Genomic DNA, 72,089 nt, shown 5'->3' on the forward strand with positions numbered 1-72,089 from the left:
CTCCCCTCCCAAGATCGCTAATTTGCATTCCTCCCCAAAAAGATCAAAATTAGTGTTTCCTCCCGTCGTTAGTTTTTCCATCCATTACTCAGTTAGCTGAGTCAGCACCTATGCACGCGTGGCGTAGATTGTACACGTGTTACGTGATCTACCCAAAATACCCATTGAAAACAAACTTTAAGCAAGTGTTTAAGAGTACCACATGTTCTCCTTCTTCTCCGGCACCAGTACGCCATCACCGATTGGAATGGACTCAAACTGATTGAACCTAATCATTGGAATCCAGGTAAACCCGAACTCTAATCTTCATTATTTTGCTCAAAATCTTCTTCGCATCGATCAAACCCAAGATTTCACATTAACAATTTGGGGATTGTTTCGATTAGATCTGCTAGTCACAGGAAAATTCGAGCCACTTCAGTTTCTAGTTGACTTCTAAAATATCATCTAACACCTTTGTAAACAACCTCCATAGAGTTGTAACTGCAACACACAGGCAGGAGTAAACCTTGTTTCTCTTCCATTCATTACATCTCAATAACCAGCCACTTCTCGACCAAAACCCACATATGGATTATAATCGGAAATACTTCCTAACACATCGTAAATATACACAGGGACCATGGATATCTAATGACAAGTCTTGGCAGTAAGAATTAGGTGCTCAGGCTTTTTCTCGTACACCTGTTGTGTGTGAATCTAATAATAGAGAAACAATCTCTGTTTATTTGTATGTCATTATCTAGTTATCTCCTTCCCTGCAGAATTCAAATTCAAATCAAACCCATATCTCAGAGACCATACAACATTCATAAATGATAACATTCATTCAATCCAACAACAAAACCATTATCATCTTCAGTTGGATCGGCAAAGTTTGTTCTTCCATGACTTCTCGATCATATCTTCACTAATTCTCCTCATGAATCGCTGGGAAATCTTCTTCTCGTCGATCAAGACCATCTAAAATTTTTGATGAGAGTCATTCACAGATGGTTACCCCTTATTTTGACATCCTTCACCATTAATTCCAACTATCAAGTTAATCTCTTCCTTCACCATAAAACTGGAGATATTACCTTCCTTTAACTGCAACTGATTTATACTTTTATTCTTTCACGAAGAATCGACGTTTTTTTTTTTTTTTTTTTGCTTTTCTTGATTGGGACGGAGAACCAGAACCTGTTGACGATAAGCAGAAGTAGAATCAATTTTGATTGTGAACGGGATGGTTGCCCGGGTTTAATTTGCCTAACCAGATGAGGGTATTTTGGTAACTTTGTCCTACACGTGTATAATTTTGCCACACATATATTCTCGCTGACTCAACTAACTGGAAATGAGATAGAAAAACTAACTAAGGGAGGAAACACTAATTTTGATCTTTTTGGGGAGGAAACGCTAACTAGCGATCTTGGGAGGGGAGGAAACGCAAAATAGCCCAATAATATTATTTCTGGTTCAGATCCAAATAATTTTGATGATTATTCACCTATTCAAAGGACGAGGATTTGACAAGAGATATTACTGTTTTGGACGATGTAGTACTTCCTTATTGCTAGGATGATGGTTTAAAGGAGCGAGTTTATCCGGAAAATATTGTTGTAGAGTCCAAGGATTTAGAAACAATAATCTTATATAAAGAAGATGAACTCGTAGAGATTTTAAATATGAGTGAGGATATATCACCTAATTATAACCTAGAAGAAGCAATTGACCATTTTCAGGATTCTGACGATCTAGAAAGCAGGGAAATTGTAGCTAGTCTATCTAGAGACACCCAAAACTCTAAGTTTGGGGGTGATTATCATTCTTTAACTTTAACTCTTAGAAAGTTCCCTCACTTGGGACTTGACATATGTGCCTCAATCATTTTAAAAGATTATCTTCATACACGTTTTCCTGAACCTAATGATGTCCAGAGAGAAGTTCAGTTATTAGAAACTCATCCTCTGGTTGATGTGGTACCCAGGATATTATACCTAGATTGACTTTGTTTTACCACCAAAAACTTTTCTTCCAATTGTATGTATAAGTTTCAAATGTGTCAGTTATTAAGTTTTGAGACTAAGCCTAAGTACTTTAGGAGAGTAGAATTGACACATTTGCTTAAGAATGACCACCACTTTCATTGTGTTGAACTGTATGAGTCAAATCTGATTGACTTTGAGGATCCTCAATTATTTAGGTTATTATTATGTGTTTTTAAGTTCTTAGTTGAGTTTTTCCAGACTCTACAACCTGATCATTTGGATCTTACCTTTGAGGAATTCCAGCCCAAAAAATTTTATTTAGAACTTTTTATAGAACCTGAACCTAAACCACAACTAGATATAGTTGTCTTAAACAGGAAACTAGACAAGGGTGTGCTATGTTTGTTCAATTTCTTGGCTTGTTTTCTTTTATTTGTGATAACACTTTTTGATGCAGATGACCGACAGTTATTCCGGCTATTGCTATATGATTCGAGGTGACTAAGTTTTTTATTATTATTGGCTGAAGATTTTAAACTTAGCACTTCTTGGGAGGTAACGGTAATACTCTTCCTTATTTCCTTTGTTTCAAATGGTAATAATTTCTCATTTTTCATGCTTTTAATTTCATCTTTCGAACATTGAGGACAATGTTAGCTTTAAGTTTGGAGGTATGAGAGAAACCTTTTAGCTGCATTGAATAAACTCCAGATCCTCGAAATTTATGCCAATTAAGGATAACACTAACCAATCTAAGTGGATGTAAACATCTTGCTTGTAGGAGTTTAGGAATCCAAAAATAGAGTTTATTCATAAAAGGACAGAGTTCAGGTGTTAGAAATAACATGGTAGTTTCGCTAAATCTTGGACTCGTCTTATTACTTTCAGTTTTTTGTTTTGCAAATTTTTTTATGTTTCTCTAAGTGATTTGTTGGGGCACCAACATCGAATTGTTATCACCGCCGGATGAAGTAGAGTAATTGGGTTACTTAAAATAAAATAAAATAAAATAAAGATACCAGATCAATTAGACCAACCGGAATAATAAAAAGACTATTTAAAAAAAATGCAAAAAATAAACAAAGTAGAAAAAAAAGTTTATTATTGTTCAATTAATAAATCGACCGTTGGGTCTCTTGTATATACCAGTTGAGTTGATCTAGAATTAGGATTATCGACCAATGGTTCCCTTGTACATAACAGTTGTGTTGATATTAGAGTTCAGACTAATATCTCAATCCATTAGGATTCATAGGTTCATCTTGGCAGTGACCTTCAGACAGATATGAGAAACACCGTTCACCTTAGTCAACATAGCAAACCATCTGTTTTTATTTCCATCTTCTGAATCTATTCATGTGATTTGTTTGATTTCGGATATTGATTTCCATAGTGCGACTATATGAGTAGAGCTCTGTCACTTATATAAAAATTGGATTCGCATCAGGGTACTTACTCATGTAGTCAATGAGAGTATGCCAACTAAGGAGATTGTTTAGTTTCGTTCTTGGATTCTGCACATGTAGTTAGGGTTTGGAGTAAAGGATTTGTGGGTACACATCTTGTAAACCCTCCCGAGACTATAACTCGGCCGCTAGGACCACTTAGGGTCTTTAAAGGCTTGTTCCACACGTTAAGTGCAATCGCAATGCCTGCGACAGTGGGTTAGGATTTTATTTGATTAGGTTTTCCCAAAGACTAGCAAATAATAAGTTTAAGGGTATTTGATAGACACATTTTTTGTGTTTGATTTGATCTCAATTGTCTATGCTGTTACTGCGCGATTTTGTAACTATTTTTCTTTTTATATCTTTGTAGGTGTTTTTGGAGAAATAAACTTTTATGGAGAAATTGGCTCGAAAAGTGGTATATACACCCCAAAATAGTACTAGGCACCCAGAAGATGTGTTAAAGGTACCCCAGAAATATGTTTGAGGCAACCTATAAACGTGTTATTGGCACTCAAGAAAAGTTATAAAGATGCCCATGGAAATTGATAAAACCACCCCCGAATAAAGGCACCCCAAAGTTTTAATAGCACCCAGTAGATTACTACGTGCATCCCTTCTTCACCATTTCAAATTTGATTTCGACGAGAAAATTCAGTTGCAGCTGCGAACTTCTGGGATTTGATTCGGGGGATATTTACTCGTTTTATTCGTGGACTTAGATATGTGCGAGGTTGTTATGATAAAATAGGGGACTGGTAAATACTTCGTTTACGTTAAAAATGGAATTTCCCATAATTATCTTGGCGTACGGGGAAGGTGTATACTCGGAGATTTTATGTCAAGATTGGAACTACATGGGAGATAAACATGGCTAAGATTCGTATCTACAAAATATAGAGATTTTAGAGAATTGGATGAAGTAGAAGACGCATAGGAGAAGAAAAGAAAAGGAAATAATCCCGAGACTTTGGGAGAAAGAAATAAGAGATTAATTCGTGATTTTTAGGGTCTGGTGGTATATACATAGTTTGGGTTGGTGTCACAAGAAGGTATCGAAAGTGTTCCAGAATCACAATCCAAATAGACTTTTGTCTTTAGATAATATCAATAAGCTTGTTTATTTTAATGTTAACAATACCGTGATTGTTAATGATTCAATACAGCCACATAATTGGAAACCTCCAGAATATGGTCATTTGAAAATTAATTTTGATGCTTCATTCTTTAAAGAAAACTTACAAGGGGGAATTGGACTGATTATAAGGGATTTTGCAGGTACCAGTCTTGGTGTGCAAGGGCAATATATTGATGGAGAAGTAAAGCAAGGAATAGAAGTGGAGGAGCTAGAATGTAGAGCTATGATGAAAGCTGTCTCTCTGGCAATCTCAAAGAACTTCAGTAATGTTACTTTTGAGTCTGATAGTGAAGTGCTAGTCAAGTCCATTAATGGACTTGATTGTTGTGTGCACTGGATGAACCAAAATTTAATTCTAGATATTAGATTTATGTTGAATAAGATCAGTAACTGGAAGTGTGTTTCAGTTAAAAGAGATTCAAATAGTGTAGTAGACAAGATTTCCAAAAAGGCAAGGATTACAAGGTCTGATTTTGTTTACTGGGATTCATATCCTTCTGACATTCAAGATTGGATTATCCATGAAGCTAATGTACTATCTATTTGATAATCAATGAAATTTATTTTGAATCAAAAAAAAAACAAGAAAGTATCGATAGTTTGGGGAGAAGTTTAGAGTAATATGCGTGTCAGACTCCTTTTCTTAATCTGTCTACAATTGTATTCTTTTTTCTTGATCACGATTTTTTTCCTTCCGAGTTTTCATGACAAGGTTTTGATGAGACGATCAACTTAAAAAAAGTTATAAAGAGAATTGCTTCAAGAGATATTCAAAGACATTATTTGAAACCAACATATTTGTTGTTTTCAAAAAGGATGGTCGATATATGGGTTCTTCTTGAAGGCCAACATTATGTAGCTAGTCTTTCCGTACATCTATGGGTGCACATCATCTGGGGGAGAATATCAATGGACATTCGACATTGCACTTTTGTGTGCGTTGTACTCTTTCTCTCATTTTGTCTCAATGGGTTTTCTTAGCAAGGTTTTAATGAGACAATATTCATGCATCCAACACCTAATATGATTTGTGCCATTTTTTTTCCTCGTCTAGGTTTCGTCTCTTTTGGGTTTCCTTGACAAGGTTTTAAAGAGATAATATTATAGTAGAGTGGTGTCATCCAAGGGGGAGTGTTGTAAATTAATTACTTGGTGATTTTCCACCACTCTTACCATCTTCCCTTCTACCTCTTCACATCCTCCACTTCTTGGTAACCCCCACAATTAGTGTAATAACTTTGATTTAATACCTAATTATGAGAATGTAATAACATTATTTCTTAATGTTAATGTTACCTTTATTATCCTCTTTTATATTAGCCTAACTGAGGCGCATTCCTCTATAATGGATACCAATATCTAGTAATGAGAAATTTCTCTTCTTTTCTTTGTATTTCTTGCGTGCAACAGTTCATCTTTTGATTTAGTTTATAACATTTACAACATCTTTATTTGTTTAATTTTGCCAATCAAACATAAAATCAATCCCATTTGACTTTAGGGAAAGAGTGCTGGGTCTGAATTAGTAAAAAACTCTGTTTCTGTGGCTTTCCCTTTCAACGGGACGTTTCCTCATTTCCATCTACCAAGAAGAGAGAGAGATTGTTGTAATGATCAGGAGAGCGAGAGAAATCAAAAATAGACGAAAGTGATGGAAGGTTCAGAAAGTTCAGCTAAAGATGACGGAGGAGGATTGAAAGGAAAATCATGCAAAGGTTGTCTATATTACTCTTCCATTCGCAAATCCAAATCTCGAAACCCTTTATGTCTTGGCATCACTGGAGCTCTTCAACAAGGTATATCTCTCATTTTGAACACTAACAATCTATATTTTTCATCAAGATCTAATATTTACGTATTAATTATTGCAAATTGTTTTTCATTTAAAAGTCGTTATTTTGTTTTGATCTATAATTTCATATACAAAATTTAATTTTTTGTGATTCATTATATAGATTTGGCCTTTCTGAGGGTTTCAGAAGAGTGTGATCCTAGTAGGTTGATGATAATATTTCCATACCCTTAGCACGAAAGCAGCATACTATCCCAAGCGAGTTAACATGCGTTTCATAGTTGCTGAGTTGTATGTATTCTGATGTATCAGTAGACCGTTTTAGTTCAACTCAATAAGAGTTTTAGTATGATTAGTTTTTTAACGAAGTTAGGAATCTTGTACGAGTAGGAGTTTCTTACTTTGATTTCTAGTATGATTACTAAGATTAGAAAGTTACAGGCAAAAAAAAAAAAAGAAATTCTGCTAGATTAGGAATTTGTTCATTTTCTCTGTATATAATAAGCTTAACAGTTAACAGAATATAATCGACATGGATCCAGAATTGCTGAAGACAATGCCGGAACCACCGAAGAATAATGAGGTTGAAGTTGAATGCTGTGGTGTTAGGGTTGCTTATTTTGGAGAGTGCAATGGGCATCTGCATCTTATTTAATTTGATGGTTATTATTCCTGCTAGTCTCTATGTCTTAGAAATGGAGAAAGATTACGGAGGATGGAAAGTAAAATACCACGTCAATTTAGAACCTTTTTGAGGGAATGTTCAAATTATTGATTTATCAAGTGTTGTTTGCCGGTGATAATAGTGATGATGAAGACAAGTTCGCAACATCAAGAGATTGGTGATACAGATAGGAGAAAACAGCATCTTTTATGATCTCAAGGAAATGTCATCTATGGAAGTTGAAGATTTACGATTGAAAGCAGCTGGTTTTGATTGTTGTTTAGCATATCTATTCATCGAGTCACTTGCTTGTGTATAATTTCGTAGTTCAATTAATAGTATCTCGTTGTCTTTTTCTTTTCTTAATCTTTTGATTATGTTAAATTAGTAGTGTTTGGAGAGCATGATGTTGTGGGCTTGTGGCTTTTTCCTATCTGATAGCAATTTTTGCTGCAAATCGATTTGGGTACCTTTAAGTTTGCTTATCTAGTGATGATGTGTTTTTAATTTAAACTATTACAAACTATCTGACCTTTAAAATGTATCACCAGTACCTGAGTCAACAGTTGGAGGTTCTGATACAGACGCTTCTAAAGATGCTCGAAATCTTACAGAATTCAAGTATGCTTGTGTTGGTTATTCAGTGCATTCACACAGCAAGGATCACTCAGCTGACTCGAAAGATAAACGAGCAGAATTGCCTTTCTGTGTTGGTGTTGAGGTTATTTTCTGAAAACTAACATATGCTTAAAGTTTTCATGGTTCACCATTTAGGCTGTCTGAGCAAGGGGGTTGTATAACTATATGTGTTGCATTTAAGCTTGCTCTTCAATGAGAATCCCATGTATTTCATTGTTTCACTATCCCACTTCAAGTGTTTACATTCTTATCTTCCTCTTTAGATTTCTATTAGGTTCTCCTCTTATTAGAACAATACTTGTTGCAGCTTTTGCTGGATAAAAAACCTGCAGCTGCTGAGCAAGTTTCTGGCCATGTTCACAACAAAGAAGGTAGTGAAAACTATCTGGACTTTTTCTATGTAAGATGTTTCTTGCATTGAATTACTTGAATTTCTTCTTTCTTCTACTTTAGTTGCTGTGCTATATGGTTGAATAGTTATCTTTTTGTCACCTCTTCCTTTTTTTAAAAAGGTCCACCATGGTTTCTAACATCAGAGAAGTAATTCCTCCTAGATAATATTCTTAGCCTGTATTTTTGGACACTGGCCATTGGAAACTTTGTTTTCTCAAAGCTTTAGAGCTAATATAAGTTTGAGCCTTTAATTAAAACTAGAAAGATAACATAATTGTAGTTTTCTGCAAAAAAACTTTTGTGAGCAAGGCTAGAGCAGCCATAGAACGCAAGTGTCAAAGTGGAATAACTTTAACTGAAATCGACAGGCTTGAATACCTAATCCGCTAACTTCAAAACCGCCTTCCTTTCTAGCTTAATGTGGCAAAATACACTTAGCTTGGATTTCTTTGATATGCGCGGAGAAGTATATCTGGATGTTTTGATGTGATTAAAATTTTTAAGTCATTATTTATTTGTTGTTCTATGGTATAAATGATCCAAAAAAATTTTGTTTGCGGAATATTTTCTAAACGCAACCTCATAACTTGGAACCACTCTTCTTCTGATCTTACTTTTTCTTGAAGATGATCATGGTCTTCCTCAGCCACGGCCATACAAGCCAGAGAAACCACCACATTCAACAGCTGAAGAATTATTAGGCAGGCAAGATCTCAACTTAAATGTTTTATTGCTTACTATGCACAATAATGTCCGATTCTTAGCCGGCAGTATGTGCCTACATCATTCATTTTCATGACTCTGAATTGCAACATGTGGCTCACATGAGATTAAAACTGACTGCGGTGAGGATGTTCTCCTCGCCATGTGAAACCTATTTTTACAAGTTACCAGGCGTACATGGAGCCGTACGCCTGTTCTTACTTTCTTTATCTCTTGGTCCTGTACTGGATCATACTAAGAAAACATGTAATTTGCAGGTTTGCTCGAAATGCAGGTCTGGTTGCTTCAGGAGTGGCAAAGAACTTGCATGAAGCGACGGACTACGTCAAGGACAGTTTCGATGACATGCTATATCCGTACCGAAGGCCTCCCAAGTAAAAACATGGAAGCCATCAGTAATGTATACAAGTAGATCACATAATAATGAAGTTCGTTGTGGGCGTGTTTGAATCTAAGCCTCACAGTTTCCATATGTATGGCTTCTGTCCTTTTTGACCTTGAAACTTTATAGTGGTTTTTATTTTCTTCCTGGAATAAGGAAATAATAACCCCTGTTTCAAAAGGGAAACATGTGTTCTCAAATGGTTAAAAAAAAATTGTGTTCTTAAATCACTATTTCTTAGTCATTTCCCTATGACTGATAATTCTAGATTTCTCGAAAATACCATACGGATGTCAGTAAAAAGATCTTTATCTTTTCTTGAATTGGGTACGTTATTCACGAGTAATGTTGAGTTGTAGTCGTCCGACCAAGGAATCACACCCTGATATTGACAATGAGACCCATCCTGATATTCACAGTGAGACCCATCTGGCCATGGCAGCTTTTTCTCTACGTATGTGTTCCATCAGCATTTCGTGTTAAGATATCAGAAAATCTTCACCGTTTGAAGGAAACAAACGTTTTAATTTCACATGTCTCTCTTTAGAAAAGTGAAGCATTGACATCAGTAGTTACAGACACTAAAGTTTATTCCAAATCAAACTCTGTTTCCTTCCCTTATTGTTTCATTCTTAAAAATGACTACTTATAAACAAGAATACAATCTGACTTTGCATATTTATTTAAAGTAACGGACAGTTAAGACGCTGGCTTGGGGTTACCACAAGATGGACTGCTCTAGGTGCAGTGAGTCCAGACACATCCATCTCACTAGGTTTCATTCCATTAGGTAACTCGCATGAAAAACAATGAACCAAATGAGCTACAGCAGATTCCAGTGCATAAAGTCCGAGTTGCATACCGGGGCATGATTGTTGACCGGATCCAAATGAAAGAAACTCAAAATTATTACCCTTAAAATCAGCTTCCCCTTCTTTACAAAATCTTGATGGATTATATGTTTCTGCATCTTCCCATGAATTCTGGTCTCTCCCGACTGCTCACACATTTATCATAACTCGAGAACCCATCATGATCTTGTACCCATCAATCTCTGGATATTCGGATGTTTCATGGAAGAGTAACGGTATTGGTGGGTGTAGTCGAAGTGTATCTCTAACAGCAAAATTTACATATGTCACAACCAACGATTCTAGTTCCTGTTGGACTTTTGATAGATCTTGTGGGCATTTCATTAGCTCAGCCATGGTCCACTCAATTGCAGATGCAACTATTTCTATACCACCAAACATGACATCCTGCAGAGAATGATAACATCTAATTTGTTGGGCAATTGGTATCTAACCTAAAGCTCTGATCCCAATTGTTGGGACAATTGGATCGCTCTGATACCAATTGTTGGGGTTCAGAGCCATCTACGTGCTAATCTTGCGGAAACATATTAGCTAACAAGAAACACTTGATCTCTAGGATTGCTCCATGAACCTCACTACGATGTAGGATAAGAAGAAGAGAAAGAGAACCACACAGATACAAGCCATAAACAAAAACAACAAGAAGTAAAGTACTCACAGATTTAACGTGGTTCAAAAATATACACAATGTGTGTAATATTTTCTACATCCACCAAACGGCTACGACCTCTTTATTCATTATAGAATCACCATTGAGAATTACACAACTGACTGACTATATCAATCCATCGACTCACTACAACGTGACCGAACACAAGAACTCTCCCAAGCACCCTATAAGATCCAAAGTAGTGTCTTCACCCATACGAGATAATGTTTACCACATTATCTACCAACCACAAGATGATCTTCTCTGCACACCCTGATATAGATTACCATGGACGCCTTTAGCTCAACACCAATAATCTAATCCAACACCACCAAGATGATCTTCTCCTCAACAAGATGTCTTACCAACATCTCCATATGAATACTCCATAACGACATATCTTCCAACATCGATAAGTATCCCATAAGCACCATAATGGTGTACTCCTTCCACCATTAGGTCTCTCACATAACCACCTCAATAGGTGGGATGAATCCCTCACATCTCTACGAGATTTACATTGAGGATTCCATGACTAAAACACTTAGCCTAGACCTCCTTATATAGGAGTCACAAACTTGGTTCCCAAGTCTTGGCCTCCTTGGATTAGGAAACCGACTCATACTAGGAAACCATGGTCAATTTAAGTATCCCATCTTAATATGGTAATTAACTCAAACTAAGAATTTAACCTAAACTAGGAAACCACCGTTTCCCTACAATTCTCCACCTCGGATCATGCATTTATGCATGAGACGATCAACTTGTTATCCCTCCATTTTCAGTACATCGATTGCACCATCACTGGTTGCCCACAAATCCTCAATAGGAATCAAACCGAAAATGTAGTTCACCCAAATTATTCCGTTGAACCTCCACCAAAAGAGAGCAAACCAAACTTGAACGTCACCAACTTAGACTTAACAATCCAACCTACTGGTGATTGTACAAATCTCCACCACGGTGAAAAATCTGACCATCTCTACAAATCAACATCATATGATCATCCGTTATGCAACATCTTGAGAAACACCTTACTCCTTTATGTTCATAACTCCACATTGATTGGCATCATTCTAGGTGTATTGCATGCCAACTCAATCAGACAATATACCATTGTTATCCATATGCTTCCATCGAACTTAGTTACAGTCATTATGCGGCCTTGAGCCTTCACCACCTCCGAACTTGCTCCATACTACGAACAAAGCTCCGTCTTGGATTTCCTTGCTCCACCTGATTCAATGTTCCGCTCTTCTAAGCCACTAACTCCAAGTTACGCACCACATCCGTTAGGGTTGACATCCATAACTACTCGATAAGCAAATGAAACTACCACATTAGCCTCCATGCGTCTTCCTAAGTATTACCTTAGCAGAACCATAGTCTTCATCTTCGTCTCTAAACTCCAGCCGAGTCAATTGCTTACTTAAACAACTGATCACATACTTGCTCTTTTCCATGAGCATGTCCTCCAAAGCGAGTTAACGAGAAACCTTGTGTTAGTTTGTCATAAAACAACCTTCATGTTAGCTCCCAAGAAACTAACCATCTTGTATGTACCAAAGCATATTGAGCATGACTCTAACTGCGCACCAAATACAGCCAATCCACGGATCATTGCCATTGCGTGCCAATCTCGATCTCGTCTATTATGAATCTTGCTTTACGAGCCTATCTCCGATTGGATCATGATTCTACGATCATATTTCCTCAATTGAGTTTTACTCCTTCAAAAAGCTCATCATATCTTCAACCATTGCATACATACCAAACACACGTGTCCAGCTTCACAGAGACTTTGACAGCTGACATACCAATCATCTTCACCACTTCAGCAACCTCAACGGGCTTTGACAACAATGTCCTTTTTACGGGCTTTAACATAATTGCCAAGATAGTCTTTTATCAATTTCTTAGCAAGCATGTAGTTTCAACTTCGCGACAGTCAAACCACAACATAATAAGAATTGGATAACACTGTGACTAATGTCGAAGAATTTATTGTTACCGTTGTAACAATACATAAAGTCACACATTCTACCTTGTGCATATCCCTTTACCGATCTTGCTCTAAACGTACACCAACGTTTCAAAATCTGATCCGTCCTTCACACACAGCCATAATCTGAAACCTTTGGAAACTTCCTCAAGCTCCAAGCAATTCAAGACGCTGTTCTGTTTATCTTCTCAAACAATGTAGAGAAAATAACTTGACGGAAACTATATCGTTGCTGAACCAAATTTCTCAATATAAATTTCTACCTTTATCTCTACAGGCTCTGTCACTATTGAAATCAATTTCAATAACTGTAACAGACGAGCAAACCACCAAATATTACCATTGCTATAATGTAGCTCTCTCCTACAGAAAGTCTCACACTGATCATCAGAAAATAAAATAGCCAATGCATAATGAAAGGTTGATGGAAAAACACGCCGAAATTGTAGCCCTCTCAAATTCATGCACCGTGTTTTCTCCTAAGTAATATGCGCTAGCTCGTAGCCATACCACCATACACATTGTAGTATTGTATCTTTTTTTTAAACTCTTGAAGTGTCCAAGTGATACCTTTTTAATTCCTCACAACGGGTCTTCACCAAAGTAGGAATGTATCCGCAACACAAATAGACTAACTTGTTTCTCACAACGGTCTTGCACTTCAACTAGCTCCGATTGACTTCAAATGGTGTAAACCAAACACAAATCTTCGACTGAACGTCATCGACAAGAATCAAAAGATCACAAACTATCTAGCTTCTCCATCGGAAACAGTACGAGAGAAACTCCAGAAAACATTGTTCTACCCGACACAATGTCATACTCAACACAGACAAAAAAACCCTACAAACTGTGTTGACAAACTGCTTCTTATACAATAATAAGAAACCATAGCTCCACCACAACCAATATCACATCTCATCCAACGATCACTGTCCTTCAACTTATTTATAGCCACATGCTTCAAATACTAAGACTGAGAATCAAACTCTTCACTTCTGGAACATACACTAGTACAAATATGGGCTTTGGTGACAATTCAATATCCAAAACTATAATAGTTCATAAATGAACTGTTACAGAAGAGAAAGCTCAGAGACATAGGTGACAGTTTCTTACTAAAACTGACACTATTAGTGTTGAATAGTCATGACAGTTTTTGAACTGTTACTGAATTATTGTACAACGACAGCTTTTGAAGAAAACTGCTGCTATACAACGATGTATGATAACAGTTTTAAATTATTACCATTCTTGAGCTATTATAACTGTTCGGTATAAAAACTGTTGTCGAAGTGTAAATACATAGATAACAGTTCTTTTAATTACCGCCACAGTGAGAGTTCAGATCCTAAACTGCGTTCTCAAACACACGATATGTTAGTTTGCGGCCCTCTTAGTAGTAATAGTGGTTCTGTTTAGTTAGTGGGTCTCTCTCGACCCCTTCGCCTCTCACTTATTCTGAAAACCCCATAGGAAGAGCTTAATCTCAATTTCTAATTACCGTCACCCATCTCTCCCAACAATCCTTATCTCTCTCTAGGTAAATCTCATCTCTTTCTTACACGATGTCTTTTTAACAAAATTGGGGATCTCATCTTCTAAAATCTAGGGATTCATCACTTTCTTCAATCCTTATATCATGACCAATTACTATCTATCTCTCTTGCTCTGAAATTTTTTCTTTGAAATCAAGCGATCTTTCTATCTTGGTCGTAAAGAATCTAGCATGTGATGTTTTCTTCAAGGTATCTGTTCAAATTTTTTTCGCGAAATCTTACAGGGGGTTAGTCGTGGGAGAGTTAGAGAGATTTTAATGTATTTGGGTTTTCTCCTGTTAGTCCTGAGGGAGTTTGAGGGAGTCTCTCCAAATCCCCGTTAGTCGTGGGGGAGTTTAGAGGAGTCTCCTAAACTCCCTAGAAAACACCTGTTAGTCGCTGGGGAGTTTAGAAAAAGCTCTTGAACTCCCTGTTAGTCATAAAACTCTACAATATTAGGGAGTTGGTTTCTTTGGGGAGTTTGAATGAGTTTTTAGTGTATTTTGGTCTCACAACAAATCTCTCAAAAGAGTAGAGATTTTAGTGTATTTTGGTCTCACAACCAAATTTGGTTCAAAATCTTTCTTTTCAAATCATACGGATTTCTCAAATCTCAGCAACAAAAATATTGTTCCCAACATGATGAAATGATTATCAGATAATGGCCATTATGATACGGTGAAACATTTCTATGAAAATATTAGGATAGTGATCTAGAGTCCATGAAAACGTGTGGATATATAGATTTGTTTAGATCTACATATCCCGTAAGATGCACCAGCAAAAAAAAATGTACATATCTCGTAGAAGTCTTCACAATTAGCGCTTCCCTGAGTTGAATTACATTACCACTTCTGCAACCACCGTCAAAACTATTTTCTCACCACTACCATCACCACCTATAACCAACCACTACTCCCTTAACCACCCCAAATAAGAACCCTAATTTCAGAAATAAATAAAGGGAGTTAGAATTGTATGGAGACCGTTAAATTGAAGGGGAAAAAAATTATCTCGTTGCACAAAATAACATACTATTGATACAGAGATATGATCATTTTCATTTATTTTTTTTCTTTTGATTAAAGATCACTGTTATTTGCAAACGAGGGTTTATTGTTTCTTAAAAGAGAATGAGTTAGGAGTGAATTCTCTCAAACTCCCCCAAACTCCCTCTAATAAACTCCCTCAAACTCCCTACACTCCCTCAAACTCCCTGAACTCAAAAACACCAAACTCTCTCAAACTCCCTACTCTCTCAAACTCTCTCAAAATCCCCAGAAATCACTCGAGGACTAACCCCGAGTTAATTTATGATTTGTGTCTATCTTGCCTTTTCCATTTAACTTTTTTTCAAGATCTATTTTTATTTTGTACGATGCCCCAGTTATGGATAGGAAGATCAATGTTGAGTTTTTCTGGTTTGATATTTCAGGATCTCAAATTTATCATACACCGAGTGGAGGACCTTTGTATTTGATGCCTGATAGTTAGGTCAAATTTTTTCTTAATTTGCTTGTTCAATTTTTGTTTGATTGACCGACAATGAATTACCTGGTTCAATCCCCTGTTGGATTTTTGTTTAATTGTCTGGCAATGAACTATCTGGCTCAATCCCCATCTTCACTTGAACCAATTGACACCGTCAAATATTTGATTTCCTTTAAGTTATTCAGTTGATATTGAGCATTCGAGCTTTTCCTTTTCCTCTCAATTTTTTATTTGTTTCTTAAAAAATATGTTATGTTCACTCTTTCAGTAGTTATAGTGCAATATGATATTGTTGACCTTCAATTTTTAGAAAAGTATATCTAATATTCATTGTTTACGTTAGAGTCTGTATGTTACATTTAATAATTTACACAATTGCGAGACTAAGTATCGATTGGTGCCCTCTTATATGGCTCCACAACATTCTTTTAACCTCTAACTGGTTTTGCATAGGTCAGATTGAACTACCCAATCCATGCCATGAAAGGAAGAAATTTGCTCGTCTTTGGTATTGATTATACCTCATTTTGATCATCAATCCGCTGTTGAAAATCCACTTGAGCTTATGCGACCATGTAAGTATGAACTTCTGCCAAGTTTCTTCGTCTGATTTTGAGATACTCGTCCTGCTGGTGTAATCTTTATGCATGTCATTCCTACACAGATCTTCATGACTTTCTCTTTGCTATTTATGCAGAGTACGATATCATTATCTGGTCTACCACTAGGTCAGATTCCTGTCCTTCACTAATTTAAAGGTTGTCTTACAAGTTATAACCTAAGTTAAGCATGCATATCGTAACAAGAGTTGTGTGTAACAGAATTAAAAAGAAAACCTTTTGAACGGTAATTCCCTTTCGTAAAGGCACATGTTCTGTTTTTTGTTTCGAGGAAGTTAATAAAATTAAACAAAAGATTATTTTGCGTTTTTTTGTTTCTTAAAATATTTTATTTCACTATTTTCAGTAGTTCTAGTGCCTCTCTTGAGTAGATTAGGCACTTATTTCCATATTCAATTTGTTCATTTTTATTAATCTTGTGGTGGATAAAATTATGCAGACACTTGAAGTTATTGAGTTTGATCTGAAACGACAACTTGTATATGAGCTTGATGTAAATGTTTTGAGATGTGTGCGTGATCAGAATGGGTCGGAATCCTGTGATACAGCATTGTATCGACTGTGTTTCAACATAGGAAATTGGATTCATAATTTTTGCATTGCGTATTCAAGGTGCAGCACCATCTACATATCCTTATGGTTGTTGTGTTATTCAGCAGTAAAAACGAATACTTTTACATGTCGATCTTATTTTCATTTCACTTTTGAACAATAATTGTTACGTTTTTCATTCTTTGTTATACATGTTTATTTCTTCTATCTTCATGAATCTACTTCACATCTCTTGTTTCGGACAGTGGAGTACTCTACAGCTTAGTCAGATTATAGTGGAGGAAATTTTGGAATTTAAACTTCAAGCTCGTCTAAGTGCACTTCAGGTTCACTAGTAACTTTAGTTTTTCTTTCTAGTATGATTGGTTTTTGTAGGATCTTACTCTCTGTTGTTGCTACTTCTATTTTTTTCGCATTTCTCTACAACTATGATCAAATGATTTATAGTTATTGAAACCATTTTGTCTTGAAGAGAGATCTGGAGTTCGAGACTGCAACTGAAAATAGCAATACGAAGCCTCATGAGTTGCTAGACAAAGATGTTGTTTCACGAATGCCTGAATAACTATTTAATTAAAGGCTTGAGTTCATCGATGAACTTTCAGCAGGGGTCACGGGAAGCTTCCATTCTTGCGGTCAGGTTTCAAACTTCCATGTTATTGGTAGCCTTAGAAAGTTCCCCTGTTAAATAGTTCAATCCAAAGTTATGTTTTGTCGACTTTCTATATAATTTTTTTTTAGCTTTAGAAACAAGCGGAACTATGTTGGCCAATCAAAAATCCTGTATATATTTTTGTGTATTTGTCGTTACTCATATGCTCCTGTTTTTGGTTTTTCCAAGTCTTATAGAAACATATTATCATTTAATCATACAACGCTAAACTAAGACATTGATGTATTCTCATATCTCAAATATATAAACCATAATAAAAACACTTGTGCGTTTCTAGCTAGATATAACTAGCTTAGAGCTGCTCATCTATGATTCGTAACATGTTGACTTTATAATGATTTCCAGAGACTTAGTTTTACTCCAGAAATGCACCGGAAGGCGAAGAACTATTTCCATACTCTTGCTCATGTGGTGTTTGTAAATCCTCTTACTTCTTGACAAGCCTATTGTGCATGCTCTTTACAGAGAACCTGATCAGGATGTTAGTTCACATTGTGGTTTGTTAATATGCAACCCAATTTAGGTCGGCAGCGTATTATGTTACCGGCAATGAGACTTTCAGCAATTCAATCGGTGTATCAGTGAGATTGACTGAGTGCATATTCACACTTCAGGTTTGTGTCATTTCAACTTTTTTTGTTATTACCTTTTTTTTTACTTGTTTAATATCATCCTGAAAATCACCAGACAATATACATCTAACCCAATGGTAATTTCTTACTTAAGACTTGAATACGAGGATTCTATAAATGTTATATGTCGTTTACCTTGTTCTTATCAGTATTGCTTTGTCCAATTGATAACCAAGTCATTTAGATCGAAAAACTACAAAATTAGAATATGTATGAGTTAATGTAAGTTTCAAGCCTTATTACCAAAACTTGAATGGATTATCCAAAATATTGTCTATGAGCTTACAACTATCAGTTCCACCAAGAATATGCATGTCTCTTAAATTGTAATGTGGTTTCGTTTATTTTTTAGGGATATGAAGTATAAAGATGTCATGTCTGATAGTTTTAGAGAGATAGGGCCATTCAACTAAATTCTATAGTGAGGTGTTCGGAAAAAGGTTCGAGTTGTCTATTAATAATTTTAAGTCTTTAATTCTCTTGTTTACTGCTAACTTTTCCTTCTGGCATGCATGCTATTCGTTTTTATATTTATAAAACAACTTGTGTGTTGTTGCTTTAGAAATGTAATTATGAATGATTATTTTGTGTTCATTTCTCAGAGGAAATCCGAGTGCTATGAAGAAGAGATCATGGGTAATAAACCACGTTCAAGAGTTGGTCACATGATTGTGTTGGTCCAAATTTCAGTTCAAGCATTGGTGAAGCAGGTGTGTTAGTCAAGATTAGACTTTGATCAACTTTACGAAAAATGGATAATGTTTCCGATTTCGTTGATATTTTCTTTTAGTCGGTACTAAGCATACTGTTCTATCAAGTATATATATTGAATTATGTAAATTATACCATACATTAACTTCTATTCAACTTATTATGTACTTCGGATATTTATAATTTTAATGTTATTTATCTCACTGAGCATTTCCAGAACTATAACATGAACTTACAACAAATGTGGGTCTACAATGACATTTTAACAAATAATGTCCCCCCTAACATGATTTGCGGTAGCAGTTTGTGAACTATGATGACAGTTTCATGAAGAAACGGTTACCTTAGTACAAGAAATTAATCCTACGATGTTCTTAGAAGATGTCACCGTAACTTGCCAACCATGACAGGTTTATGTAAAAACTGTTATCTTAGTGCAAGATTTTGGGTTTTTAATAACAGTTTAAGCAATAAAATGTTATAGTAAGTCGTCAATAATGACAGGTTCCGACAGAAATTGTTACCTTACATCATGAATATGTAACAATTTCTTAAAAGACCTTTTGTAACAGGGGTTTTGGTGACAGTCCAAATTTTTTTAAGAACTGTCATATAAATATTATGGTGACAGTTAAAGCCCATTTTTGTACTAGTGATATCAAATCCTGGCCAACGATCAATACTTCCAAAACGTAACCTCCTGAGAGATTTCCCAAATCCTTATTGTAACAAATAACTAAGGCATAACGAGTATGAATTCATCTTCACATTCTTTAACTTAATGTTAAAGAAAATCAGCAACATGATCTAATTGATGACGATTGATAACCAAACTATTGGTTCCCATGGTATGGACCAATAATGAGACTTTGACATGCTTATATTTCATCTTTACTTCCACAAACATACAAACCAATATTTGTATCTCAACTACGATACTCTTGCCTTCTTGTGTCTTTCCAAGCAAACACCGATTAATTGAAAACCAAATCTACATAGGTCTTTCAAATAGTTCACAAGAATATAGTACGAAGTATAGAGAATAAATAAACTTACTTGAAGTCATGCATAGGGTTTATGCTCCAATAAGTATCAATGTCAAATCTCCAATATAGAGCACCATAAACATCAAGACCATACATCTTGACCACATCGAATGCAGATCACCTATTATAATCCCATTCCTTCAAAAGTACGCTTTACTTTGCTTTGTTCTCAAAACTGATGAATTCAAATCCTACACATACTTGATAACATCAAACTCTGCATCTTCGGAAGATGTAACATCAAATCCTCACATACTTGATGAAACCAAATCCTTTATCTTCAAAATTTTCTGCTACTGGAAACCCAAAACTTCTCTCTTCAAATCTTCTATCCAACCTAAAGCTCTGATAACAATTGTTGGGGCAATTGGTATCTAACCTAAAGCTCTGATACCAATTGTTGGGACAATTGGATCGCTCTGATACCAATTGTTGGGGTTCAGAGCTATCTATGTGCTAATCTTGCGGAAACATATTAGCTAACAAGAAACACTTGATTTCTCGGATTGCTCCATGAACCTCACTACGATCTAGGATAAGAAGAAGAGAAAGAGAACCACACAGATGCAAGCCATAAACAAAAACAACAAGAAGTAAAGTACTCATAAATTTAACGTGGTTCAACAATATACACAATGTGTGTAATATTGTCTACATCCACCAAACGGCTACGACCTCTTTATTCATTATAGAATCACCACTGAGAATTACACAACTAACTGACTATATCAATCCATCGACTCACTACAACGTGACCGAACACAAGAACTCTCCCAAGCACCCTATAAGATCCAAAGTAGTGTCTTCACCCATACGAGATAATGTTTACCACATTATCTACCACCACAAGATGATCTTCTCTGCACACCCTGATATAGATTACCATGGACGCCTTTAGCTCAACACCAATAATTTAATCCAGCACCACCAAGATGATCTTCTCCTCAACAAGATGTCTTACCAACATCTCCATATGAATACTCCATAACGAAATATTTTCCAACATCGATAAGTATCCCATAAGCACCATAATGGTGTACTCCTTCCACCATTAGGTCTCTCACATAACCACCTCAATAGGTGGGATGAATCCCTCACATCTCTACGAGATTTACATTGAGGATTCCATGACTAATACACTTAGCCTAGACCTCCTTATATAGGAGTCACAAACTTGGTTCCCAAATCTTGGCCTTATTGGATTAGGAAACCGACTCATACTAGGAAACCATGGTCAATTTAGGTATCTCATCTTAATATGGTAATTAACTCAAACTAAGAATTTAACCTAAACTTTATGCATGAGACGATCAACTTGTTATCCCTCCATCTTCTGAACATCGATTGCACCATCACTGGTTGCCTACATATCCTCAATAGGAATCAAACCAAAAATTTAGTTCACCCAAATTGTTCCATAGAACCTCCACCAGAAGAGAGCAAACCAAACTTGAACGTCACCAACTCAGACTTAACAATCCAACCTACTGGTGATTGTACAAATCTCCACCACGGTGAAAAATCTGACCATCTCTACAAATCAACATCATATGATCATCCGTTATGCAACATCTTGAGAAACACCTTACTCCTTTATGTTCATAACTCCACATTGATTGACATCATTCTAGGTGTATTGCATGCCAACTCAATCAAACAATATACCATTGTTATCCATATGCTTCCATCGAACTTAGTTACAGTCATTATGCGGCCTTGAGCCTTCACCACCTCCGAACTTGCTCCATACTACGAACAAAGCTCCGTCTTGGCTTTCCTTGCTCCACCTGAGTCAATTTTCCGCTCTTCTAAGCCACTAACTCCAAGTTACGCACCACATCCGTTAGGGTTGACATCCATAACTACTCGATAAGCAAATGAAACTACCACATTAGCCTCCATGCGTCTTCCTAAGTATTACCTTAGCAGAACCATAGTCTTCATCTTCGTATCTAAACTCCAGCCGAGTCAATTGCTTACTCAAACAACTGATCACATACTTGCTCTTTTCCATTAGCATGTCCTCCAAAGCGAGTTAACGAGAAACCTTATGTTAGTTTGTCATAAACCAACCTTCATGTTAGATCCCAAGAAACTAACCATCTTGTATGTACCAAAGCATATTGAGCATGACTCTAACTGCGCACCAAATACAGCCAATCCACGGATCATTGCCATTGCGTGCCAATCTCGAGCTCGTCTATTATGAATCTTTCTTTACGAGCCTATCTCCGATTGGATCATGATTCTACGACCATATTTCCCCAATTGAGTTTTACTCCTTCAAAAAGCTCATTATATCTTCAACCATTGCATACATACCAAACATACGTGTCCAGCTTCAAAAAGACTTTGACAGCTGACACACCAATCATCTTCACCACTCCAGCAACCTCAACGGGCTTTGACAACAATGTCCTTTTTACGGGCTTTAACATAATTGCCAAGATAGTCTTTTATCAATTTCTTAGCAAGCATGTAGTTTCAACTTCGCGACAGTCAAACCACAACATAATAATAATTGGATAACACTGTGACTAATGTCGAAGAATTCATTGTTACCATTGTAACAATACATAAAGTCACACATTCTGCCTTGTGCATATCCCTTTGCCAATCTTGATCTAAACGTACACCAACGTTTCAAAATCTGATCCGTCCTTCACACAAAGACCCAATCACACACAACCATAATCTGAAACCTTTGGTAACTTCCTCAAGCTCCAAGAAATTCAAGACGCTCTTCTGTTTATCTTCTCAAACAATGTAGAGAAAATAACTTGACGAAAACTATATCGTTGCTGAACCAAATTTCTCAATATAAATTTCTACCTTTATCTCTACAGGCTTTGTCACTATTGAAATCAATTTTAATAACTGTAGCAGACGAGCAAACCACCAAATATTACCATTGCTATAATGTAGCTCTCTCCAACAGAAAGTCTCACACTGATCATCAGAAAATCAAATAGCCAATGCATAATGAAAGGTTGATGGAAAAACACGCCGAAATTGTAGCCCTCTCAAATTCATGCACCGTGTTTTCTCCTAAGTAATATGCGCTAGCTCGTAGCCATACCACCATACACATTGTAGTATTGTATCTTTATTTTTTAAACTCTTGAAGTGTCCAAGTGATACCTTTTTAATTCCTCACAACGGGTCTTCACCAAAGTAGGAATGTATCCGCAACACAAATAGACCAACTTGTTTCTCACAACGGTCTTGCACTTCAACTAGCTCCGATTGACTTCAAATGGTGTAAACCAAACACAAATCTTCGACTGAACGTCATCGACAAGAATCAAAAGATCACAAACTATCTATCTTCTCCATCGGAAACAGTACGAGAGAAACTCCAGAAAACATTGTTCTACCCGACACAATGCCATACTCAACACAGACAAACAAACCCTACAAACTGTGTTGACAAACTGCTTCTTATACAATAATAAGAAACTATAGCTCCATCACAACCAATATCACTTCTCATCCAATGATCATTGTCCTTCAACTTATTTGTAGCCACATGCTTAAAATATTAAGACTGAGAATCAAACTCTTCACTTCTGGAACATATCAAATCCTGGCCAACGATCAATATTTCCCAAATGAAACCTACTAAGAGATTTCCCAAATCCTTATTGTAACAAACAACTAAGGCAGAACGAGTATGAATTCATCTTCACATTCTTCAACTTAATGTTAAAGAAAATCAGCAACATGATCTAATTGATGACGATTGATAACCAAACTATTGTTTCCCATGGTATGGACCAATAATGAGACTTTGACATGCTTATATTTCATTTTTACTTCCACAAACATACAAACCAATATTTGTATCTCAACTACGATACTCTTGCCTTCTTGTGTCTTTCCAAGCAAACACCGATTAATTGAAAACCAGATCTACATAGGTCTTTCAAATAGTTCACAAGAATATAGTACGAAGTATAGAGAATAAATAAACTTACTTGAAGCCATGCATAGGGTTTATGCTCCAATAAGTATCAATGTCAAATCTCCAATGTAGAGCACCATAAACATCAAGACCATACATCTTGACCACATCGAATGCAGATCACCTAATATAATCCCATTCCTTCAAAAGTACGCTTTACTTTGCTTTGTTCTCAAAACTGATGAAATCAAATCCTACACATACTTAATAACATCAAACTCTGCATCTTCGGAAGTTGTAACATCAAATCCTCACATACTTGATGAAACCAAATCCTTTTTCTTCAAAATTTTCTGCTACTGGAAACCCAAAACTTCTCTCTTGAAATCTTCTATCCAACCTAAAGCTTTATACCAATTGTTGGGCCAATTGGTATCTAACCAAAAGCTCTGATACCAATTATTGGGACAATTGGATCGCTCTGATACCAATTGTTGGGGTTCAGAGCCATCTACGTGCTAATCTTGCGGAAACATATTAGCTAACAAGAAACACTTGATCTCTCGGATTGCTCCATGAACCTCACTACGATCTAGGATAAGAAGAAGAGAAAGAGAACCACACAGATGCAAGCCATAAACAAAAACAACAAGAAGTAAAGTACTCACAGATTTAACGTGGTTCAACAATATACACAATGTGTGTAATATTGTCTACATCCACCAAACGGCTACGACCTCTTTATTCATTATAGAATGACCAATGAGAATTACACAACTGACTGACTATATCAATCCATTGACTCACTACAACGTGACCGAACACAAGAACTCTCCCAAGCACCCTATAAGATCCAAAGTAGTGTCTTCACCCATACGAGATAATGTTTACCACATTATCTACCCCCACAAGATGATCTTCTCTGCACACCCTGATATAGATTATCATGGACGCCTTTAGCTCAACACCAATAATCTAATCCAACACCACCAAGATGATTTTCTCCTCAACAAGATGTCTTACCAACATCTCCATATGAATACTCCATAACGACATATATTCCAACATCGATAAGTATCCCATAAGCACCATAATGGTGTACTCCTTCCACCATTAGGTCTCTCACATAACCACCTCAATAGGTGGGATGAATCCCTCACATCTCTACGAGATTTACATTGAGGATTCCATGAATAAAACACTTAGCCTAGACCTCCTTATATAGGAGTCACAAACTTGGTTCCCAAGTCTTGGCCTCCTTGGATTAGGAAACTGACTCATACTAGGAAACCATGGTCAATTTAAGTATCCCATCTTAATATGGTAATTAACTCAAACTAAGAATTTACCCTAAACTAGGAAACCACCGTTTTCCTACACAATTAACATCAAATCTAAGTAAATTATTTTTTTTAAAAGAATTACATACCAAGAAAAAAGGTTTCACATATAAATATGCATTATATTTCCGATATCATTGTAATTTAGTAGTTGTCAGGAGTTTTAAGTCGGTGAACAAGATTCCGATCTTCTGTTATGAAGATTGTAGGAAAAGGAATCTTTATTTAGACAAAGCAAAAGAAGAAGATGTGACTCAGACACACTAAACACACCTGAGTCTTCCCCTTAACTAAACATAGACACACAATCCATTAACAGAATTAACTATCAGTGTCACTCGCTATTACAAGACTTATTCACTTATTCACTGGAACAATGACATTAAACTTGAGAAAGAGATCTAAAAATCTAGAAGCAGTTCATGCGCTGGTTAACGTATCAGCAGTTTGATCCTTGGTTAAAATATGTCTGACTTGAAGTGCGGCAGTCACCTACCCTCCGAGAAAATGAAATGTAATTTCAACATGCTTCATTCGATAATGGAAAATGGGATTTGTTGAATGATAAGTGGACCTATATTATCACACCAAAGCAAAAGAACTGACGAGGGTGAAAAATGCAATACCTGTAGCAGAGATTGAACCCAAACAATTTCAGAAATATCCTCTGCCACTGCCCTGTATATTCAGCTTCATTGCTAGACCTGGAGACTGATTTTTTTTCCTTCTTAGAACACCAAGAAATCAGATTACGACCCATATAGAGAGTCATTCCACTAGTAGATCTTTTATCAGTGAGATCACCAGCCCAATCAACATAAAAAAAACACCTGAAGAGGCAAAGCTAGATTTTTGAATTGTAAACCATGAGATAAGGTCCCATTCATATATCTAAGAATCCTCTTTACATTAACCCAATTACTAAAAAAGAATGCATAGTCTGACAAACTTTACTGACAACAAAAGTTATATCTGATCTGGTGATGGTCACATATTGCAGAGCACCAACTGTAATTCTGTAGAGCTGATGATCAACAAAAGCAGTTGGTGGAGATGTATCATGAGTATTAGCAACAATAATAGATGTCAACACTATTTTAGCATTAAGCATATTAGTCTTGTCAAGAAGAGTCAGGACATATTGTTTCCGACTTAAGTGAATACCATTATTGTCATAGATAACCTGAATGCCCAAGAAAAAATGAAGGTGACCAAGGTATTTAATGGCAAACTTTGATCCCAAAGTATAAATAAGCAATTGAATAGCTGAGTCAAAACTACATGTGACAAGAATGTCATCTACATAGATAGGAACATACAAAGAAGCAGCTGAAGTAACTTTGTAAAACAAGTGTTGATGGTGGATTTTTGACGAAGGTTATATTCTTAAAATCACCTCGAAAAATATGCATCTCTGATCAGCATCGAAATCATAAGAAATCCATGTCTTCACCTTCCGCAAGAGAAGTGAATTGCAGTTCTGTAGCTTCATGAAAGTAATAATATATGTTGGCGATATTAGGGTTTCTGAGACAGAGCTTTTAACATTCCATATATTTCAAGATTAAGCTGAAAAACTCAGCGTCTCTTTTGAATTTGGGATTCATCTCTGGTGTCAACTTACACAGAATGATATTCAGAACAAATATGATGTTGATCACATCATATCTAAATCAATTAAATGCTCTTAGACATATTGCATGCTAGTATAGAGCGACTATTTAATTAAATCTAGTTGCAGTATTCATCGTTTGAATTCTTAGAAAAGAATACACTTATTAAACCCTAATATTCACTTACTCAGGATTCATGGCTTTTCTCAGCTGAATTCCATGGAACAGTAATGGATATTTACCTTTCGGACATGTGGGCCATCCCCGAGTAAAAGGCACGAGCGTATTTAGTAATAATGCTCAAAGGGCATCCAAAAACATGGAAGAACAAGGATATGGAAGTTTGATCAAAGAACAAAAATGAAAAGAGATAAAATAATAATAAAATAGGAAACTGTGAAGGGTAGGCCCACACGGCTAGCCGGTCGGCCATGCCGCTGGTTTTGGCTGGCTCGCCCCCTCTTTTCCCTTTTATTTTATTATTATTATATTATAATAATGACTGCCAGTGAAAGCTTTTATTATAAAGCAAATAATGAAGGTTCTTACAGTGAGTTCGTTGAAAACCTAGCGACAAGTTGGGCTCCAACACCTTTATGAATAGTAATTCCTATTATTATTTTATTTTTTTAATTATGAAATGGTGCCACTCAGGGCATTTTATTATCAAGAATAAAATATGTTCGTTACACGTCGATAGTGGGAAGCCGAGCGATAAGTTGGGCGCCAACACCTTTTTGAATAATAATACCAAGCCTAAGGAACAAAGAACTACCTATTTTGTAATTTGCATCATGAATGACTAAGAAATTGCCTAATCTCTTGAGAAAAATAACCAAGTCTTCACCAAATTCACCTAGGGTAGAAAACACTAGCGCCTTGAAGCCATAGACGTGTGCTAGACATTTATCTAAGTATTTTGTGCGCTTGCGGCTCACATCAGCGTTGATTGCTTGACCCGGAGGAAAGTTACGCGTTCTGGCAGTTGTGAAAGGTGAAACTCCGGTGACATCGAAACATACATCTCTTTCGTCCTCCCAGTTGTAGACAATGATATCCGCCGGTTTAAGTTCTTTGGCTGTGTTAGAAAGAAATCCGAGGGAGACTTCTTTTCAAGCCAAAACCCCTGCCCTGTAACATATGTCAATAAGGGCGTCCCTGGCCATATCATGTCTGAATTTTGAACCCACTTCACTTGCACAATGCACTGCATGATCTGCGTAGATATTCATTGGCCGGTTGCATATTTGAATATCTGATGTCTTCCTCAAAGAATGGTATGGCAAGCCTGTATCTAAGAATGGATCGAAACTGTCGTGGTGCAACAGTTTGATTCAACCCACTAATAGGGACACCTTCTAGAAAATCCATCGCGTGTTCTCTCATGTTGCATTGCCAGATAAGTGGTTCGCGCTCATTCATATTGAAGCTAGTAGGTAAATTTTCCTTAACAACGCCAAAGTAGATTGCCGCCAGTGATTGAGGGGAGGCAGCAGTGATGCTGAAGTTGGAAGAAGATAATCCACAAGCTTTCATGAAGGTTTGAAGAGCATGTTCGTATCGAGGGGTAGGGTCAGCTGGAGGTGAGCATTGTAAAACAAAGTACTCCCTCCGTCCAAGTTTACTTGCTTAATTTGGATTTTGCAAAAACTTGAAAGAAATTCAAATTACTTCCACATACACCATCGATCTTTCAAATTGTTTGTTCAATATACTAGTTTTCGTATCATAGTTTTTGTTTCTTTCTTAATAATTAGAAAATTTTAATAGGAAATATACCAATTTTTTGGTACAAATTTGTTAAAAAAACCACAATTTAGGCAAGTAAAGTTGGACGGAGGGAGTATATTATTATTATTATTAAAGAGATGCCACTAGGGCTTTTATTAAAACAAAGTATATTATACATGGTTTGTTGAGAACCTAGCGACAAGCTGCGTCCCAAAAAAGTATATTATTATTATTATTACAAAAAAAAAAAAAACACCCCAAGGGATTTTTATTAAAAAGAAGGAACAACATTACAAGGAATGGCAGGCAACCTAGTAACAAGCTGGGCGCCAACACCTTTTTGAATAACAATCCCTAGTCTATGAAATAGAGCATTGCCTAACTTGAAATTTGCATCATGTCTAGCCATGCAATTTCTCAATCTCTTAAGGAAAGAAATTGTATCTGCTCTGAGCTCACCTAAAGTATAAAAGGACAACACACCAAAACCATAGCCATGTGAAGAGCATGTGTTTAAGTATTTCTTGTTCTTACGAATGATAGCAACAGAGATAGCATGGCCCGGGGTAAAATTACGGGTATGAGCACTTGTGAAAGGCGAGACATCAGTAACATCCATGCATACATCCGTACATCCTCCAAATTGTAAACCATAATATCCGGAGGCCTGAGATTACTATCATTCTCCGAAAGGAAGCCCAACGAAACTTCCTTCCTAGATGCGACACCTGCTTCATAACACATGTCAGCCAAGACATCTTTGACCAAGTCACATCGAAATTTCATCCCGACCTCACTGGTGCAATGGATGGCACGATCACCAAAGACATCCACGGGTCTGTTGTAGCAAGAGCTTAAGCTTTTTTTCGCAAAGAAAGGTATTCCCAGACGATACTGCAGGATAGAGATGAACTGCCTAGGTCCAACTGTCTGATTAAACCCAGGTATAGGAATTGCCTTAAGAAAGTCCATAGCATGTTTTGCATAGTTGCATTTCCATAGTGTATATTCACGCGCTGATAAGGAGACTGCCAACAAGGGATTTTATTGAATCACAAATAGTATATTACACCCGATTGATAGTGTTGGGGGCCTAGCAACAAGTTGCGCTCCAACACCTTTTTGGATAGTTATACCTACCATATTATTATTATTTAGAGTTTTCTCTTTCAAGGACTTCCTCTTTCGATCAAAACTCCTAGTTTCCATATCTTTCCAGATACTGCTCCATGGATCATATAGTTAGCAAAGCAAGTGGTCCTGCAACCATTATGAATTTATACCATAAAAAATATTAAAATAATAATATTTTAATATTTAATAGTTGGTCTTTTAACCAAGATTAAGAGTTTCCGTCAAACTCAAATTCTCCATAAAAGGATGAAATAATGCTCGATGGACCATCAGAAAATACCAAATTTCTCAGGATTGGTCCGCTGACAGCATGGTGACACGGGCATGCCACCATCGTCGGCCCCTTGGCTTGCAGAAGCTGGTCACAACTCCTTCAGTGATTAATGACCTAATTAATCATTCGCAACTAGATCCATTTACCATCGGATGGTCCCACGACCACCAAGGGATGGTTCTACACCCCTTGGTCGGTCCCTCCTCTCTCCATAATTAGGTTTTACTACCTAATGCTCAGTCAGGCACTATTTTAATAATGATTAAACAACAATTAATCATCCTTTCGCCAACTATTCTACAAAGGACTTTGGTGAATGCTTAGTTGAGCACAACATGGTATAGGTTCATCACCTCATGTAGCATGTCCCTCTATCGTCCATTGGTTAATTCTCAGTTGATCGCCCATTGATCAAAATTAAAGTTTTGAACCTAATGCTCTGTCTAGCATAATTCTGAATAGGTTCAAACAACAATATTTTTTTGTATTGATCCAGCAATCAATATTTTAATGAATTATATAATACTCGGTCCAGCTACCAGTATTTTTTAATTAATATTTTATTTGGTCGCATTGCCAATTATTCATTGATCAAGCAATATTTGCTTTGACTATCAATTGCTCCATATATCAATACCCTAATTGCTTCAACTAGCAATGCGTTGGCTCGACCAATAAGGTTCAGAACCTGCCACACCTGCATAATATTGATGCAACTATCAATATTTGAGAAGCAGTATTTTATATTGATTCATCTATCAATATTTTATATTATTCAGCTATCAGTATTTTATTGGTTCATCAACCAATACTCAATTGATCCATCAACCAACATTTCGTTCATCAGTCGACCATTATTTTAATATTATAATCTCTCCTTGTCATTTGACTGAGTCATGACACATGGATCGAGATGAACCTCCTATGATCATTCAACAATGATTATTTTTATAACTTTCTGTCAAGTGCTCAACGCACTAGAAAGATGATTTATGTTCGATTTAGTAATCTCATTAACCTATGCTTATCAATCCAAGTCATTCAATTATCATTACTGCTTCATCTAGCATAATGATATATATATGTCACAGTTATCAATGACCTAATTTCAACGTCTATGATCCACAGAGCATGTTTCTGTTCCAGCAAGCACTTCATGCTTCATCCATCAGAACTTCGACTGTTCAGTTAATCAGTTGAGACTTGAAAAAGCGGGGGCCTAACAACCACACCCAATATTTCGTTCGGAAATCTGTATGAACCAACTCCAATATAATTCCAAGAGAATCAACTAGACAGTCAGACTCTGTTAGAGCACTGCTCGGTCGAACTCGCATGTGTTGCTATCTCAAGCATGTTTGTCAATATTAGTGATCAAAACTATAAGTCTTGATTTCTAGTCTACTATTAGATAAGTCTCGGACTAGGATACAAAGTGTAGTTGAGCTCTAGACTCCATGGCGATCATCATACAAAGACGAAAAACTACTCAAGGAACTGGTGGAACTTCATCGACTAAAAGGTATGTGGAGACTTGAACTTATCATCACTCAAAAGTCTATCTACTCTATCTCCTATCTTGAGAAAAAAGTCGTATTGCTATATAGACTATGATTATACACATTGTTAGAGCACTGCTCGGTCGAACTCGCATGTGTTGCTATCTCAAGCATGTTTGTCAATGTTAGTGATCAAAACTATAAGTCTTGATTTCTAGTCTACTATTAGCTAAGTCTCGGACTAGGATAGAAAGTGTAGTTGAGCTCTAGACTCCTTAGCGATCATCATACAAAGACGAATAACTACTCAAGGAACAGGTGGAACTTCATTGACTAAAAGGTATGTGGAGACCTGAACTTATCTGTCACTCAAAAATCTATCTACTCTATCTCCTATCTTGAGACAAAAGTCATATTGCTATATAGACTATGATTAACACATTTGCTATTTCGACCCGAGTTTATCTCGCTTATCTATTTCTCGAAATATGTGTTGGTAAGCTTTCACTTTGGCCAAGTTCATCTTTACTAGTGACGAAAGTCATATTAGTTTCAATTACTTGAAAATCGCTTTGACGAAAAATAGCTTGTGAACAACAACTATATAACGTCCTCTAAGGATGTTTCAATGATTGAAATGAGAGTTTAGAATATAACCTTGAAAGGATATAAACATTTTGTGATAACTCATATGTGTGTAAGTCCTTATTCCTTGAACCAAAGTATGCGTACTTTGCTGCTCAGGAAAACCGGAACTGTAGTCCGCGTACCAGTACGCGCACTGTCGGAAGTTCACATCCCGTGAATTTCTGTTGGAGTTTGTGAACTGAAAACAAACTTATTTCGGGTACTTAAGTCCGCGTACCAGTATGTGTACTTAAGTGGGTTAGTTTCTAAAAACGATTATTCGTGAACTTAAACTTATATAAACTAAGGAATGCATACTTGCAAACCGTGGCTATAAAGTTCATGAATTGATTCGAGTGCATCAAATCGTTTTTCCTTCGATTGTGTCTTATATACTTCTATGCGATCTAAGTAATTGAAGAACTCTTTAACTAGTTCTCTTGAGTCATTTGAACTAGTTATGGTTAAGATGAATATGGTTGATATGAAAGTATTCATATGGCTAACCATTTGGTTAACTACTGTTGAACTAACGAAATGTACGTGTTTGGGTACGATTACACAAACCTAAATAAACGTGCATTTCATTTGTGTGTAACAAGCTAAGTTTGATCTAATGGTTGAAAGATATTAGCTTGAATCTAATCAGGTTTTCATCTAACGGTGAATATTGAATGCTTTGTTACTAAGCTAACATTGATTGCAAATCCTGATTTGAAAGACTATATAAGGAGAACTCTAGCAACTGGGAAACCTAATCCCCACACCTCCTGTGTGATACTATTAGTATTAGCTAGAGTCGATTTTCCTTTAACATTGGGTTTCTATCGAGACCCTGTAGGTTAACGACTTGAAGACTTCATTAGGATTGTGAAGCCAAACCCAACTATTTTCTCTGTAGTTGCGTGATCTGATCTTGTTGTTTCTATCGTATTTGAGTACAATCGTAAGATTGGCTTGAGATTAATTTCTCTGATAGGCAAGATAGAAAAGTAGTCACAAACACCTTCGTCTCATCGTTTGTGATTCCACAATATCTTGTTTCGCCAATCGATTAAGATTATTGTGAGGTGATTGATAATTCTAGGTTTTTCTTCGAGAATATAAGTCCGGGTTATCAATTGGTTACTGTTCACCTTGATTTATCAAAAGACGGAACAAAAACTCGTAGGTATTTCTGTGCGAGACAGATTTATATATTACCGTAGACTTTTCTGTGTGATACTGATTTGTTTATTAAAGTCTTCGACTTTGGGTCGTAGCAACTCTTAGTTGTGGGTGAGATCAGCTAAGGGAATCAATTGCGTAGTATCATGCTGGGATCAGAGACGTAAGGAGCGCAACTGTACCTTGGATCAGTGTGAGATTGATTGGGGTTCAACAACAGTCCAGACGGAAGTTAGTTTGTAGTAGGCTAGTGTCTGTATCGGCTTAATACAATGTGTGTTCAATCTGGATTAGGTCCTGGGGTTTTTCTGCATTTGCGGTTTCCTCGTTAACAAAATTTGTGGTGTCTGTGTTATTTCTTTTCCGCATTATATTTTGTTATATAATTAAAATATCACAGGTTTTGCGTTGAAACGATCAATTGGGAAATCCAACCTTTGGTTGTTGATTGAAATTGATTGATCCTTGAACATTGGTCTTTGGTACCGTTTAAGAGATTTCTCTTTTATTCAATTAGACTCGCAGATTTCTATTTGCTTGATTAAGTATTGAATCGAGAAAGTGAGATATAACTCTTTGATATACTTTTAATAAGATTGAGTCTGACTGTCTAGTTGATTCTCTTAAAAGTATATTGGAGTTTGTCCATACAGATTGTTAAGCGAAATATTGGGTGTGGTTGTTAGACCCCCGCCTTTTCAGACTCAATCAAGGAAAAACATCCAAGAGTTATATCTCAATTTCTCAATACAATCTGCAATCAAACAGATAGAAATCTGTGAGTCTGATTGTTATGAGAAATAAATTGAACGGTATCAAAAACTAATGTTCAAGTGTCAATCGATTTCAATCAATAACCAAAGTCGGATTTACCAATTGATTGAACTACGCACAATCTATGATGTTTCAATTATATAAACAAATATAATGCGGAAAAGAAATAACACAGACACCAGAAATTTTGTTAACGAGGAAACCGAAAATGCAGAAAAAACCCCGGGACCTGGTCCAGTTTCGAACACCACACTGTATTAAGACGCTACAGACACTAACCTACTACAAGTTAACTTCAGAATGGAATATAGTTGAGTCCTAACCAAGTATCACACCTATTAAGGTACAATCACGATCCTTACGCCTCTGAATCCCAATAGGACTCTACGCACTTGATTCCCTTAGCTGATCTCACCCACAACTAAGAGTTGCTACGACCCAAAGTCAAAGACTTTATAAACAAATCTGTCTCCCACGGAAAAATCTATTCTGATAGATAAATCTGTCTCCCACAGAAATACCTACGAAGTTTTGTTCCGTCTTTTGATAAATCAAGGTGAACAGGAACTAATTGATAATTCGGTCTTATATTCCTGAAGAACAGCTTAGAAATATTAATCACATCACAATAACTTAACTATATTGTTTCAGAAAAAGTTATTGTGGAATCACAAAGAATGAGACGAAGAGCTTTGTGATTACTTTTTATATCTTACCTATCAGAGATAAATCTCGAGCCAATCTTAGAGAAGATAGTACTTAGTACGATAAAACAAGTAAGATCAGAACACGCAACTACAAAGAAAATAGTTGGGTCTGGCTTCAGAATCCCAATGAAGTCTTTAAGTCGTTAACCTATAATGGTTTTAGGAAAAACCTAGGTTAAAGGAGAATCGACTCTAGTACGCAACTAGTATCACATAGGAGGTGTGGGGACTAGTTTCCGAGTTGCTAGAGTTCTCCCTTATATAGTCTTCAAATCAGGGTTTGATAGCTTTGAAACAAAGCAATCAATATTCATCGTTGGATGAAATCCTTTTTTAAGATTCAAGCTAAGTTTGCTTAAAACCAAAGTGAAAAGGCGAGGGTACCCAAATATACCTCAAGCTAAAACTTTTCCTACATATAAGTCCTTTTCTGAAAGTGATTGTCTATGGACTGAGTCGAGACAATACAACTAATCGGTTCACACTTCATGTGATCGTCTATGGTACGAGATCGAGACAATATAACAACGAAGTATGTTTACTTCATACAAAGGTTCAGACCTAACCAAACACAATAGGATTTCTTATCAAGTAAATAAGAATTAATGTTTGTGTAATTTACTTTAATGATAGTAAGACAATTATAATGCGAAAAATAAAAGTAAATGACACAGCAAGATTTTGTTAACGAGGAAACCGCAAATGCAGAAAAACCCCGAGATCTTGTCCAGAACTGAATACTCTCAGGATTAAGCCGCTACACAAAATTACACCTAACTTCGTATAGTTGAGACCAAGTAACTAACCCTATAGTTCACCTAGTTCCGTCTGTATTCTCACGCCTCCGACTTATGAATAAGTCACGTACTTGGAAAAATTCCTTTGGTTCGTATTCCAAATAGTAAAGGAACAACAAATCTGTTTGGTATCAACTTTATTCAACCAAGTGATATGAGTCGGACAAAGGCTCTTCCGTTTATCTTAACATAAACTCCTTCGTCAGGTCCTTAGATATATCTTACGTTCAATTACCTAAGTAATCGTTTAATATTAAGCCAACAACACCTTTAATCCGAACAATCGTGTTGATGCCGATCTACTCAATTAATCAATCCAATCTACCACAAGGATAAACCAATTATTAATTGGATCCTCTTTTACCGAAACAAATATAGTGCACACCAAAGATTATAAAACCCAAGTCAGATCTTCAATATCTTCTTTGTCTTCAAATCTTCTTAAGTCTTCAATAAAAACCTGCACACAATCACTTGAATCTCTTGTGATCAATCACGCACAGAACGGAGTCTGCTAACAATGGATTATCACAAGATCGTCTTTAGAACTAACAACAGTCTAAAGATCCCTGTCGAAACTCTGAACTACTTTGAGTGAATATTATACCGGAAGAGAATATTCTCAAGAATAAACAAACTAGGTGCAATTAGATTTCATTCACCGTTAGTCAATCAAATTAATCGAAAACAAAAGATAAACCGCAATTATCTAGTTTCCCACCAACGGTACACGCTAGAGCTTCTCAATCCCAAAGAAGACTTTAAACTGAGCGGCCGTAAGATATTTCTCCTAATTAGGTTACTCTCCTCTCCGAATAGGCGGTTACACCAGTAACAACAACAAAATAGGAAGTCTGTTGTTACGAAGAATTAGTTTGCTAGAAAGGCAAACTTCAAGTATTTATAGACAAGTAAGTTTGGACACCAAGGAATTTCCAAAACCGAAAATATTCTCAAGATATTCATTAAAACACAAATTCGGTTTTCATAATTCCTGGAAATGCTCTGTCCAAAAATAACGATCGAAATCTCTCGGAAAATCTAATTAGTAAATGCACATTACTAATTCAGGAATTTCCATACAAAATGAAATTAATAACCTTAATTGAAAGATTCTTAACTTACTTATGTTTCGATCCTGGGATTCTCTTCCCTTAGCCGATAAGGAATATCTTTGAAAAATTAAAGAAATAAACATTCATAGCACGTGTTCAAAGTTTGTCGACATCTTTACTTTGTAAGTTCTCTTTCACACTTACAACCTTGAAACCGATTTGCCACACTTCCAAACAAGTTAGAATTGGTTCATATGACTTTCAAGAACTATGTGATTGATCAAACCAACATTCAATCACAATCATGGGTTTAACGGTTCTACCAAAACAAGTTTCGGTTCTACCTCCATGTGAGTACTGTGCATAGTCACACTAGCTTTCCAAAATTCGGTTGACTAGGTACTAGGATTGGTTCCCCACATATATATGGTATCTAACTTATATGTGTTGCACATGTCCATAGGATTGGTTCCCCTTTTCCTAAAAACGTGTTGCACATGTCCATAGAATCGGTTCCCCTTTCTGCTATAAACCTTATTGCACCCCATACAAGGATCGATTCCCCTTGTGATGTACTGCACCTCTTACTAGGATCGGTTCCCCTCTCCCAAAATTGGTCAGACACATAAACCCGATCATACCACAGGTGATTACTTCAGATTGGTTTTACTAATAAAAGTTATACCAATACATAAGTCAGGCCTTTGTGAATAGTTCTACCAAGAACATACCAAGTTGTGAGCGGTTATACTCTATCACACATATTGGTTGTTCATAAGATATGCAATGAATAACAAAACCAATAACACCTTTCAATTTCCTTTTCGGTCCACAAACAAGTTTATGAACTTACTTCCTTAGAACACATGTAAACATTGTTCCCTAGGATGAAATCCTCACCTCATACCCATACATAATCACAATAACATTCAAATGATTATGGCGATGTCTTATCTACAAAGTTTAATGGTTAAGAAATAAACCTCGTATTGTATTCCTTAATATTATGTCTATTTAGAGTTCAAATATGCTTCGCAGTTATGTTTTCAATATGCACGACTTGAAAGATACGTTAGGGAATGAAACAGTTCAAGTCAAATATCACTAACCTCAAGTGTAAGGATGATTGTTGTCGTTGTAGATCCTTGCTTCTTCACATCTTCAAGACTTCGCAACACTTGTAATGTCTCATATCTTAATACTTTTAAGCTAACCTATACGAAGTTGACTCTAGTACATAATCAAGCGACTCTTAACATGAGTTTTGATTCACTAAAATATGACAGCCAAACTTGACATACCAACGCTTGGTGGGTTCAACCGAGCAATGCTCTAACAATCTCCCCCTTTTTCAATTTAGTGAAAAAACTCTTACATCATATGGATAAACAAATTACAAGAATTTATTACAATCCGTTTGATTCCCGATTCAACAGCACAGTAAAACTGCTTACATTCAATCCTGGAAAATGCCGTTGTTGACATTATAATAACAAAGCAAATACTCCCCCTAAGGAAGATAGGTAGATATTCAATCCGCACATCTTTGTTATACCACTTTATATGACATGTTACTCCCCCTTAGTCTGTGCTTTAACTCTTTCGTTAGATAAACATTCAAGTACCAATGTTCTTTTCCTTAGCGATGCCAATCAATATAAAATCAATGCCATCATCACCGTTTACTCTATATATTTCTCCCCTTTTTTGTCACAAAAATGACAAAGAAACGCAAAAATAAAGGACAACACTAAATGATTCTTACAAATCTCATAATAGACTTGCAAACCTATAGATTTAGGCACGAGGGTTCCACACATCATGTTCTGATAACCAATATCAAAACCGAAACTACAAGTAGTCTTATTTTGATATATTACCAATGAAACAATTGTCCGAAATAATTTTTCCAATTTAGTTTAGCAAACCAAAAAAACAACTAAGCACCTTAGTCCCTTTGCTAAACCGATTGTTCAAAAACAACCGCTTAATTCGATAAGACCAAAATAAAGATAAACTCCATTTTTCTCATCAGGTTGTAATTATCCATAAACTTAGACCTTTCAATTTTAAACAAGACAAGTACTAGGTTAGTTAACTAGCATTTCTTGTTAAGGAATTCGATTAGACTTTGATAACCGAAACCTTACTTCGATAAGTCTAACTAAGATCAGAATTAACTTAGTTTCTCTTATCCGGAATCGAATTGGACTAAACAACTCATTCGTACACAAATTATTTCGTTAATCCATAAATAATTCATACAAACCAAAATAAATCAACTTGCATAATTATTCACCTCAACCGGAAGCAATTGAAACAACATAGACATTAAAAGCACTGCAATTGCACCGAAATTTTGTAATCCTAAACAATTGATACCATGCAAAAGCAAGATAACAATAGTTTTTCTTAACCGGAACCAATTGAATCACACATCCACACACACATCATGGAATAACCATCAATTGAACCGAAATTTTGTTAAGCAAAAGCAACAAATATATATAATATAAACTCAGCCTTTTTTAAACAGGAAAACAATTAACTAACAAGATTGTTACCTCAAATTTCGCATCCACTTCTCTAATATGATTGCATCTTCGTCCAGGGAGAAATGATATCGAAATATCACCACGTTGTCATCCTTATGCATAAACAAAAGAGTAACAACAACCCTCAACCTTTACCAGAGAAAGGTTGAAAACCGGTTTTAACAATTGCAAGCAAAAGTTGAAAACCGTCGAAACACATATACTTTTATGCTAAACCAAAACGATTCAACATATTGTGACTTTTTCACATATTGTTTCAATTAGAACCCCTCATGATCCTTTGATAAAGCCTACCAATATGGGCTAGAACTTAATGTTGGGTGCAATAATCAAAAACAAGGAAAAATCAAATAAGCAAAAGTTATTGATACTTAGATCCTTTATAATGGAAGTGATCGATTTGATGAAACGAACGAGCTCTCCAGATCTCCGCAACAGCAACAAGGCAAAACTTTGTAAAAACAGAGTGAGTCACGTGTTCAACATGTTGCCCTTAAGACAATAACGCCCGGCTACACTCAAGAGTGATGCTATAGCCCTCACAGGACGGATATCTCCAGGATAAAACACCCTACTACACCTACTACTAGCATATGTAGTAGATGCTCAACTTGAGCTTGGCAACTCCGAAAAAACCCTTAAGGAAAATCGCGAACGCATAAGAAAATAATATAAAATATTTTCTCTTGGGGGTTCCTCTAAAATATAGAGCAACCCATTTCCCATAGATTTTACAAAGTAGTGAATTTGTTTATATAATTGACAAATACAACTTAAAAAGATGAATTCCCCGATGTGGGACTAAAAAGCTTATATAGTCTCTTAAAACAACTAAAAAGTGGAAACTCCACGGTATGGGACTAATAAGTTTTTCATTCACAAAAGAAAACAATAAATTATAGTTTTTAATAAAACTTTAAAAATCGTATTTTATTAATCATTTTCCAACAATCCCCCACATGAATGAAAACTCAATAAAACACGAAAACACAGATAGATCTTGGTAAATCAATCACCCAATCTCACGACCCGAACTAACTGAACAAACATACAGATCGTCCATGTTGAAGTCATACTAGCCATTCCAACATCATCTTCCTCACACAATACTGTGTTGACCCCAGGGTCATACTATGGATTGCAAAAATCATATAGTATAGAGAACTTTCATCTTTAGTTTCTCACAAGTGAGACTAAAGGTTCCTTTCATCAAAGCGAAAGAGCATGAACTAATGAACCCGTAGTGACCCTTAGGTCCTAAGTTCCAGTAATACCAAAACCATCAAAACGAAAATCACATAAAAAACGCAGGAAATATAATTTTAGGCAGAGGTGTCCATGAGGTCTTGAACCTTTGCTTAGTGAGATATTACCGGAATTACTTTCTAGAGACAGTGAACTATGTCTTGAACTGCTAGCGTCTGATGTAATTCGCGATAACAACCACATATGATATCTCCAAGGTTGCTGCCAAGCTCGTGTCGTTTTTCCAATTTGGCCCTGGACATATCCTTTCTCAGAATGTTTTAGAGAATCAAAGCTCATATTCTCATAGGAAGGGCCCCACTTCCTCATTCAGATAGGTGAGTTTCCATAAAGAGTGTTACTGCTACACCCCACTTCAATCTTAAATTGAAACTATAGAACTCATTAAGACTTCTTAAAAGTCATCCTTCACATGGCAAGTTTAATTTATGAGCTTAAGCCCCATCCCCCTCGATGCATTTCTAACCATCTCTTTGGATAAACCTTTCGTCAAAGGTTGTGCGATATTCTCCTTGGACTTTATCCAATCAATGGAAATAACGCTGATTGAGATTAGTTATTTTTAGCTTTAGCTATTATAGCTTGGCTAACACAATGTATAGATATAGCTGGCACAGGCCTATGCCATAGAGGAATGTTTTCTAAAAAACATCTTAGGCACTCGACCCCCTCTCGTGCTTTATCTAACGCAATACTCTAAGATTCCATAATGAATTGAGCAATATATGTTTGTCTGAAAATCTTCCAAAAACAAACCCTCTTGCTAGAGTGAAAACATATCCACTCGTAGACTTAGACTCGTCTGAGTCAACTATCCAGTTTGCATCACAAAGTCCCTCAAGGACAACAAGATACCTTTCATAAATCAAACAAAAGGTAATAAAGTATTTTAGGTACCATAATACTCTATTAAGTGCATCCAAATGCTCTTGCTCTGGACTACAAGTATATCTACTTAACTTACTCACAATATAGGCAATGTCTGGACTCTTACAGTTCATTAAATTCATCAAACATCCTATAACTCTTGAGTATTCAAGTGAAGATACTCCATTACACTTATTTTTCTCGAGTCTACAAGAAGAATCGTATGGAGTACACGCAGGCTTACAATCAGGCTGATTGTATCTCATAAGCACAAATTCAACATAATGAGAATGACTAAGACTAATCCTCATCCCTAAGATTACATCAAAAGGGCCTAAGTCTTTCAAGTCAACGTCCTCATTCAGTGCATGTTCTTAGTGGAATTAATCACATCTATGTTTGTATCAAGTATAAGCATACCATCAACATACAAGCATAAAATCACACAGACATCCTTAACAAGTTACTTGTAAATATACTTGTTAGATTCATTAACTTATATCCACTATACATTATCACATGATCAAATTTTCCATGTCACTGTTTACGTGCTTATTTTAGAATCCATATAAAGATTTGTTCAACTTACAAACTTTTTCTTCATAACATTTCACTACAAAGTACTCATCAGGTTGGTATATATAAATTTCTTTATATAATTTACGGTTTTAGAAAAGTTGTCTTAACATCCATCTGATGTATCTTCAATTTGTTTATGGCAGCAATATCAATTAGCATCTCAACAGAAGTAATTCTCGTCACAAGTGAATAAGAATCAAGAAAATCTACACCTTCTTTTAGTTTATAGCCTTTAGCTACCAACTTAGCCTAATATTTTTACATAGTTCCATCTACCTAACGTTTCCTCTTAGAAACTCATTTACACCCCATGGTCAAGTCTGGTTCCGACGGACTGAGTCCGTTTCACTAAATGAAGCTTCTTACCATAATGGAGTTTCGGTAGATGTCAAGGATTCTTTACAAGTGTGGGTCTCAGACTAAGCTAGGCATGGTATGAAGTCGGTTTCATAAGAAGTCTCAAGTCTAATTGTTTTACTTCTCTTAGACTCAACATCAACTTCATCTTCCTTTAAAATAAGTTATGACTATTTAAAAATAAATCTAGGGGATCAACAACACATCTCTAATGAGGTACAGGTTTAGAATAAACATGTTCAAAGAACTCAACATCCCTAGATTCCGTAATAATATTCACACCAAAGTCAGAAAAAATCAGAACACACAACCAAAAATCTATATGTAGAAGTATATTCAGCATACCTATATGAAGACACAATCAACATTTTTGGTTTCTATCTAGTTCTTTTAGGAAGAGGAATGACAATGTTAGTTAAAAACGCCCACACTTTGACGCATTCATAAGAAGGTCATCTACCTTTCCGTAAATTATATGGAGTTTCATCTGATCCTTAAAAGGGTACTGTATTCAAGATATACTAGTTAAGAGGAATGCCTCCCCCCACAAGGCCGCAGGTAATCCTGAACTAATCAACATGGCAATTATCATCTCCTTAAGGATACAATTGTTATGTTCAAGGCTTCTAATTGGTTTCCAACTTCAAGTTTGTACATCTTAAGGCTTATAAGGCATCATCCTTATCCCTAAGCAAGTATACCGGATAGTACCTCGTACAATCATCTACGAAATTTATAAACCATCTTTTACCACAGTGGTTTTGGGTTGAACTCATGTCAACTAGGCCTAACTAAATTAATTCTAAAGGCTTAGAATTACTCTGAATATTTGTGCTAAAAGGTTTTATAGCATATTTTGATTCTTCACAGATTTCACTTTTGTGTTCAAAATCCAAACTAAATTTGGGTACGCAGCCTATGCTAGCCAGTTACGCATTGACTTATAAGTTTACGGTTCCAAGTCTACCACGTAAAACAATCAATCACACAAAGAAAGCACAAAAATCAACTATGTTCACCTCATCAATTTTTCCGTTAAGATTATATAGACCCAAAGTCCTATAACTCTTGCTTAAAAAATCATTGCCTAGTTACAACAAGTTTTCCAGATTCAATTAAGATCTTAAATCTTTTTCCATCTAAAACAGAACAAGATACGAGATTCTCGCATATGCTCGGAACATGAAAACTTCATTCAATGTGAGAATATTACAGATATGAGCTTCTGCTCGACCTTTTCCTTTTATACAACCTATATTGCAGATGAGTTACTCAAAAAGAGTTTCTCGACATCCCCTATCCTCTAATAGGAGGTGAACAGATCTCTGTTTCAACAAACATTCTTGGTGGCTCAGGAGTCCACCTACTGATCTCTCACATTGGTTATTAAAATAACTTCCTACATCATGCCACTGAACTCGTTCTAGTTTGTTTCAACTAAATTAGCATTAACTTTGTACTTATTAGGGTTTTTATGTTGTCTAGAATTTACTGCCGCGTGGCCAGGAATTTTACAAACACAACAATCACCCTTAATTAAATTAATGCCGGATTCAGTTTTACGAAACATACCTTTCTTCTTTCTTTTTTTTTAATAAGAAAGAAATTTAATTAATAGACTTTAATGTATGATTACATTTAGCTCTTCTCTAATTAGAGATTTTAGCCAAGAATGGAAATTTTCACTCCAATGCTGATCAATTCTAGAAGTCCTAGCTCTCTTTGCTAAGCTATTTGCTACCTCATTTGATTCTCGGTGTACAAAAGAACATTTCTAATCTTTAAAACCTACTAATAAACTTCTACAATCTTGAATAATATTATTATTAGTCCATCTGACCTTGCCCACACTTCCATTTATTGCATCAACTACATTTAGACAGACTCCCTCCAAATGCAGTTTTTCCACAGCAGAAGCTTTTGCCCACTTGATTGCTGCCAGTGCTGCTAAAGACTCAGCTTCCTCCTCATCTTGAGCTAGACCTGAGATTGATTGAGATCCTCTGCATTGCCCTGTATGAATAAACATTGTCATTCCTATACCCATATGTTTAGTTTCTTTCATAAAAGCACCATCAAAGTTTATCTTGTGATAGCTAATTTCTGGCAATTGCCAGGGTATCACATTTCTATTTTGTCTAACTGTATTACTCACATTTCTATTCAGTTAACTCTTTATTGACTTGAGTCACCAATTTGGCTGCCTGCACTGTACCATTATCAAATTGCATCTCAGCTTCCAAATCTGCCAGATTGCAAAGCTGACAAATTGAACATAATTATCTTGTTCAGATCTTAAAGCATTAGTGCTTTGAAACCAGCTAGTAATCCACTCCTGCAGATTAGTATTAACTATATCTCCTGCAATATTAGCATCTAGAGCAAACCACAATCTTTTAGTAACTTCACACTCCATAAACAGATGATTAGCAGTTTCAATATCATGCTGACAAAAGGGACATTCACTAGGAACAGATGGCATGTACCTGCCAATCTTACTTCTCACTGGGACACAGTCGTTAATACATTTCCATAAAAAGTGTCTTACTTTTTGTGGAAGATTAAGCCTCCAAAGGGCTTTCCAAGGGAAAGTACTATTACCATACACATTCATATCATGTAAAATACAGTTATAAGCCGATTTGACAGTAAACTGTCCATTCTGAGTTGGTTTCCACCTGAGGGTATCTTTACCAAATTGTGAGACTCTTATTTTACAGATATCAGCTACAGTTTCATTAACAAAAGACAATTCAAGGTGTCTACCTTCCATTCCCCTGTTCCCTGCACAAGTAATTGGTTAACAGTTTTCATGCCATTAGAAGCTAAGTTACTAGGCAGTAAATTTTCCCTATATGACACCCATTTGTCCTTCCAAATTTCAATATGAGTATTATCCCCTATTTCCCAACAGTAGCGTCTCCTAATCAGATCAAGACCCCTACAAATACCTTTCCACACCCAATAGACAGACTCAGTTCTAACAACATGGAGAGGATTAGAATCATGAAAATACTTATGACACAAAATTTGGACCCATAAAGCATCTGGTTCAGTTAACATCCTCCAAGCCAATTTAGATAACATGGCAGTGTTAAGGTATTCTGTTTTCCTAATATTGAGGCCCCCAAGTTCAATGGGCTTAGCAACATTATCCCAACCCAACAAATTACCTCCCTTAGCAGAACCTTTCTTGTTCCAAAAGAATTTTCTTTGTATAAAATCTAACTTATTGGTCATATTTTTGGCATGGGAAAAACAGATAAGTGGTGTGAAGTTAAAGTACCTAGTGTAGAATTTATAAGGACAGTTCTCCCTGGTTGATTTATGCACTTACCCTGCCATGTGTCCAATCTTTTTCACAAGAATCTCCTAAATGCTTGAAAGATTCCATTTTGTTTTTCTGGAAAAGTAAGGGAACTCCTAGATACTTATCAGCTAATCCTAAGTTTTTAATCTTAAGGATAGAGAGAATCTGATTTTTGTTTCTAGGTTCAGTTTTAGGACTAAAAGTTATTCCTGACTTTTCAAAGTTTATTACCTGACCAGAAAACTTACTGAATTTATCAAGCATAGCTTCTAAGTTCCTAGATCCCTTAACATTGGCCCTGGTAAACACAAGACAATCATCAGCAAAAAAACAAATGGCTAACTGAAGGGCTGGAAGTAGTGACTTTTATACCTTGGATGTCATTTTTCCTCTCTGCATCAATACGCATTTTAGATAAAACATCCATACATATTATGAAAAAATAAGGAGACAAAGGGTCCCCCTGTCTGAGACCCCTTGTTGGGTAATACACTTCACCAGGACAGTCATTTAACAATATAGAAGTTGAAACTGTAGAAACACATTGCTCAATGAGATTACACCAGTGATCATGGAAACCAAGTTTTTTTGGAATATCAATCAAGAATTTCCACTCTTTTCTATCAAAAGCCTTAGAACGTCTAGTTTGATAGCCATAAGACCTGATTTAGTTCTATTCTTCCTCATAGTGTGAACTAGCTCATGAGAAATAATAATGTTATCTGGTATTTGTCTTGAGGATAGAAAAGCAGCTTGATATGGGCTGATGAATTTGTCCATGACAGTTTTGAGTCTACTAGCTAAAAGTTTAGAGATTATCTTATAACTAACATTACTTAAACTGATGGGCCTAAAATCTGCAGCAGTCTTAGGAGCATGATTCTTAGGTATAAGGGAAACAAAATTATGGTTCATTTGCTTAAGAATATGCCCAGAATGAAAGAAACTTTTAACCATAGAAACTGTATCAGGTCCAACTGTCTCCCACATTTGTTGATAGAAACCAGGTGGATAACCATCTGGCCCAGGACTAGTCCATGGTTTCATTTTCCATACAATGGACTTAATATCCTCATCAGTAGGATGATGAATTAGGAATTCATTTTCCTCAGCAGTAATGCATGGCATAAGAACATCAAGAAAACTATTATCAGATGGAGGATTAGAAGTTTTACTCATCTTACTAAGGTGGTTTCTAAGTTCAGTAGCTATCATGCCTTTATCAGTTAACCATATTCCAATGTTGCTTTTCAGATAATCTATTTGAGTTTTTCTTTTCCTATATTTTACTTTATCATGATCTTAGTATTTTTATCATCAAACTTCAGAGTATTCTCCCTAGACCTTTGCATATAGTAATCTTGTCTCACATTGTACCAATATTTCAAAGACTCTTCTAGTCCATCTTTCAACAAAGAATTATCAAAATCATGCATACTATTGGATATGTCATCTAATTGCCTCTGAATATCATTTATATGGGTTTGAAAATTCCCAAAAGAGTTCATGTTTCATTGCCTTAAAGCTACTTTAACATTATGCAAGCATTTAGAATGTTTATAAGCCTTGGACCCATTTTCACTAGTTTTCCAGTTATCAGATATTAACTCCTTACAGCTAGAGTCATTAAACCAGCATCTATTAAACCTTAAAGGTCTCCTAGAATTATTGTCCTCCCTAGAAGTGACAAGGAGTATATGAACATGATCACTAGCTAGGCTAATCAGATGATAGATAATAGCATTAGGAAAAAAGTCAGACCAAGTTTGGTTAACAAGGGCTCTATCAAGTCTTTCAAGAATTAGTGAATCACCAGACCTATGATTACTCCATGTAAAAGGGTTTACTATGAAAGATAGGTCAAAAAGTCCTAGATTATCTGGATGATTTTTAACATTATCCAACTGACTTTGAGGAACTAAATTGCCACCAACTTTTTCCTCTTGTATCATAATAAAATTCAAGTCCCTAAGGACTATCCAGGGACAATCATATCTACTTTCTAGATTGTCCAAATAATCCCATTATCTATCCCATCCTACATCATCTAAGGCACCATACATGAAATTCAGTAAAGTGTAACCACTTCTGGGATCCATATTCGCTAACACGGTAATGAAATTAATGTTCATATCTACCAAATCAATATGAATCCCATCTTTCCACAAAACAAACAAACCCCCTGAGGCACCTACAGAATTGACATAAAGATAGTTCATATAATTATAGAATTTAGTGAATTTTTCTATTTTCAGTTTCATGGTTTTAGTTTCACTCAAGAAGACAATGTCGGGATCATTAGACCTAATCAATTCTCTAAGATGATTTCTTGTGTGTTTGTTACCAAAACCCTGGACATTCCAGGACAAGACTTTCATTTTTTGACTCTCTAGGTTAAAATCAGGACAAAACCTAAAATTTAAAACCAAATTAAACACACAATTTTTATCAACCCAAAAATTCCAGCGACAAACAAGAGGAACAAGCAATTGAATTTGAGAGATAGACAGAAAGCTGAAATTTTTAAAAGAAAGGATATTAGTGCAAACCTGTTTTGCAGCGCTCAGCCGCATTCCAGTATTGACTGAGTGATAGGTTTCTTCACTCCTTCCTCCATTTTCAACATCTACCATATTCAGGTCTTCCCCATTGTAAGTGACCGCTTGATTGTCCATATGATAAACTCCATCACTCTGAGAAGCTAGATTTCCTTCATTCATCTCTTGGTTTCCATCCAGAAGAACATAATTATCTTCTATCGAGTCATCTCTTGACCTTTTATTCTTTCTCGGGTCGGACTCATCATCCATACTTCCACCCGATCCACTGGCGGATCCATGAGACCCATCTGCCTCACTTTGTTCCTTTTGCTACCACATCATGGCTTCAACCTTGTGAGAATGTTTAGCCCAATACTCCTCAAACTCTTTCTCAGTCAGTCCATAGATAAAAATATCCCACGCAGTCTCCTCACATCATAATGATCAATAACAAAGCAAAGAGGGCAGATTTTCTTTGTCTGTTTCTCAAAATGGTATTTCACCCAAACTTTCTGTTTAGCAGCATTGAAAATCCATACTCCTATTTTTAGTGGTTTACTCAAATCAACCAGAACCTTGACCGTAGCTACTCTCCCTATGGTTGTCACACATTTCTTCCCATCCACCTCCACTTTTTGACCAATGTCCTGGATAATCTTCTCAATAATACCATCATCTATGTGTTCCAGCGCAAGATTTCGAAGAACCACAAAAAATATTTGGTGAGTAAATTTATACTCTTCCACCGGTATCGAGTTATCATAATCCTGTAGCACAACAAGCATGAACTTAAAAACAAACAAGTTGCGTCCCATAGTGCTGACTTCGAATTTCTTATAACTCCACTAAACTATGTTCACCTCCCTCAGAATATCATCATACTTCACTTCATCTTTGTAGACGACTTTTCCAATCAAACAGTTATTCCAGTTTGTAGCCGCTGCATCGATGTCAGTTTCAGAAATCAAACTGCTTCTTGAGATCCTTAGCTGATTGATGCTAAGATTAGTTTTCTGCATCCTCCTAGATAGAGCTACCAATTGCAGGTTGTTGGGTTGTGCCATTGTTTTGAGAAGATGTTTACTTTGATTTCTATTGTGAGAACTGCTGTGTATGTGATAAGAGAGGTGCTTCTTCTTGATCTTTATATCACCCCAGTTAGGTTTAGGGTTTCTCTGAAAGCATGACCGCCTTCCTAAATTACCCCATATCCCTGATTCTTCGTTCCAGTCTGTTCCAGAGAATAGCGGAGAAAATCTTGACTCAAAATAAGGTAACTTCAAATTCAAAAATTTAAACTCCAGAGATTGCGCTCTTTTATGATGGATAATTCCAATTTTTCCCTTCTGTTCTTTGACTCTGCAATGGTGAAACTTGGATGTTCCTTCTGTATCTTGATCCATTTTCATGCTGCTACAATGAGTGATAGCAAATCCCACTGATTTGTGTATCATAACAACGGACAATATGAAGATAAACGACACCACTGTTATTTTGCGAATACCCTTACATGAAGACCTGAAATTCTTCATGGCAGATGCTAAAAAACCACTAATCCGAGGAAGATTGAAATTCCCCTACACCACTGTTTACAACCACCACTGGAAAACCACTGAAATAAAACTTTGAGCCTGCAAAACAGGAAAAAAGATTAGAAACTCATATCCAATGTAAGGAAACTACTTTATCTACACATTTAAAACAAAGGATTGAAAACTTTGCTGATATAAAAGAAAACAGAAATCAGGACAGGAAAATATCAGATTTCATCAACATACCTTTCTTATGAAGACTACGCTTATAGTTGTTCGATGTTCTCACCTTTGTCATCTTTGGAAGAATTGTGTTCATCCACATGCTCCTGGTATCCATGTCCCTTTCCAATTCCAAAAATTCCGAAATTTTATGTAGGTAACTACCAAGATGTCTACTACATTAGGTCAAAAGGGTTCATCGAAATTCATTCTAGGTTAAGAGATAAATTCGAAACTCTACAACTGACCAAAAATTCGTTTTTTGTTTTTCACTTCACAATTAACATCCATGATTATTACAAATTATAATGTCTTAATATTGTTGGGTGCAATAATCAAAAACAAGGAAAAATCAAATAAGCAAAAGTTATTGATACTTAGCTCCTTTATAATGGAAGTGATCGATTTGATGAAACGAACGAGCTCTCCATACCTCCGCAACAACAACAAGGCAAAACTTTGGAAAAACAGAGTGAGTCACGTGTTCAACACGTTGCCCTTAAGATATTAGCGCCTGGATACACTCAAGAGTGATGCTATAGCCCTCATAGGACGGATATCTCCAGGATAAAACACCCTACTACACCTACTACTAGCATATGTAGTAGATGCTCAACTTGAGATTGGCAACTCCGAAAAAACCCTTAAGGAAAATCGTGAACGCATAAGAAAACAATATAAAATATTTTCCCTTGGGGGTCCCTCTAAAATATAGAGCAACCCTTTTCCCATAGATTTTACAAAAGTAGTGAATTTGTTTATATAATTGACAAATACAACTTAAAAAGATGAATTCTCCGATGTGGGACTAAAAAGCTTATATAGTCTCTTAAAACAACTAAAAAGTGGAAACTCCACGGTGTGGGACTAATAAGTTTTTCATTCACAAAAGAAAACAATAAATTATAGTTTTTATTAAAACATTAAAAATCGTATTTTATTAATCGTTTTCCAACACTTAATCCTGCTAAATCAAAAAGTCACCCAAACCATAAGGGTTCACAATATATGAGATCGATTATTAAGGTAGTAAAACCGAAATCAAACATCCCATAAACATACATAGCAATAAGGTAAAAGCAATTAAGCACAGGCTATGTAAACCGAAAGCTATCACAAGAAAAATTACCAATCAAATAATATCATAATAGTTTTATTCATAATATACCAATACAATCAATGAAAGAAATCAAAAATTCATGTCTATTATACTAGGATTTTAGAATCCTTTAGAATCTTGAGATCTCTTGCGCTTGATGGGAATAATTCTCCTGATCCCCTGAAGCGACCCTTGATTGAAGACTAATTACTCAACCTTGTGAAAGTTGGATTCCTCCTTGTTTACTCTTTTGGAGAGTAAATCCAGCTTCTTGAGAGTTTGAGCTTGAACTAGTAAAGAATTTTCAATACTACGTTTTAACATCAGAACTTCCAACTTGGTTTCGGCACAAGTTCGAGCTAACTTGTAGAATTATTTTTCATAATCAATCATACAAGATGAAGGATTCATATTCATATAGGAAGCGGATCCGTTTCCATTGAAATTTATGTGACCGAAGAGTCACTAGCCAATTTTCAGCATACCTTTTTGAAACTTTTGAAGAAAGCTTTGCATACAAATATGATTTTTCCATGTTTCCAGGTTTCAGGCAGAATACTGAAACACATATATAAACCCAAACCTTATATAAATCAATAGTTACTAAAAGCTTGTTCATTGATTATGGAAAACAAATATTCTTCCTTAATAAAAAAAATCGAAAAAACTTTAATATTAAGGATTTTTAGGAAAGTGCGATCCTGTGAATATTTTCATAGATCTCCCAAGACTTTTGAACTATTCCAAAAATACACTAAACTCATCAAACTTAGTTTGAGCACTCTATGAGTTAGTGCATTTCTTCCGGATACTAAGTATCTGATCGGGACAAATAAAGTTTTTCATGGTTATCAGAAAAATGCTTCTTGTCAGATTTGTTAAGGATCCTTACTCTTTTTTGACGGTAAACCAAATGTATCGTAAAAAATTTCTATCATCAAGATATTTAGGAATTACCTTTGAACCGGAGACTTGATCAACCTCTTCCTTTAGCAGTTTCATGATCTTCTTTGGTATCCACTTCCTGAAATTTGTAGCTTTATGATCCTCCTTTCTTTTGTGATGAACTGTTACAGACTTTTTTCGAGATTTTTTTGATCTGAGATGATTATGTTTGTGTGTGTCTTCTTTAGATGAAGTTCTCGTATTAAGCCTTGGACTAAGGTTCGAACATGGTAAACGCCGACGGTCCTTAATTATATGACCTTTGTTTCCACAATAAAAACATCTTCTATCAAGATGTGTAGGATGGTGTGAAGATCTCAGATGAGAGTAGTTCATCACTTTATTTCCTGGGGATGCCATGTCCTTTTTATAAACAGGAACCTCCTTTTGAACACCCTTAAGGTTGTCATTCTTCTTTCCTCCTGGTGGATGGCACAATCCAGATTTCTTGGATCTTAAGAAGGATGTATGCGACTGTTTTTCAGACATTAATGAACACATATCATTCTTTAGCTTGTTGACATGTTCGATGACACTCTTTATCTCATTGTCATATGAGACCTTTAAGGCATTGTATTCATTTATTGTTGTTTTTCTTAAGACCTCAGTTTTCTTCTCTTGATCAATACTTTTCTTTAACTTGGTTTCTAAGTGATTGACCTTTGAGGAGGAGCTAACCTTGCAGGATTCTAAGTCATTTTTACATGATGACAAATCACATTTGAGCTGAACATTTTCATCTTTCATATGACCTAAGTATTTAAGAAGTTTTCTTTCTCTCTTTAGTGCAAGCGTGAGCTCAGTTGCACAGGAAAGAAATTCTTTCTTTAGTTCATCAATCTGAGATGTTTTTATGTTCACATATTCAACATCTTCTTCATCATCAAGTGATTCAGGATCAGACTCATCGAGTGTGAGTACATGACTTAACTTAACCTCTTCTTGAGAGCATACATACATGTTTTCAGAAGAGCACGAGGATCTTATAGAAGACATCCCTTCCAAGCATTATTGGAAGTTAAATCCAGGGCGAGTTTTCTTCAAACCTTGAGACACGTTAACTGAATCATCCTTTGGATTCATTATTATAGGTTGGATCGCACCAAACACAGATTGTTAGATATTTTCGTGTTTGCATGCTCTGATACCAATTGAAAAGGCGAGGGTACCAAAATATACCTAAAGCTAAAACTTTTTCTACCTATAAGTCCTTTATCCGAAAGTGATTGTCTATGGACTGAGTCGAGACAATACAATTAATCTGTTCACACTTCGTGTGATCGTCTATGGAAACGAGATCGAGACAATACAACAACGAAGTATGTTTACTTGATACAAAGGTTCAGACTTAACCAAACACAATAGGATTGCTTATCAAGTAAATAGGAATTAACGTTTGTGTAATTTACTTTAATTATAATAAGACAATTATAATGCGAAAACTAAAAGTAAATGACACAACAAGATTTTGTTAACGAGGAAACCGCAAATGCAGAAAAACCCCGGGACCTTGTCCATAATTGAATACTCTCAGGATTAATCCGCTACACAAAATTACACCTAACTTCGTATAGTTGAGACCAAGTAACTAACCCTATAGTTCACCTAGTTCCGTCTGTATTCCCACGCCTCCGACTTATGAATAAGTCACGTACTTGGAACAATTCCTTTGGCTCGTATTCCAAACAGTAAAGGAGCAACAAATCTGTTTGGTATCAAATCTATTCAACCAAGTGATATGAGTCGGACAAAGGCTCTTCCGTTTATCTTAACATAAACTCCTTCGTCAGGTTCTTAGATCTATCTTATGTTCAATTTAAGATTAATCCAACAACACCTTTAATCCGAAGAATCGTGTTGATGCCGATCTACTCATTTAATCAATCCAATCTACCACAAGGATAAACCGATTATTAATTGGATCCTCTTTTACTGAAACAAGTATTGTGCACACCAAAGATTATAAAACCCAAGTCATATCTTCAATATCTTCTTTGTCTTCAAATCTTCTTAAATCTTCAATAAAAACCTGCACACAATCACTTGAATCTCTTGTGATCAATCACGCACAGAACGGTGTATGTTAACAATGGATTATCACAAGATCGTCTTTAGAACTAACAACAGTCTAAAGATCCTTGTCGAAACTCTGAACTAGTTTGAGTGAATCTTATATCTCAGAAGAGAAGATTCTCAAGAATAAACAAACTAGGTGCAATCAGATTTCAACCACCGTTAGTCAATCAAATCAATTGAAAACAAAAGATAAACCTCAATTATCTAGTTTCTCACCAACGGTATACGCTAGAGCTTCTCAATCCCAAAGAAGACTTTAAATTGAGCGGCCGTAAGAGATTTCGCTTAATTAGGTTACTCTCCTCTCCGAATAGGCGGATCCACCAGTAACAACAACAAAAGAGGAAGTTTGTTGTTATGAAGGATTAGTTTGCTAGAAAGGAAAACTTCAAGTATTTATAAACAAGGAAGTTTGAACACCAAGTAATTTCCAAAACCGAAAATATTCTCAAGATATTCATTAAAACACAAATTCGGTTTTCATAATTCCTGGAAATGCTCTGTCCAAAAATAACGATCGAAATCTCTCAGAAAATCTAATTAGTAAATGCACATTACTAATTCTAGAATTTCCTTACAAAATAAAATTAATAACCTTAATTAAAATATTCTTAACTTAGTTATGTTTCGATCCTGGGATTCTCTTCCCTTAGCCGTTAAGGAATATCTTTGAACAATTAAATAAATAAACATTCATAGCACGTGTTCAAAGTTTGTCGACATCTTTACTTTGTAAGTTATCTTTCACACTTACAACCTTGAAACCGATTTGCCACACTTCCAAACAAGTTTAGAATTGGTTCATCTGACTTTTAAGAACTATGTGATTGATCAAACCAACATTCAATCACAATCATGGGTTTAATGGTTCTACCAAAACAAGTTTCGATTCTACCTCCATGTGAGTACTGTGCAAAGTTACACTAGCTTTCCAAAATTCGGTTGACTAGGTACTAGGATCGGTTCCCCACATATATATGGTATCTAACTTATATGTGTTGCACATGTCCATAGGATCAGTTCCCCTTTGCCTAAAAACGTGTTGCACATGTCCATATGATCGGTTCCCCTTTCTACTATAAACCTTGCTGCACCCCATACAAAGATCGGTTCCCCTTGTGATGTACTGCACCTCTTACTAGGATCGGTTCCCTCTCCCAAAATTGGTCAGACACACAAATCCGATCATACTACAGGTGATTACTTAAGATCGGTTTTACTAATAAAAGTTATACCAATACATAAGTTAGGCCTTTGTGAATAGTTCTACCAAGAACACAACAAGTTGTGAGCGGTTATACTCTATCACACATATTGGTTGTTCATAAGATATGCAATGAATAACAAAACCAATAACACATGGAAATTTCCTTTTCGGTCCACAAACAAGTTTATGAACTTACTTCCTTAGAACACATGTAAACATTGTTCCCTAGGATGAAATCCTCACCTCATACCCATACATAATCACAATAGCATTCAAATGATTATGACGATGTCTTATCTACAAATTTTAATGGTTAAGTAATAAACCTCGTATTGTATTCCTTAATAATATGTCTATCTAGAGTTCAAATATGCTTCGCAGTTATGTTTTCAATATGCACGACTTGAAAGATACATTAGGGAATGAAACATTTCAAGTCAAATATCACTAACCTCAAGTGGAAGGATGATTGTTGTCTTTGTAGCTCCTTGCTTATTCACATCTTCAAGACTTCACAATACTTGTAATGTCTCAAATCCTAATACTTTCAAGCTAATCTATACGAAGTTGACTCTAGTACATAATCAAGCGACTCTTAACATGAGTTTTGATTCACTAAAATATGACAACCAAACTTGACATACCAACGCTTGGTGGGTTCAACCGAGCAATGCTCTAACACAAAGCAATATCTCTCAACTGTTAGATGGTCTTAGCTTGTTACACACAAATGAAATATACCTTCATTTAGATATGGGTAACCGTACCTAAACGTGTATATTGAGTTGGATCAACAATAGTTAACCGAAGTTAGCCATATGAACTGTTAGAGCACTGCTTGGTTGAACCCACCAAGCATTGGTATGTCAAGATTTGTTGTCATATTTAATTCCAAAACTCGAGTCGCTATTATGTAAACTCGTGTCAACTTCGATAGTTAGACTAGAAATGATAGAAGTTTTGTGCTCCAGTTACTCACAAAGATCTGAAGATGGATTGAAGACAACAAAGACATTATCCTTCAGCTTGAGGTTAGTAACTATGACTTGACTTGTTTCATATCTATCTTGTGTCTTTCAAGTCCTGTATATTGAAAACAGAACTGCAAATCGTGATTACACTCTAGTTATACATAGTATTAAGGAATACAATACGAGGTTTACTGCTTAACCATTAAACTTTGTATATAAGACATCGACATAACCGGTTGAATGCTACTGTGATTATGTATGAGTATAAGGTGAGGATTTCATGCTAGGAAACAATGTTCTACATGTGTTTTAAGGAAGTAAGTTCATAAACTTGTTTATGAATCGAAAAGGAAATCGATATGCGTTAATGGGATTGTTATTCATTGCATATCTTGTGAACATCTAATATGTGTGTTTAGTATAACCGCTCACGACTTGTTTGTGTTCTTGGTAAAACTATTCACAAAGGCCTGACTTATGTATTGGTATGACTTTTATTAGTGAAACCGATCTTAAGTAATCACCTGAGATGGTATGATCGATTTTGTGATTTGTGTATGACCGACTCTGGGTAAAGGGGAACCGATCCTAGTAAGAGGTGAAGCACATCACAAAGGGGAATCGATCCTTGTATGAGGTGCAACAAAGGGGAACCGATCCTATGAACATGTGCAACACGTTTTTAGACAAAGGGGAACCGATCCTATGGACATGTGCAACAAGGGGGAACCGATCATTTGAACATGTGCAGTCGGCCACAAAAAGTCTCGATCAAATACGAGCACGTTTTGTGTTTTTAACACAAAAAATTATCCAAAAATATCTTTTCGAATTTTCTATTATTCTAGAAATATTAGAGATACCGAAAATATATTTGGTTAATGTGTAAGGATGTCGACACAGTTTGAACACGTGCATTAATGCGTATCTTTTATTGTTCAAAGATATTCCTTAACAACTAAAAGGAAGAAAATCTCAGGATCGAAATTAAATAAGTTAAGAATCTTTTAATTAAGGTTTTTAATTATATATATGGAAAATAAGAATTAGTAATGTGCATTTACTAGTTAAAGATTTTCCAAGGAGATTTTCGATTAATATTTTGGACAGAGCATTCTCAGGAATTACGGAAACTGAATTTGGAATGTATTGAATATCTTGAGAATATTTTCGGTTTTGGAAATTCCTTGGTGTCCAAACTTCCTTGTCTATAAATACTTGAAGTTTGCTTTTCGGGAAAACTAATCCTTCATGATAGTAAACTTCCTCTGTTGTATTGTTACTGGTGAAGCCGCCTATTCGGAGAGGAGAGTAACCTAATTAGGCGAAATCTCTTACGGCCGCGCAGTTTAAAGTCTTCTCTGGGATTGAGAAGCTCTATTAGTACCGTCGGTGGGAAACTAGATAATTGCAGTTTATCTTTTGTTTTCAATTGATTTGATTGACCAACGGTTGTTGAATCTTCGATTGCACCTTGTTTGTTTATTCTTGAGAACCTTCTCTTCTGATATAAGGCTCACTCAAACTAGATCAAAGATCAACATTTCTACGAATCTAAGTATTTTTAGATCAGTAAGGTAGATTCATTGATTTTCCATTGTTAACAGACTCTGCTCTGTGCGACAAATCAATAAGGAATCAAGTTTGTTTTTGCAGGTTGTTACTTTGAAGATTAAATCGAAGATTGAAGACTTTGAAGATTTGAAGAAGAAGTTGTTGTGAATCATTAAGAAGATATACTAGATCTAGTCCTAAAGAGAACGTCTGTTCTGCTAGGATATTGGGTTTCAAATATCTATTGAGAACTTCGGTTCTGCTAGATATTATCAAAACAAGAATACTGTTGAAGCTGAGAAACTAGGATTTTAGTTTACTTAGTATAGTCTACACGAAGTTGCAGGTTTACTTTTTGTAGTGTCTTAATTTATTGAGTATTCAAATCTGGACTAGGTCCCGGGGTTTTTCTACAAGATTGTAGTTTTCCTCGTTAACAAAATTCTGGTGTGTGCTTTACTTTATTTCCGCATTATAATTGTTTTTATATTATAATTAATTACACTTGTATGTTAACTAGGCACTTGATATTTATCTTATAAGGTTTTACTATTATCAATTGAACACTTTGTTGTTGTATTGTCTCGATTTCATATCCATAGACGATCACACAAAGTGTATTGGATTTCTTCATTTGTCTGATATAATTATTCACGTGTTAGGCTAGTTCGGACTAACCCTATTTCAAGTGGACATTGTGTTGAAATATTCCTTGAGTGATTGTTGCTCCAAAATGTTTATACACAGTGGGTCTTGTATATGTTGTGATCAAAATAAAAGATTGTGGTGTATTTGGGTACCCTCGTCTTTTCATGAACACTTTTCTATTAACCACATTCATCTAACACTTCTAGGTCAAATGATAATCAAATTAATCTAATTGTGTTACTCATAGAGTTGTTTAACTGTTTATATTATCATAGAAGTATACAAGACACAATTGAAACAAAATCGGATTGATTCAAGAGAATCAATTCATGAACATTAAGCCACGGTTTGCAAATATTGCATTCCTTAATTTATATATGTATTTGTTCATGAGTATGAAATCATATTTAACCGATTTTAGAACATAAACCAACTTAATTTGCAAACGGGTACGCAAACTTAAGTTCCGGACTTTGGTCTTTTCCAACAGTTCGCAAACGGGTATGCATATTTGTCGTCCCGGATCTAACTCGGGTAGAGCCGTTTGCATACTTGTATGCATACTTGGTTCCCGGACTTTAACAGTTAAAACCATTCGCATACTGGTATGCAAACTTGGTTTCCGGACCCGAATCATACCACAACAGTTTGCATACTGGTATGCATACTGTGCTGTATCAAGATAATGGTTAATTGTTCTAAACTCCCATTTCAATCATTGAAACATCCTTAGAAGACGACAATAGCTATCTCACACAAACTATTAGCTTATAAGCAATTTTCAAATGATCGAATTATCAATATGAAATATTCCAAGTCTACATCAAATGACTGTCTCACACAAATCGTGTAAGATGTTTCAAGGAAATTTTCACATGATCATCTTTTGAATCATTATTTAGTTTCCAACAAATAAATTGTTTCCAACTAAACTCGTCAAGAATAATGATGAATGTAGCTAAAGCAAAAAGTTTCCAACATATATTTCGAGAAAGATATAAGCGAGTTAAACTCAGCTCGAAATATCAATTGTGTATAATGTGAAGTCTACATAGCTATACGACTTATCCTCAATAGGAGATAAAATATAATAGACTTCTGAGTGATAGATAAGTTTTAGTCTCCATATACCTTTTGTTGATGAAGTTCCTCCAAGCTCTCCTCAGTAGATCTTCGTCTTCAATCGATGAACGCCGTGAAATCTAAAGATCAACTACACATTCTATGTTAGCCCGAGACATAGCTATAAGTAGATTAGAAATATAGACTTATAGTTTTGATCACCTAAACTTGACAAACAAGCTTGGGATAACAACGCTTGCAAGTTCGACCGAGCAGTGCTCTAACAATCTTCCCCTTTGTCAATTTTAGTGACAAAAGTATCAATACATATGGATTATAAAATAAATAAACTTTGTTGCTTATCATCCATCATGCTTGATTTCCTTGGTTGTTCAACATTCCTTGAATTCTTCCTCACTCCAAGTACTCCAGTGATTTTGAACGTGTTCAACTCAGCATCATTGTTGTTGAAGATCCATAGCTATAACAATATTTAACAAGATTGTTTTCTTATTGTTATACAATGTCATAGTATTATTACACAACATCAAAGTTTAATTGTATCACAACTTTGACAATAATACTATGGTGATATGTATCACCTCCCCTTAGTCAATACTTCATTTCACAATGAAAACTACCCCCCTTACATAATGATCCGTAAACCATGTGTATGTAGTGTGAACTACAAAGTAATTCTCCCCCTTTTTGTCAATATAAATTGGAAAAGGTACGAAAACTAACGGGATCATAATGAAATTCTCAAAGAGATACATCATGACTAAAAGAGAACATACCAACTTGGTTTCGATGACTTCGCATAGCCGTAACTTAGTATATTCATCAAGGAGTTTATAAAAATACCAGAAAACTCCTACAATATTCCACAACCGTACTCCCCACAAATATTTGGCAATGAAGCACAAGTTTCATTAAGAACTCTCCCCCATAAAATGCCATTCCCGAAAGAACAATAAGAGCGACCTTACTTTTACGAGAAAAGAAGGATTTCTTTGGACAAATTGATACTAAACAGAAACAAACTACTATTATTAGAAACAAATGTAAAATTGAAACAACACTTTACTGAAATTCCAAGATTTTATTGCCCAAAAGATATTGATAGATCCATGGGCAAGAAAAAATCTAGAAATCTAATGAACCAAAACAACACCAATAGACTGTCGTAAGTGTTGAAACGTAGCAGTATCTAGTGGTTTGGTGAGAATATCAGCCAATTGTTGTTCGGAAGGCACAAATTCCATATTAATGATACCATTTTCATATAGATTTCTAATATAATGATACATGATGTCGATGTGCTTTGTTCTTAAGGACTCAACAGGATTCTCAGTGATGCGAATCGCGCTAGAGTTATCACAAAAGATCTTCATTATTCCAGTGTCAATTCCATAATCAACAAGCATTTGTTTCATCCATAGAAGTTGAGTACAACATGAACCTGAAACAATATATTTTGCTTCACATGTTGAAAGGGATTGTGAGTTTTGTTTCTTGTTATGCCATGCCACAAGATTCAACCCTACATAGTAGAAACCCCCAGATGTACTCTTTCTGTCTTCCACGCATCCTTCCCAATCAACATCTGAATAGGTTGTAAGATCAGTGTTAGTATCAAAAGTATAAGATACTCGATAGTGTGTTTAATGTATTGCATGATCCTTTTTGCAGATGCAAAATGAGATTCCTTTGGATTAGCCTGAAATCTAGCATATCAACCAACACTAAAAGCAATATCAGGTCTAGTAGATGTGAGATATAAAAGACTTCCAACGATATATCGATAAAGTTTTTGATCTACATTGACTCCTTTCTCATCTCGATGTAGTTTACCAGTGGTGGCATAGGAGTCAGCTTTGGAGTTGACTTATCAAGACCGAACCTTGTAACAAGATCCTTAGCATATTTTTCTTGAGATAAGTAAATTCCATCTTTGTGTTGTTGAATTTGTAATCCTAAAAAGAATTTTAATTCACCAGCATTGCTCATTTCAAATTCCCTTCCAAGAGTGACTTGAAAATCTTTTGCAAGTTTCTCGGATGTTGATCCATAAATGATATCATCTACATAAACTTGAGAAATGAACACATCTTTCCCATTCTAGTTGGTAAACAATGTTTTATCAGCTCCACCTCTCGAAAAACCTTTCCTAAGAAGAGAAGTAGTTAGTTTTTCGAACCAGGCACGAGGTGTTTATTTTAATCCATATAATGCATGTTTGATCTTAAAGACATGATCTGGAAAGTCTGGACTTTCAAATCCTTTAGGTTGAGCAACATAGACCTCTTCCTTTAAACATCCGTTTAAGAATGCAGATTTTACGTCCATTTAAAATAGCTTAATCTTGAGAAAACAAACATGAGCTAATAACAAACGGACTCAAGGCGTGCCACATGAGCAAAGGTTTCGTCAAAGTCGATACCTTCAATCTGTGAATATCCTTGAGCGACATGTCTGATTTTATTTCTGACAATGGTGCCAAATTCGTCTGACTTGTTCTTGAATATCCATTCGGTGCCAACAATATTGATACTGTAGGGACAAGGTACGAGCTCCCATACATCTTGTCTTTGAAAGTGATTTAACTCTTCATGCATTGCATTCACTCAAAAAGGATCACTAAGAGCTTCATCAATATTTTTCAGTCCTACTTGCAATAGATAACAACCAAAATTGCAAATATTTTGAAGTTGTCCTCTCGTCTTAGCAGTAGAATCTTTTCCCATAACAATACTATTAGTATCATGATTTCTTTGAACCCAGAGGTGCCGTGGAGGAGCACGTTCTTGTTCAATAGGAATAGACTGACTAGGGATTTTCTCCTCGTTACTAGAAACATCAGGATCAACAACTGTTGGTAAAACTTCTACTGATTATGTGATTTCCTTGACTTTCACAATTGTCTCATTGGAGGCAATTCAGCAGGAGAGTCATCATGACGAAAATTGCTCAGATCATCAATGATAACATTTGTTGATTGCATCATAACTTGGGTTCTGAGATTAAATACTCGAAAACCACGACTGTCAGATACATAGACATGAAAGATACCTTCGTCGCTTTTAGAGTCAAATTTCCCTTTATGTTCTCGTTCTTTCAGAATGTAGCACTTACTTCCAAACACTCGGAGATAATGTAAGTTGGGCTTCTTACCGTAACACAACTCATAAGGAGTATTTAGGGTCTTTGACCGTAGATAGACACGGTTGATCAAGTAGCATGTTGTAAAAACAGCTTCTCCCCAAAACTTCAATGGTAAGTTTTTGTTATGGAGCATTACACTTTCCATTTCCTGAATTTTCTTATTCTTCCTTTCTGCAACTCCATTTGCTTGTGGAGTAATGGGTTGTGAGTATTGTTGCATAATCCCCAGTTTGTCACAAAATTCAAACACATTAGTGTCCTTGAATTCAGTTCCATGGTCGCTTCTAATCTTCTTTAGTTTGTGACCCTGTTCATTCGAGATTCTATTAACAATAATCTTGAATTCATCAAGCGTTTCATTTTTATGAGATAAGAATGCTACCCAAGTGAATCTGGTGAAGTCATCTACCATAACTAAAGCATACTTCTTTCCAGCAACAATAGGTTGTTGTACAGGATCGAAGAGATCCATATGAATTAAAAATGGAGCTTTAGTGGGAATATCTCGAGATGATTTATGTGGAACTTTAGTTTGTGTACCCTTTTTACAGGTACCATAGGCACCATCAATCTTAGCATTGATTTTGGGAACACCTCTAACAAGTTCTTTGTTGATGATCTTAGTTAGAAGGCGGTAATTGATGTGACCAAAATGTTCATGCCAAAGATGTGTAGATTCCACCTTAGTCAAATTGCAATAATTACTAAACTGAGTATCTAAGAGATAACAGTTATTTTTACCACAAGTTCCCTGAAAAATTACTTTTCCAGTCTTGTCTACAATGTCACATCCATTCGCATTGAAGACAACTTTATGGTCTTTGTCATAAATTTGACTAATAGAAAGGAGATTAGCAGTCATACCTTTAACGTATACTACATCATGGATTTCAAAAACTCCAAGTAGTTTGATCATCCTCTTCTTGCTTATGTAGCGACAACTCCCATCTCCGAATGTTACTTGATCTCCTTCAAAATCGCTTGAATTCACAAACCACGAAACATCTCCAGTCATATGTCGGCTACATCCACTATCAAGGAACCACTGAAAGGGTGATGTTGATTTTAGAGCAAAATCTCCCATAACACTACTATCCCATTTGGGTTTTCTTGTTAGATTTGTACACCTCTTTAGAGCAGTAAACAGTTATTTAGATTTCTTGTGAAGATCACTAGCAACCTTTAAACTTTTCTTGAAAGATGTACATGTATGTTGAAAATGATCACGAGAACCACAAAACATACATGTACCAACATTTTTAAACTTATCGAGAAGTTCTGAGTCTCATCAGGTTTCTCAAAGACTAAACCTCGCTTATCTCCTGACTTGCGACAATTCTTCAGGGAAGAATTAAAGGAGTTACACAAATCCATTGAAGATGCTTTGACAGACTTCAAATCCTTATTTTTTGCAATTTATGCAATAAGATCAGAATTAAATCGTATTTTTTCATCCAACTTTGTTAGAGCATTGCTCGGTCAAACTCGCATGCGTTGCTATCTCAAGCATGTTTGTCAATGTTAGTGACCATAAGTCTTGATTTCTAGCCTATTTGTAGATGTCTCGGACTAGGACATAGATAGTGTAGTTGAGCTTAAACCTCTCGACGTTCATCTCTTGAAGACGAAGAACTATTAAGGGGAGATTGTGGAACTTCTTCGACAAAAGGTATGTGGAGACTTAAACTTATCTATCACTTGGAAAGTCTATTTCTACTATCTCCTATATTGAGATATAAGTCGTGTTACGATATAGTTTTCTCTATACACATTTGAGATTTAGAGCTGAGTATATCTCGCTTACATATTTCTTGAAATATGTGTTGGTAAGCTTTCGCTTCGACCAAGTTCATCTTATATCATGAGAAAATTGCCGAGTAACATCTTACATGGTTTGTGTGATACAATCATTTGGTGTAAAACTTGGAAGGTTTCAATAATGATTATTTCAATATCTTGAAAATTGCTTTGATGTTGATAGTGTGTGAAAACGGCTATTAACATTATAGAAGAATGTTTCAATGATTGAAATAAAGAGTTGATGATGTAACCATCTTTGGATATAAGCATATATAGTGTGTTCGCACATTATACGGATTTGGTGAAGGAGACAGGTTAAGTATGTGTACCCATACGCATACTAGCGGAAGTTCTCAAACCGAGAATTTCTGCTGAGTTTGGTTTTGGAAAAACTCACAAACCAGTCACCTTAAGTAAGCGTACCCGTTCTCATACTGGCGGAAGTTTTTGAATCGAAAATTTATGCTGAGTTTGAAACTTCACAAACTCAAAACCGGTTACGTAAGTACGCATACCCGTACGCATACTTAAGCTGGTTACTTTGTCAAATCAGTCAAGTCCATGAACTTAAACATTTAAATCATAAGGAATGCAATATTTGCAAACCGTGTCTATAATGTTCATGATTGATTCAAGTGAATCAAACCGATTTGATTTCAATTGTGTTTTCTAAACAATTGAACAACTCTTAGCTAGTTTCATTTGAGTCATTTGAACTAGTTATGGTTAAGATGAATAAGGTTGATATGAGAGTACTCATATGGCTAAACTCGGTTAACTATTTGTGAACCAACATGGTGTACACGTTTAGGTACGTCTACATAAATCTAAATGAGGGTACATTTCATTTGTGTATAACAAGCTGTTCGATCTTACGGTTGAAAGATATTAGCTTGGTTGAATCAGGTTTTTCATCTGACGGTGAATATTGAATGATTTGTTACCAAGGTAACTTGGATTGCAAACCCTGATTTGAAAACTATATAAAGGAGAACTCTAGAAACTGGAAAACCTAATCCCCACACCTCCTGTGTGTTACTAGTTGCATAACTAGAGTCTATTCTCCTTTAACCTTAGGTTTCTTCTCGAGACCCTGTAGGTTAACGACTTGAAGACTTCATTGGGATTGTGAAGCAGAACCCAACTATTATCTTTGTAGTTGCGTGATCTAATCTTGTTGTTTCTATCGTATTAAGTGAAATTGAACTAATTGGCTCGAGATTTTATATCTCCGATAGGAAAGATAGAAAAGTAATCACAAACAAACTTCGTCTCATCGTTTGTGATTCCACAATAACTTATTTCGCTAGTCGATTAAGTTTATTGTAAGGTGATTGATAATACTAGGCTGTTCTTCAGGAATATAAGTCCGGTTTATTAATTGGTTCCTGTTCACCTTGATTTATCAAAAGACGGAACAAAAAATCTTGGGTATTTCTGCGGGAGACATATTTATTCAATCCTATAGACTTTTCTATGTGAGACAGATTTGTCTATCAAGTCTTTGACTTTGGGTCATAGCAACTCTTAGTTGTGGGTGAGATCAGCTAAGGGAATCAAGTGTGTAGTATCCTGTTGGGATCAGAGACGTGAGGAGCGCAATTGTACGGCTTAACTTTTGTATTTGTCAAAAGTCCATTCATCCTTTTGAAAAAGTGGGGGTTTAACAATACCACCCAATATTTCGCTTAGCAATCTGTATGGACTAACTCCGAAATACTTTGCTAGAGAATCAACTAGACAGTCAGACTCAATCTAGATAAAAGTATCTCAAGGAGTTAATATCTCTCTCTTGATTTGATTTTTACTCAAGCTAAAATCAATAGCGAGTCTTTAACAAATACAAGGAATAACTTGGACGGGTACCAAAGACCAATTTCCAAGGATCAATCAATATCAATCAACAACCAAAGGTTGGATTTCCAATTGATGATCACGAACGCACAACCTGTATTATTTCAATTATATAAAATATAATGCGGAAAAGAAATAACACAGACACCAGAAGTTTTGTTAACGAGGAAACCGCAAATGCAGAAAAACCCCGGAACCTAGTCCAGATTGAATACACACTGTATTAAGCCGCTACAGACACTTGCCTACTCCAATCTAACTTCAGACTGGACTATAGTTGAACCCCAATCAGTCTCCCACCGATCCAAGGTATAATTATACTCATACGTCTCTGATCCCAGCAGGATACTGCGCACTTGATTCCCTTAGCTTATCTCACCCACAACCAAGAGTTGCTGCAACCTAAAATCGCAGACTTGATAATAAACAAATCTGTCTCACACAGAAAAGTCTATCAAAGGATAAATCTGTCTCCCACAGATAAACCCTAGGTTTTGTTCCGTCTTATGATATGAAATCAAGATGAACAGGAACCAATTGATAATCCGGTCTTATATTCCCGAAGAACAGCCTAGATTAATCAATCACCTCTCTACAAGCCTTCCTGACTACACAGGCGGTTTGTCGAGGAATCACAAACAGTGAGATGAAGATGTTTGTGACTTCTTTATCTTGCCTATCGGAGAACTCTCACGATCTCAAGTCAATCAAAGATTGTACTCGTACGATAGAAGATGCAAGATCAGATCACACAACTACGATAAAAGTAGTATCGGTCTGGCTTCACAATCCCAATGAAGTCTTTAAGTCGTTAACCTAGTTTTAGAAAAGAAAACCAAAGGTTAAAGGAGAATCGACTCTAGCGAGCGCACTAGTATCACACAGACGTGTGGGGATTAGTTTTGCACAATGCTAGATGTCTCCTTTATATAGTCTTCAAATCAGGGTTTTTCCTTAGTTACAAAGCAGTCCATATCCACCGTTAGATGAAAACCTGATTTAGATTCAAGTTAATATTTATCAGCCGTTAGATCAAAAACTTAGCTTGTCACACACACTTGTGTAGACATTTACTGGGTTTGTGAAAACCATACCCAAACGTGTAAGTGTATGTTGGTTCAACATAGTAACCCAAAAGGTTAACCATATGAGCATTTCATATTAACCTTGTTCTTCTTCACCATAACTAGTTCAATTGAATCAAATGAACTAGTTAAAGAGTTGCTCACTTGCTATGAGATCTTATGTAACTACACAAGACACAATTGAAACAAAGATGATTCGATTCGATTGAATCGGCTCATGAACTTTATAGCCACGGTTTGCATAAAGCATCCTTAGTAATTTAAGTTTTACGTTCAGAGCACATCTTTAGATCATAACCTCTTAAGCTCACAAACAAGTTCGCGGACTTAAGATAGCCGGTGGAGTTTTCCAAACTCAGCAGAAAATCTCGGCAAAGAGACTTTTGCCAGTTCGCGGACTGAGTTCGCGAACTTACGCGCAAACGAGTTTTTGGAAAATCCCAGCAGAAATTCTCGGTACAAGAACTTCCGTCAGTTCACAGAATGAGTTCGCGGACTGGGTTCGTGGACTTGGAAAAGCCAATTCCTCCGGTTTCTCTCAATCAACAAATTTCGAAAACTTCGGATTAAGGAAAACATGGTTATGTAATCTAAACTCTCATTTCAATCATTGAGACATTCTCAGAGGACATTATATAGCCGTTATTCACAGACCGTTTCACGTCAGAGCAATTCTCAAAGTAATTGAAACTTTTCATGACTTTCGTCACTAGGTGAAGATAAACTTGATCAAAGCGAAACGCTTTACCAACACATGATTTCGAGATATAGATAGGCGAGATATACTCGGCTCGAAATATCAAATGTGTATGATCCAGTCTATATAGCAAACGACTTTTATCTCATAAGAAGTAGGAGATAGAAGAGATAGACCTTTGAGTGATAGATAAGTTCAAGTCCCCACATACCTTTTTGTTGATGAAGTTACACGGTTCCTTGAGTATATATTCGTCGTTATATGATGAATTGCCATGAAGTCCTTGAGCTCAACTACACTTTTCTATCCTAGTCCGAGACTTAGCTATGTAGGATAGAAATCAAGACTCATAATTTTGATCACTAACATTGACAAACAAGCTTGAGATAGCAACGCATGCGAGGTCGACCGAGCTATGCTCTAACAATCTCCCCCTTTGTCAATTTTAGTGACAAAACTATTAATACATATGTAATACAAAAAAGATAAACTTTAGTGGCTCCTATTCCATAGTCTAATCTTCAACGTTCCCTGAAATCTTCGTCCTTCCAAGTACTCCAATGATCCCAAAGGTTGTAAGTTTAGCATCACTGTTGTTGAAGATCCATAGCTATAACAATGAGAGAAATCGAGATTCTCGATCATTATTATACAGTGTCATAGTATTATTATGTAACATCAAAGTCCAATTGTATCACGACTTTAACAATAATACTATGGTGATATGTATCACTCCCCCTTAGTCAATACTCCATTTCGATCATGGAAACCACTTCCCCTTACACAATGATCCAAAAACCATATGTATTTGTAGTGTGAACTACAATATTTCTCCCGCTTTTTGTCAATAAAATTTGCAAAGGTACAAGAACGGGATCATAATGAAATTTCCACAAGAGACATTTCATAGACTAAAAAAAATACATACCAACTTAATATAGATGCAATCATAAAGCCGAAGCTAGATGCATTCATCGAGTTTTAAGATACAAGATAACCCCTATAAAATTCCACAGCCGCACACCCCGCAAGATATTACCATTAAGCACAAGTTCAAAAGAACTCTCCCCCATTTGATGTCATTCCCGAAAGAACAACAAGAGCGACCTTAATTTCGAAAGAAAAGAAGGATTTTTAAATTGGACACCAAAAAACATAAGCATGACTTTCTATATCCAAAACTCAACCAAATTAATCACAAGGAAACCCATGATTAATTTAATTGGAATACGCAACTAAATCAAACCACAAAAGTGATTAATTTAATTGAAGGTGCTCAATATAAGTAAACTTACGGAGCTACGACTAAGGTAATCATACGGAGACGACTAACTTAATCGTTCACATACTCAACATAAGGAAAAACCTTACGGAATATACGACTACATCAACCAATAGAACATGATTAGTATAGCCGTTCATATACTCAACACAAGAGCTTGTGGAATATATGAAAACTCAACTAGACTAATTACAAGAGAATCTTATAATTAATCTAATTGGAATACACACAACCAAACTAATCACAAAAGTAATCAATTTAATTGTCAAAGGATTTGCTAGAAAAAAGAAGACTTTCGGAGCAAATAACTAAATAACCAACCAAGATGATGAATTTAGTTCATAATGCTCAACATATAGCATCTTATGGAACAACTAAAAAAGCCAATAAGAATAATCGACTTAGTTGTATCGTGCTCAACATAAGACACACAATGGAGCCTTCACGGTAAAACATAACACAATGGATCAATGAAGATCAATACCGTGGATAACATACAAGGATCTATTTTATTTTCCATCATAACGACATAATCGACTTTATCCTTGTCAAATAAAAGATTTTATCCTATTTTCCATCAAATACATGACTGCATAGGCATAACTTTTGTAATTGTCAAAATTCCATTCGTCCTTTCATTAATACGAATACCAATTCATGAACGACTTTACTTTTGACAACATATGGGACCTTCAAGTTCACGGTCGCAAACAATACATATCCCATAATCAAATTTCAATATCACAAAATCATAACGATCAATACTGGAATAACATCATCCTCCAAATATTTTTTGAATTTAATACCAATAAACCTAAAAAATAACATAAGAAGATGCAAACAAAAATAGCTATGTGTAGTCACAATCATCGCTATTGAAAGCACTAGTTATTCTTCCAACTAAACCAAAAAGAAGACATATTAGGCAACTATAAAGACAAGCTAGAGAGAATCAGACTCCATCGTTTCCCTGACAGCGAATAGGATGTGGGCAGTACAGGATCCTTACATGACATGGAGTCGTCGAGCTTGTGAAAGACAGCCTTCTCTGCATCCTGAGAGAGATGATTCTCTTTACGAAGATCATTGATTTGAGATTTTATGAGACCAAGGTCAGACACAACCTTTTCCAACTCAGTTTTCACCTTATCAAGACCTTTTAAAGTATCAACAAACTGTTGTTTTGCTTCCCCAAAGTACTTAAGAAAGTCATGAAAAACTTCAATAGAGATCATATCATCCTTCTCAACATCTTCATGAGAATAAGCAAAGAAGCATGAAGCATTGGGATGATCTTCATCTACAAGTGTTCTCTTCCTCCTGGAATCAACCCCAACACTTTTGTCAACAAATCCTTTTGCGAAACCACCATAGCAAGAAGAGGAGGAAGACATCCTTTGAAAATCCACAAACCACCATAAGTACACGTACGTGACTTGTAACCCTAAGAGGTTGGATATTATATCCTTGGGGACAACAATTTAGGGTTTCAAATAAACTGTTGACTCGGGCCAGAACGGAATCCGTTCGAGTACAACGAATACCCAAAAAATAAAGTCCTCCAACATTTTGAAAACATAACCTAAAAACAAATTTTAAGACAGTATGCAACATCTTCTTTTGAGTTAACCAATACTTGATCTTCGCGGATCTGTCAACACAAGTTTAGCTATGGACAATAATAAAATAGCTTAACTTAACAAATGCAAGCAGCAAGTATACCTGTTTTTAACACAACTTACTCAACATGATTTTATATGAGTAAGTTCTCGAACCTTGTGATTAATTAGCACAAGTACGAGCCACAGGATCATTATGAGGTTTATGTCTTTGGTTAAGTTTGTTTTTCCTCTTAGTCTTAGAGAGAGATTCTATTTGACATGAGAAATTATCATAAAATTTACTGTCATCAAGATAAGCGACATAGTTAGAGTTCTTACCAGAAATGCCTTGACATGAGGAAGTAGATAATCTGTTGACAAGCTCTTTAATATCTTTTCTTATCTTATCAATCTTCCTTTCTTCCGGAATGACTTTCTCAACAGGAACAATGTTGCTTTTAGAGACAAGGCATTGAACTTCCTTTGGACGATTTTTATTAAGACGTCTATTTTACCCTTGAACATTGGAGGAACTCACTGTTCTGACTTTCCTGGTTGCATATACAGGATAGGTACGAAAACCAATTGGCTCAATCATACGGATGTCAGTCACACCTTTGAGAATCAAATCTAGGGTGTGTTGAAGTTGAACTAAGGAGTCTTTATTCAACTTGGAGTTTCTCTTTTGTCTAACAGAACACTTGGTCTCACAAACAAGATATACCTTTTGATCATAGGAATGATTGGAGGATGCAGTCTTAATATCATCGTCAAAAGAGTTGTCTCTTTTACAGGATGTCCTAAGTTCAAGATTGGAAGAAACATTAGGAACATCTGTACTTACTTCTGAAAGAAAATCATCAGAAGTTCTTGGTGCATTAGATTTCTTTGAACATACTTGAATGGAGAGTTTATTCAAGCGGCGTTCAATATCCAAGGCATCCTTTTCGAGGCTAGCCTCAAGAGTCAAGCATGAAGACTGATCTTCAGCGTTGCCATGTACTTTGCAATCTCTTACAATACCAAGAAGAACATTGACATGGTGTTTTAACTGATTTGTTCTAACAGCTTGAATTCTAACAAGATTTAGAATCAATTTATTCTCTTCAGCTGTATCCCATTCATTAGAAGAGAAGGTCTCTTTCGAAGGGTAGTCATGAACACTCATGTCATTGTCTGTCTGTCTCGTCGAACCACAAGGTTTCTCTATATTCGAGATTGAACTTTTCTCTTTAATAGATTTAGATGAGAG

The 72,089-nt window shown here is 35.9% G+C and overlaps 3 protein-coding genes and 1 long non-coding RNA gene across 11 annotated transcripts; 3 read left to right on the forward strand and 1 right to left on the reverse strand.

The window, feature by feature from the left end:
* The first annotated feature begins 2,623 nt into the window (after nt 1-2,623).
* Nucleotides 2,624-5,106, forward strand: LOC113360116. Its single transcript, XM_026603661.1, has 2 exons — nt 2,624-2,644; nt 4,588-5,106. The coding sequence occupies exons 1-2, from the start codon at nt 2,624-2,626 to the stop codon at nt 5,104-5,106; spliced, it is 540 nt and encodes a 179-aa protein (XP_026459446.1).
* A 797-nt stretch (nt 5,107-5,903) lies between these two features.
* On the forward strand, nt 5,904-9,408 carry LOC113357687. 2 transcript variants are annotated; one of them, XM_026601124.1, is made up of 5 exons: nt 5,904-6,355; nt 7,567-7,736; nt 7,962-8,054; nt 8,674-8,752; nt 9,028-9,408. In XM_026601124.1, exons 1-4 carry the CDS (start codon nt 6,211-6,213, stop codon nt 8,746-8,748), a joined length of 483 nt encoding a protein of 160 aa, XP_026456909.1. In that variant the 5' UTR covers nt 5,904-6,210; the 3' UTR covers nt 8,749-8,752; nt 9,028-9,408. The 2 variants fall into 2 exon arrangements, with proteins under 2 accessions (XP_026456909.1, XP_026456908.1); XM_026601123.1 differs by having other exon boundaries at nt 5,908-6,355; nt 7,962-8,025.
* A 6,037-nt stretch (nt 9,409-15,445) lies between these two features.
* Nucleotides 15,446-19,071, forward strand: LOC113357688. 7 transcript variants are annotated; one of them, XR_003363830.1, is made up of 7 exons: nt 15,446-15,710; nt 16,161-16,282; nt 16,405-16,435; nt 16,767-16,939; nt 17,125-17,205; nt 17,352-18,166; nt 18,787-19,071. It is a non-coding gene; the product is annotated as an uncharacterized LOC113357688 (long non-coding RNA). The 7 variants fall into 7 exon arrangements; XR_003363831.1 differs by having other exon boundaries at nt 16,166-16,282; XR_003363832.1 differs by having other exon boundaries at nt 15,446-16,282; nt 16,767-17,205; nt 17,352-17,519; nt 17,898-18,166.
* Nucleotides 19,072-47,008: 27,937 nt separating this feature from the next.
* Nucleotides 47,009-47,449, reverse strand: LOC113360117. Its single transcript, XM_026603662.1, has one exon. It carries the CDS (start codon nt 47,447-47,449, stop codon nt 47,009-47,011), a length of 441 nt encoding a protein of 146 aa, XP_026459447.1.
* Nucleotides 47,450-72,089: the final 24,640 nt, after the last annotated feature.

This window comes from Papaver somniferum, chromosome 3, assembly GCF_003573695.1.
Source record: "Papaver somniferum cultivar HN1 chromosome 3, ASM357369v1, whole genome shotgun sequence".
Classification (NCBI taxonomy): domain Eukaryota; kingdom Viridiplantae; phylum Streptophyta; class Magnoliopsida; order Ranunculales; family Papaveraceae; genus Papaver; species Papaver somniferum.

Bases quoted from the DNA above. Each gene is read 5' to 3' on its own strand.
- LOC113360117 (XM_026603662.1), bottom strand. From the start codon at position 47,449: ATGATACAAGAGGAAAAAGTTGGTGGCAATTTAGTTCCTCAAAGTCAG.
- LOC113360116 (XM_026603661.1), top strand. From the start codon at position 2,624: ATGTTAGCTTTAAGTTTGGAG. The intron at 2,645-4,587 runs GTATGAGAGAAA...GATTCAATACAG, and splicing joins TGTTAGCTTTAAGTTTGGAG to CCACATAATTGGAAACCTCC.
- LOC113357687 (XM_026601123.1), top strand. From the start codon at position 6,211: ATGGAAGGTTCAGAAAGTTCAGCTAAAGATGACGGAGGAGGATTGAAA. The intron at 6,356-7,566 runs GTATATCTCTCA...ATGTATCACCAG, and splicing joins CACTGGAGCTCTTCAACAAG to TACCTGAGTCAACAGTTGGA. The intron at 7,737-7,961 runs GTTATTTTCTGA...TACTTGTTGCAG, and splicing joins CTTTCTGTGTTGGTGTTGAG to CTTTTGCTGGATAAAAAACC.